The sequence below is a fragment of the Mercurialis annua genome, linkage group LG1-X, assembly GCF_937616625.2.
Source record: "Mercurialis annua linkage group LG1-X, ddMerAnnu1.2, whole genome shotgun sequence".
In the NCBI taxonomy this organism is placed as follows: domain Eukaryota; kingdom Viridiplantae; phylum Streptophyta; class Magnoliopsida; order Malpighiales; family Euphorbiaceae; genus Mercurialis; species Mercurialis annua.
The window spans coordinates 44,465,271-44,537,359 of NC_065570.1; the positions used below are offsets into that span (position 1 = coordinate 44,465,271).

The window sequence follows — 72,089 nt, forward strand, 5'->3', positions numbered from 1 at the left end:
AAGGATAAATGATTTAGCAAGTTTGATTTACAGATAACATAATTTTTATCAGTTGAACTGTTTCACAAATTTGCAACTTATTTAAAAGTAAAGGAAATCTGCGGATTTACAATGCAAATATTTTGAATTTTCAGAGATTTACTAAACTGATGGTTTTCCAACTGCAAAGGTATTCGATTTTTGAATATATATAAAGGAGGTCTAAGATGTAAAGTCTTTTAAAAGAGAGGTGGAAAATTTTGAATATAAAATTTTCTACGTATTTGAAAATTTTATACTTTCATAGGTTGATTTTGAGCATAATTAACAATCTGGTGGGGTAAATTGGTCGTAGTGATTTCTTGTTGTATACGAGGTTATAGTCAATCGATGGAATAATTTTGAGAATTTAGATTTGATTTGGGTATATGAACTAGTTGATTTGAAAAACTCTGAGGATTGTATTTGGTGAGTTTCGACAACAAGGTCGGTTGGTCGACACTATAGATTGAGGGTTTAATTGTTGAGAGTCTTGATAACGTTTTGTTCGATATTAATTTATTTTATTTTATTTTATTTTTGTCTGGAATAAAGTTAAGTTTGTGAGGCATAGTTAAGATGTAAGTTGATGATTAGATACTTAGATTATTACGACCTATTTTATTTTTGAATGATTGGAGGAATAAATAGGATTGAGATTTTGTTGCTAATCTGGAATTCTGCTATCATGAGTTAAGTTTACGTATTCTTTTGAATGACGGTAAGAGTTTTGTGTTTATGATTCAGGAAGTTAATGGTATTATCGAAATTGGTATTAATCGTTGGACCAAATGATTCATATAGTGGTTGTTTTTGGCCAAAATATTATTTAGTTGTTGTGGGGTATTGTTATCGATTGCTTTGGGTGCTGAACTCGTTATAAGTGGATAAGTGAGTAGGTGTTGTAGAACACAAGATTTTATCAGCTTGTGTTTTCAATACCCTGTATGAAATGATAGAGTCTGGAATTGTAAGGACTATAGTTGAGCTTAGGGCTTGTTCTTGCACTTTGATAATGTGGAGTTAACAATCATATAGATTTAAGTTAGTTTTGGAAGCCAACTTGTTAAAGAGTATTTGTGGCTCTCAATTGGATAATTGTTGATTATTCATATTATGTTGATCGAGTGATCATTAGGGCACTCAGTTGTTAGAATCAGAATTTTGCGCATAAGTGTGATGTGACCGTATAAACTGCGAGTCAGTTTCAGCTTTAAAAATTCGAGGTCGAGTTTTTCATAGGTTGGGGAGGATGTAATACCTCATATGTTTTCAGCGTGTTTCGTTTTGTGTTGACCTTCCCGAGTAGAAATTTTGTTTGGAGTTATCATTGCGAGAGATTCGAGGTTTCGTTCTAGATTATTTTAAGTTTTCAGTCAAGCTTTAGTGGGAGAGTTTTTTTTTTCCTTTGTTGATGTCACCTAGATATGGTGTTATCGTTTATGTCAAGTGAAAGTTAGTGTTATTACTTTATGTGACGATTTAAGATTGTTTAGTGTATGAGTTGTGGTATTGAGTTATCATATGAGGAACAGCCAATTGAGGTTGGTGATACGCAAGTGCGTAAGTTGCGGAACAAGGAGATTCCGATGGTTAAGGTTCTGTGGCGTAATCATTCCGTTGAGGAGTGCACTTGGGAGATCGAGTCTGATATGAGAAATCACTATCCTTTTCTTTTTCCTGAAGATACGATAGATTGTTTTATGTGATTTTTATTCGTATGTGTGTTATTTGTTTACTTAGGCTATCTTTGCTATCGTGTTAAATTCGAGGACGAATTTTTAATTAGTTGGGGAGAATGTAATATCCGTAAAAATTTAGGCTTTGTCCGTCGATCTTTCTGTGATTTTTTTTTATTATTTTTTTTATTTTAAATTAATTTTCATTCGGATAGAATTTTTTTAATGTTCTCATATAAAGGATATTTATTAAAATGTAATAACATTACAGATTGATGGTACAATATAATTATATTATATAATTAATTAAGTCCATGAAAGCCATAAAGCCCATGCAACCATGCATGTATTCTCCAAGCCCATTCAAACCTACTCCTTTCTATTTCAAATAGAAACAGCAGCATATTGCTGCGTTTTGCTTCTTTATTTTCTCCTAAATTATGTTTTCTAAACCCTAGATCATTCCCTCATAAACTACAAAGCCTAGCCGTCACACACCCAAGAACACTCTTAAATATTCAGCCTTCATTCCTCTTGTTTGCTTTTGTATTTGGTAAGTTTATCACGTCAGTTTTGTTATTTCATTCGATATCGTCACCACCGTTTCTTAATTCGTTCTCTTTCAATCTAGCGTCGCATTGAGATTGCTTCGTCACTACTTCAGTTCTCATCGTCCTCGATAATCCAATCGCGTTGGAATCGAATTTGGTACGTAAATCTCTTATGTTTAATCGCCGTTCGGTTCACCGTTTTTGGTTATTATTGGATGTGTTCTATGCCATTAATCTACCGAATTCTAGACTTTATTTTGGGTATCTTTCTTATTGTGTTTGGGTTATAATTTCATGGTTGTTTCATTTCAGATCCGCTATTTTGGTTTAATGATCCTTAGCTTCCATATTATTTGCTCTGTTCAATGTTCTTATTTACTGCCATTATTATTACTGTTTGTTTCGCTTTTAATTAGTTTATTTGGTTATGAAGAACCTGCCAATGATCTACGTTTAATTGTTATTTTGATTCATATGAAATTTGTTACTGTTTCGTTGGATTTTTCATGTTATGGGGTTTTGGATTGATGTTGGCGGCAATATAATTGTTTGAAATGTGAGATGGCTTCATGTCCCACTATCTCTAATTGTAATGACTTTGATTATTGGTTTGATTATTAAGGCAGTAACCATTCTTTTAAAATGTGTGTTTGGCCACTTGATTTCTTCAATTATCATGTTCATGTTTGGCTTAATTAAAGTTTCTATTGCTTTGAATAAAACTTGCAGTAGTAAATAGTCTATTAAAATTGTTTTGGGCTAATTGGATTCTTAGTGTATTGGTTGTCTTTTTCTTAATTTATTAAATGGTTATTAATTTGATTAATACCGATTTAAAACAAACTCTCAATTATTGTTTTGATTTTTAAATTGATAATGTTCTCATAATTTTTAAAATGAAAATAAAGTTAGTTGTGATTATACTTTATATTGTTTTTGATAATTTTAATCAGAAAACGATATTTATAGTATTTTCTTATAATTATATAATTACTCGGGTAATTATTATTATTTTGATTATTGGCTTGATGTGCCAATTTGGCTATATTTCAATTTAGCTTTTAACTTATTCTTAACTAATTGTAGTTAAATAATTGACGGTAATTATTGGTCATTTTATTTAAGCTATTGAGTTCCGTTTTAATATTTAATTATAATTTTATCAATGAGTATTATTTTGGAATTATAAACTATGGTTTATAATTTTGATAAAATATTTGGGTCAGGTTAGACTTGGGTCGCCCGACATGTAAGGTAGCTTGGTAGTTATCGGTAACTCGGCTCACCCACTATTTGGAAATTTAATTGATTTGTTATTTAATAATTATTTAAATAATATTTTTTGGAACAGATGTTAAAGCGGAAATTCAGTAGACTCAAATTATTTTTGGCATTATAGCTGAGTATCGTGTTTACTCTGGATTGCTTTATCTTGACTTGTTGTTGTACTAGTCCTATGTGCCGTCTAGTACTCTCTAGAGTTAGGGTATGTTTTAATAATGGTTTTATTTGCTTAGACTCGTCTACTGTTCGTGCTTCGGAGACGAACCAGAATTAATTGCTTGCCAGGTTTTCACGTGGATTAGCAAGTAGTGAGTTTATATCTCTATTTACCTCTTTATTAAGCAAATATTATATTTTGTATATGTATATGTATAAACAGCTTTTGAACTGTTTTTCGGCATTGTGGATTTAATTTGGAACGTGCTACTCGATGGGCATCATCGGGACTGCGTGCGCACCGGTAATGATTATGGCATTGAGGTAGGTTCGAGATACATCTCACCTTAGTGAGGGCACCGGTGGAAGATACGTCTCCTGGGCTCACTATTTATTAAGTGATAGTCGGGGATCGGTTTTTGAGATACGTCTCACCGACACGACAATGGATTTAGAATTGTGGTTTAGGGTTTCATTGATAATCCACAATGAACTAATGTTTTATTAAACGTTTTTAAGGTTTTCAACTTAATAAATGTAAATGATTATATAAACTCTACTCAGTAAATCTGACCCCGTTGTTTTCCCAAATTTTCCAGGTTTATGATTTGAGCATTAGTCGATCTCCGTTTCTTCATTCTCGGAGGTTCATTATTTTATTTCAGAATAAAAGAGTCGAACTGTTTTAAAATCTTAGACCGCAGTAGTAGTATTAGTATATTTATGTCTTAGTCGTATACTTATCGTTTTAGACTATTGGTTGTTGGAATGGTCCAACTATTACTTTATTTGCCTTGGCATGATTACAGTGTTTATGTTATTTTATATATTGCCATACTGTTGGAGGTTTTTCTTGAGATAAGTATACTTAAATTATATGTTGTTTATATGTACTGCTAGACTAGGCTGAAGTCTCGGTTGCCCCCGAGCATGTGGTTTTCTGCAGGTACATAGCTGTTTGTGATATTTAACTGTTATCCGCAAGGCTTGCTACGGGTTTTGGTACAACCATACCCATACCCTAGCGCCGGTCACGATTCATGAAAATGGGTCGTGACAAACTTAGCTATCTTAGGAGTATTTATAGGAAGTATTGTCACAAGTGTTGATAAGGGACAAAGTTAACTGACTTGTACCGTTTTCCTGTAGTCAGATACGCCGACTTGGTGTTAGGGAATGTTTATGTCAAAATATCAGTATATGCTCGGTATGCTAAGATTGGTTATATTCGATTAAATACTTACCTCATTATTTGTTATTGGCGATCTATGATCCGGGTTATGGGGTTATACTCGTTAACTCTGGTTTGCTAGACATTTGACCATTGGACTTGCTATTATTTACTATTGAGCTTTGGGATTAGAGCTTAGACTTGGGAATATTACCCTATTTTTAGCCTTTTACACGTGTACCATCTATATTGTTATCACAAGCCCCCCCCCCTTCGGGTATCAGATATTTATGTCCGAACTTGTTTTTATTTGGTGGTACTTGTCTTATGATGTTTGTTCGGCGAATTTGATCTTAGTTCTTTTGTTTTCGGTCGGGTGTGCGGAATTAGCCGACAGTTTGCATATTTGGTAGCTATGCCTTTTAGTTGTTAATGAACCCACGTCGTATGATTTTTGTTCTTCATAATCAACATTGAATATGCGCGTTTTTCCTTTGGGTTTATCACCTTCGGTTTTTCCTTTTTTTTTTCATGTAGACCTTTTTGTTTTGCTTTAGTGACATTAATGCGGTATTTTGTATTATAATTTCGTCGTTCGATAATTTTGTGGATTCACTTAGGATTGAGATATCTTATTTCGATTGATAGTTTTCTCGGTTTAGATGGTTTGTTCTGCGAAGAGTATTATCCCGAATGTTTACTAAAAATGGGTCGGGATACCCGAGTGACTTTTTTGGTCTCAGTTTATGAAGGGCATGTAATTTCAATCTTAGTCTCGGGGTTGAATTTTGGTATTGAGCTTTTGTAGCTGTTCTGTTTATGTTGTTTTCACTACTCTTCCCCTCAAGTATCGGATATTTATGTCTGAATTCTTGCTTTTTATTTCATAGTGCCAGTGTGGGTATCTTTCTTGCTCGTTGAGTTTGTCTAAAGCCGACTTGAAATGTCTTGCAATTTGTAAGCCATACCTAATTTTTCATCTTGGATTAACTTAGCGATAACATATTTTTCTTCTCAAAAGTTGTAACAGATAGCTTATTTTTCATCTTAAATTTTTTCTAATCGATAGTTTATTTCGGCAAATTTATAAGCAATAGCTTAACTCGGATTTTTATACGATAGCTTAATTCTATAAGTGATAGTTTATTTTGTTAAATGTATAAGCAATGGCTTAATCATGTAAGCAATAGTTTATCTCAGCAAATTTATAAGCGATGGCTTATTCAGATTTTGAAGATTAGTTTGAGTCGGAGTTTTAAGCTTATGTCGTAATTTTAAGCGATAACTTAATTTTGGGATGTTGCAAACGATAGCTTAATATCAAAAATGTTGTAAGCGATAGCTTAATTTTATAAGCAATGGCTTACCTCGGAACTTTAATAGCTTAATTTTATAAGCAATCAGTTAAGCAGTAGTTTAATTTCAGATAAGCGATACGTAATTTTATAAGCAATAGTCTATCTCGGACAAGAGATAGCGTAATTTCGATTAAGCGATAGCTTATCCTCGGATAAGCGATAGCAATAGCCTATCTCGGGTAAGCGATAGTTTAATCTCGGATAAGTGATAGCTTAATTTTATAAGCAATAGCCTATCTAGGGTAAGCGATAGCTTAATCTCGGATAAGTGATAGCTTAATTTTATAAGCAATAGCCTATCTCAGATAAGCGATAGCGTAATTTTGGTTAAGCGATAAATTAACTCGGATTTTTACGCGATAGTTTAAGTCGGGTTTTTTTTGCAACAACTTGGGTCGGAGATTTAAGCAATAAGCGATAGCTTAAGTCGGAGTTTTAAACGATAGCTTAAATCGGAGTTTTAAGTGATAGCTTAAGTCGGAGTTTTGAGCGATGACTTAGTTCGGAGATTTAAGCGACGGCTTAGGTCGGAGATATTTAAGCGATGGCTTAGGTCGGAGATTTAAGCGATGGATTAGTTCGGAGATTTAAGAAATTTCGGAGAATTAAGCGATCGCTTAGTTCGGAGAATTAAGCGATGGCTTAGTTCGGAGATTTAAACGATGACTTAGTTCGGAGTTTTAAGCAATGGCTTAGTTCGGATATATAAAAGATAATTTAGGTCGAAGATTTAAGCGATGACTTAGGTCGGAGAATTAAGTGGTAGCTTACCTTGGTCAAGCAATAGCTTAATTTTATAAGCAATAGCTTAATCTCAATTAAGCGATAGCTTATCTCAGTTAAGTGATTGCTTAATTTTATAAGCGATCGCTTAATCTCGGTTAAACGATAGCTTAATCTCGATTAAGTGATACCTTATCTCGGTTAAATGGCAACTTAATTTTATAAGCGATTGCTTAATCTCGGTTAAGCGTTAGCTTAATTTTACAAGCGATTTCTTAATCTCAGTTTAGCGATAGTTTAATCTTGTAAGCAATTGCTTAATCTCGGTTAAACAATTTATAAGCGATAGCTTAATCTTGGTTAAGCGATAGCTTAAATTTATAAGCGATAGCATAATCTCAGTTAAGCGATAGCTTAATTTTATAAGTGATTGCTTAATCTCGGTTAAGCAATAGCTTAATCTTATAAGCGATAGCTTATCTCGGTTAAGCGATAGCTTAATTTTACAAGCAATTGCTTAATCTCGGTTAAGCATAGCTTAATTTTACAAGCGATTGCTTAATCTCGGTTAAGCTATAGCTTAATTTTATGAGTGATTGCTTAATCTCGGTTAAACGATTTACAAGCGATAGCTCAATCGTGGTTAAGCGATAGCTTAATCTCGGTTAAACGATTTATAAGCGATAGCTTAATCTCGGTTAAGCAGTAGCTTAAATTTATAAGCGATAGCTTAATCTCGGTTAAGCGATAGTTTAATCTCGGTTAAGCGATAGCTTAATCTCGGTATGCAGTAGATAGGGGACAAAGTTAACTGACTTACCGTTTTTCTATAGTCGGATACGCCGACTTAGTGTTAGGGAATATTTATGTCAAAATATTAGTATATGCTCGGTATGCCGAGAGTGGTTATATTTGATTAAATACTTACCTCGTTATGATTTGTTATTGACGATCTATGATCCGGATTGTGGGGTTATGCTCGGTAACTCTGGTTTGCTAGACATTTGACCATTGGACTTGCTATTATTTACTATTGGGCTTTAGGATTAGAGTTTAGACTTGGAAATATTACCCTATTCTAAAACTCAATTTCATATTTTAAATAATTTGCAGCATGCCTAAGTTAAAAAAAAAAAACCATACCTCAATGTCGTGTAGCTCATAATGAAAATTGCAGCTGATTCAAGAAACATCCTTTACGCAAAAGTACTTTTTCCCTCAAGGCATAAAGATCCACCATTTCTCCTTGGTCATATCTGACCAAAGAGGGTGAGGATCCTTGAAAACCGAAATCCTATGTCGCCGACTTGATTTTTTTTGTTCGGAGACTACAACTTGCCGTCTCACCGAAGCTCCCGTGCCCCATCAGGATTTGGTAAATACTGCCGCATAGAACAACTATGTAAGCAAATAGGCTTGCCCCTATGTATTTGTGTAGTATAGATTCTTGGCCAGTAAACCCATGTACGCATTAGCACCATTTTCCAGATGCCAAAGCTTTATCAGAGAAAACCCATTATTTTCTTGATTCAGCCGTAGATGTTTGTCGTCTCCCAAAACTTGATTTCATAGCTTTAAAAGCTATGGAGTTGGGAGATCTGATTTGCACAGAGATCTGTGAGTAATCTTCAAACCAAGATTGAAACTTTATTCTAGATCTATGAAATGTATCCCATATGTGGTCGAAAGTTCAATTCCTACAGACGGCTCCAGTGATAACTTGTCAAGTTACCGGAGGAGATCTTGGGCTTCAGGAGTCTTCCAAGCTTACCTGAAAACATAAAAGAACGGTCAAAAGGAACGTCGGAGGTGGGTCTCCAACGTTCACTCCGACACTCAAATCAGTCTTTGTTTAGGAGAAAGAATAAAGAAGAGAAAAGGAAAGGAAAAGAGTGTCAAAAGAGTATTATCCTAAACTTGCCTATCTTATGAGTATTTATAGGAAATATTGTCATAAGTGTTGGTAGGGGACAAAGTTAACTGACTTACCGTTTTTCTGTAGTCGGATACGCCGACTTAGTGTTAGGGAATGTTTATGTCAAAATATTAGTATATGCTCGGTATGCCGAGATTGGTTATATTCGATTAAATGCTTACCTCGTTATGATTTGTTATTGGCGATCTATGATCCGGGTAGTGCGGCTATGCTCGGTAACTCTGGTTTGCTAGACATTTGACCATTTGTAATACCCCAAATTATTTAATTGTTTAATTGGACCACGTGTCCAGTTTTGAGTTGCAGAAGTGACGATATCGAAAAGTTTTCCGACAAATAAGTTTTAGCAGGTCGGTTTTAGAAAAGATAATTACGGAGAAAATTTATATTATATTTCAATTCTAAAGTTAGAATTGGAATTAAATGGAAAAATGGCGAGAAAGTCCAAAATAAGGTATAGGGACCAAAGTGGTAATTTAGCCACTTTGAGTCGGAAATGGAAATTTTAGATTTTGACGGGAAAGTATTAATATCGAGCTTCGTATTATTTATCGGGGATAAATAATACGTATAAGTCATAATAAAAGAAGTTAACGATTTAGCTATGGACTAAACCGTACGATTGAAAAGTTTAAAGGATAAATGATAAGAAACAAAAAGAACAAGGACCAAAGTGAACCTTTAGCCAAGAAATATAAGAAACCAAATTTAAAGAAAGAAGATCAGAGAAGGATCGAGAGAAAACAGAAAGCTATCGTCGATTTCCGTCGTTTCGCCGCCGTTTCTCCGTTCGACGTCCGATTCGAGCGATTCAAGCGGCGATTTCTTCATAATTGAAAGCTCTATCATCTCCGGCCATTAAATTAAGGTAAGAGGTCGGGTTTTGGCATGAAAATGATGAGTTTGTTGGCTGTTTTGGTTAGGATTAAGTTTAGGTTGAAATTTGACGTTTTTGAGGTTATTATGGCGTTTTTGAAGAACCGAGATATGGGTATTGAGTGTGGGTGTGTGAAGCACGTCGGGGTTGTGGCGAAACCCCGGAAAACTCTATTTCCGGGGTTGTGCACGTGGTACACGACCGTGCACCGCGGGTGCACGAACGTGTACTATAAGTACACGGACGTGCACCTAGCAAGGTACACGATCGTGTACCTAAAGTACACGAACGTGCACTTTTCATGGTGCACGAACGTGTACTGGAAGTACACGAACGTGCACAAGTGAGGTGCACGAACGTGCACTTGGATGCACGATCGTGTACCCACCGAAGGGCACGCCCGTGCACCCTGACTCGCCTCCACGCGTATGCAAGCTGTAATTGACCTAGGTGTTTGATGTTTTGAGTAAATTGACTCTAAAGGACGGGTTTCGGACTTTGAGAATCCTTAATCTCGAGATTAGCTCGACGTTTTAGATAAATAACAATAATGGAAAACGTCAAAGACATTAGGCGATTCTCAATTATGAGATATGGTATTCGCTAAGTTATCTCTACGACTAGAGATATCGAATACATAAGTAAGTATAAAGCGAAACTAAATTTTAAAACTTAAAAGTATTATACGTATAAGAATGCGAGAATCACGTCTAACTATTAACGATTTGTCAGACGTGTCAGCGAGTAGTGGAGTCAGTAGAAGCGGACTAGCGAGAGCGTACTATCAGATCGATCATATCATTACTTGGATTGCGGTCACTGTGAGTTGTACTTTTACTTTCATGTATTATATGTTAAAATTATTTATATAAATCTATATACTGTTTTCACGCATCGCATTATATATATACTTGATTGAATGTTATATGTTTATTTAATTTCTATATACGAGAACTAGTATGCGATCCGAAGAAACTAGCTACCTATTGGGTGTCAATAGGCTGTGTGATCACCAGTATCGAGTCAGTCTAGTATGTTTGCATTTGAGAAATGACTTGACACAGCTGGGAGCTGTTGATGATTATGAAATTTACGATTGGGTATATGATTTGATACGAGTGAGTACTCGGCTACGGTGTAGTCCGGAGTCCCCGTATCTAGTGGCTGGGCCACCAGCAAGTTGGACTCGCGATTGATATTTACGATTGGGTTGAATGATAATGATTATTCGAGAAATGTGTCGCATGCTAGGATATTAGTTTTGTACGGATCAAATACGTGTTTATATGTTTCATATTATTGTTTTCTTGAAATGCGATGCTATGTTTTTATACTAATACTGTTAGTAAATGTCAGCTCACTCAGTATTTCCCCAAATACTGACCCCTCACCTTTGATGTCTTTCAGGTGCTTAGCTTGTGGACTTAGCTAGAGGCCAATTTTGAAGTCCAGAAGTCAGCTGTATATGTTAGTTTCTGACTTCTGGGAATGCTGCAGTAGTGGTCCTGTGTCAACAGAATAGTAGCCTAGACAGCAGTTCATTTTTGTTGTATATAATAACTGTTGTCATTGTTTTATATGCTTTTTGATAGGCTACGTGTTTAGTATATGATCCACGGCCCCAGATGCCGGTGAGATGTTTAAAACACTAACTGATGTATATAGTACCGCGAGGCCAGTTCGTATAGGGTACCGTAATTAGAGCCCGCGAGGTTTTGAAACAGTTAGTGTAAATGTATGATTATATGTTATATATGTATATTTGCTTCCGTTGTTTGATATTGTTTGTTTATATTATATTTGCAAAAAATTAAAAGTGATTTTAGGCTTGCTACGGGTTCCGGAGCTACTCCTTAGCGCCGGTTGCGGCTCAATATTTTGGATCGTGACAATGTTAGTATCAGAGCAGTTTGGTCCAGTTACCACTGCTATAATTGTCTGATTGTCTGTTTGATTGGTAGTATTTGTCAGTAAGTATACCTAAGAACTATTGCAGCAATGAGTCGGACCCTAGTTGTCTGCATTTGATTGGTATGTGCATTGTTAATAAGCTTTATAACGCGCGCGAACAAGGACTATTAAGTTAGTAAGTGAATAGTATCTGTTTATGCGGATAACTAAGGTAACTAAGTATTTGTTATTTACGCTAAGAGATAGAAAGTGGTTATATGTTTGCAAATTACGAACGATTGAGGTAATTAAGTGATTATTACTTGTGCTGAGATTATTAAATGGATATCTGTTTGCGAATTACGTGTGACTGGATTAAATGCTAAATATTTACAGCATTTATAAGTTGATATTGGAATTGCGTGTGAAATGGGCTCAGATGGTCGCTTACGTTTGAAATTGTTTCTTTTCAGCATGTCTGGGCAAAACGGAGCTCAGTCGCATGCTGAGGAAGAACGGGAGGAAGCGCCTCCTATATTTCAAAACGGGTTTCATAATGAAGTAGGCGAACCATCTGGGGTCCATCAGAATGGATTCCACGCAAATAATGGAGCATCGCCAGAAATATATCAAAATGGTTTTATGTCTGTGTCGGAGATAGGTAGTTCTTCCAAAAACATAGTTAGAATGCATTCACCGGAGATAGAGTACAGCGAAGAAGAGGAAGAGGAACCGGAGGAAGAACCGGAAGAGGATCCTGAGGAAGACCCTGAAGAGGATCCTGAGGAGGATCCAGAAGAAGAATTAGAAGAGGAAGCAGAAGAGGAAAATCCTCAGGAAGAAGAGTATGAAGAAGAAGAAGAGTTAGATGAATTAGATGTCGAAGAGTACAGAGGTGACTATTTCTGGTCTAGTGTGCGGAGATACCGCAATTTGAGGGAAGATGCAGACATAGCCAACGGTCAGGAGCAGATAGCCCTAAACCAGGTTAGGAGGCAGATGCGTTCTTTTTCTAGAGGGATGTTAACTGTAGGAGCGTACTCTACTGATTTTCTGCGGATGGCTGAAGGAGTCCCTGATCTGAACGAAGGCAATAGAACCATTAATCGTAGGTATGTCAGGGGTTTAGGACCTCAGTTTGATGAACTATATGAACACGTGGATGAACATTTTAGCACACTTACTACAATGACCCGTAGGATTGAAACAGAGCATGAGTGGGCGGGTGATCCGGTACGACCCTATTACTTTAGACGTGAGTACCACCCAGATTACGTCAGTACGTCCTCCAGAACTACAACCAACCCTTATTTTGTGCAAAGAGGTGGAAGAAACTCTGGTAGAACGGCTAGGGGCCGACATACAGGCGTAGTTATTTGGGAACCTAACGTTCCGCATCAGGCACCTCCAGGTATTAGTGATTTACATACTTTAAGTAATTGTGTTTATGTGTTTGCATTATTGTGTTTATATAATTGCTGCATTGCATAATAGGATGTCAGTAATAGGTTATGCCTATAGGATAAAGCCTCGGAAAGCGAGAACCTATAGGAAGCGTTGTAGTTAAACACGCGCCTAATAAAAGAACATATAAACATAACTCACGAAAACAATAATATAATATATACCAGTGTTTTAAAACCCGGACCGGACCGGCCGGTTCGGCCGGTTCGGCCGGTTCGACCGCGACCCGGAGGCCAGTCCGGTTCGATTCTCATATGAAACCCGGAATTCCGGTTCAACCGCTTTGAACCGGAAAAACCCGTGAAAAATGGATAACCGTTGAACCGGTTAGACCTTGATAACCGTCCGGGTCAAAAAAAAATTCTCAGTATCAAAAACCAGTGCCCTCTTAATCAGAAACTTGTACTGCTTGAAAGAAAATTCTAACTGAAGTTTTACTACAAACTGGAAACACAAACCGTAAAAAAATTAATCATTAAATTCGAACAGCAACGTAGTGGGAGGAGCTTGACCAGGATTTAGCAGGCCATCGATGGACTTAATGGTATGCTATGTTGTGGAGGCTCAAGCTTCGTATGCTTAGAAAGAAAGAGTACTTAACATAGCTGGATTTTAAATTTAAGATGAATGAATAGAGTTGCTTTTGAAGAAGAAAGTGCAAGCAGTAAAGGGAAGAGATGATACACGAGTTGCACACTGATCAATAATGAAAGAGAAATGAGTATTGAAATTTGTGTCAAAAAGTTATGAATGAGACATAAAATTATTCAAATTTTCTACTTTGCACTTACCACACACGGCACTTTTACTTTTCACCAATATATTATACAATAAAATATTTGTATGACATACCTATATAAATAAATACAATTGTTTTTCTGTAAACGGTTGAACCAGCGGTTAAACCGGTTGAACCGGTTCAACCTCGAACCGTTAGCCTCACCGGTTCTGTCACCGGTCCGGGTTTTAAAACATTGATATATACTACACAATACATTTGTAGTGAACGTAATTCCTATATTACGTTCTAGAAGCTGTAAAGGGAAAGATAGATTATTATAAAGGGAAATCGATGTGGAACATCGGCACTTGCATTTGTATCTGACGTAGTACAGAGTGTCGGAGAAGTCGATATGGTGGTTACAGCAATAGAGAATTTTGAATTTAACTGAGATGTTGGAGATATGAAGAGAGAAGAGATGCAACAGAAGAATAGTCTGTAAATGACAGAAAATGACAGCAATACAAATCTGAAATATATCCAATAAGTATAAAGAAAGCCGTTAATAGTCGCAGAGCGTATAATCTAGAGTAAGACTTACGATTTTATGAAAATGTTGAAAGTTTTTATGATTTTTGAGATACAATTGTGCTCAGACATCGCATATGACATTGCATAATCACGATAGGAATGCATAAGAAACTGATTTTCAAAATGTAGATCATGCATCATGTCTTTATAATGACAAAGAAAATGCAATTTCGAGCAACTCCTTGGTGATGAGAGATGTCATCACTCTGAGCTACAATTGTACTAACGATTTTAAACGATTTATGAAAAGTGGTTTAGAAAGAGCTGCGCAGCCAAAAGAAGTTTTAAACTTGTTTTGTTCAGTAAGTAAACTCGGATATAAAGCCCTGCGATGAATAATAAAAGATTCTTACTAAATAAGAATAAGAATTGTAAAATAAACCCCAATAACGGAATAAAGCCATGTTAATAACCATTGCCACAAGGCTAATGAAGCTAAAAGAGTTATCGTCGGAAAGCATACGCAGATAAGCTGCAATGCATTGGCAATACTTAAGGATACAATAATTATCCATATGATAGAATGAAGAATGAAATGACAGAGAGTTGTATTAAAAGAAGAAAGTATAACGAATACATAAGAGTGATGGATATATGATTATTTTTATGTCAAGATGAGTAACGTAGCAATCAGAAGATTTATTGGAAGAGGGAGATTAAAAGTGTGAGAACAAGAAGAGGATAATATGAATGATGAACATCAAGTGATATTTAAAGGATGTATATAACCTTATCTGTATTAGTGTTTGAATATACAGAAGAAGAAAGAAGAAGAGATACAAATAAATCAAGAAAGATAATAATGTTACATGACTGATATGAAGTAAAGTTACTAATATCAGCATTGAGAGTTATAAGTTGTGTTAACAGAAAGGAGAAAGGTTAAGTGTAAAATTCTAACATAAGTAGAAAGGCACACGTATAGGCGTACGTATCAGTAAATATAAGGATTGCGGATATTATGAAAGGAAGTATAATGAGAACACTCATATACCCTTGGGATTTAGTAAGATAATTAAAGAATATAAAGTTCTAGAGATACGTCAGAAGGATTATCAAAATAGAACAGCAATAATGGAGCTATTATAAACGAAAGAAAGATATAGTGAATACAGTAAGTAAAGAATAAAGTGATACTTTATTGCTATTGGACGGATAGGAGTGAAGTGTATTTGAAAAGCCATTATGTGATAAGAATGAAAGATGATACCTTGGGAAATGAGAATGAAGTTATGAAACCAATCGAAAGTAAGAGGAAGAAATATAAAACGAGAAAAGTTCTCGAAAAGGTTAACTATTAAAGAAGCCTATAAGATTCTTAAGAGGTCAACGAGAATAAGGAATTAGGATGTAAAGAAGAGACAGTTTTGACTGATAAGTCAATAAGAGTAACTAGAGAGAAGGTGAAGGAGATAAGAGAATGAGGATACGAATAATATCGGTCAAAGAAAACGACTGTACAAGTCATATGACAAAAAGTAACGTGAAATGAAACGTTTAAGATAACAGCGAGGGATGAAGATTCACAATTGTCAGAACAACATGAAGTTCACGATAGCTTAATAAGGCAAAGGAAAGAGAAATGGTAAATAATAAAGAATGTATCAGGCTCAGCTATATGAAGAAATAACAAGTGTGTTAGATAAAGTGCAGTTCGAGAAAGATTGGTTATGAAAAAATGAGGTGTCAGACAATGATAGAAAAGAGTAAGAAATGACAAGAACCAGTAAGAAAGGAAAGTGATAATTACAGATGACAGTAAAGATCATAACTGCAAGTTATGATTACAAGAGAGAATATTCGTAGGAATATGCATAAGGTAAGTACATCATTAAGATGAAATTAACACGTCGTGACTATTCACGTACAAAGAAAACTGGTAGCAACCTATAACTACTTAGAATGAAATGAGATGAGAAAGCATTAGGTTATGATTAGTTATAACCAGGTAATGACACAAAGATTATGATGTTAAGGATGCATCTACATCTACATTATTTTGGAAAAACGACAGATGAAACAAAGATGACAACGAGAAGATTCTCAACTAAACAGCAGTAAGAAGCTATGGTGAGCAAAATAGAAAATCGATTAATGAGATCACAGCTATACGTAGAAAGTTAGTAGTTTAAGTAAAAAGAAAAGCTGCGATAAAAACGTAATTAAGATCCCAACAAGTTTTAGGAAAATTCGAGGACGAATTTTTATAAGGGGGGAAGAATGTAATACCCCAAATTATTTAATTGTTTAATTGGACCACGTGTCCAGTTTTGAGTTGCAGAAGTGATGATATCGAAAAATTTTCCGACAAATAAGTTTTAGCAAGTCGGTTTTAGAAAAGATAATTACGGAGAAAATTTATATTATATTTCAATTCTAAAGTTAGAATTGGAATTAAATGGAAAAATGGCGAGAAAGTCCAAAATAAGGTATAGGGACCAAAGTGGTAATTTAGCCACTTTGAGTCGGAAATGGAAATTTTAGATTTTGACGGGAAAGTATTAATATCGAGCTTCGTATTATTTATCGGGGATAAATAATACGTATAAGTCATAATAAAAGAAGTTAACGATTTAGCTATGGACTAAATCGTACGATTGAAAAGTTTAAAGGATAAATGATAAGAAACAAAAAGAACAAGGACCAAAGTGAACCTTTAGCCAAGAAATATAAGAAACCAAATTTAAAGAAAGAAGATCAGAGAAGGATCGAGAGAAAACAGAAAGCTATCGTCGATTTCCGTCGTTTCGCCGCCGTTTCTCCGTTCGACGTCCGATTCGAGCGATTCAAGCGGCGATTTCTTCATAATTGAAAGCTCTATCATCTCCGGCCATTAAATTAAGGTAAGAGGTCGGGTTTTGGCATGAAAATGATGAGTTTGTTGGCTGTTTTGGTTAGGATTAAGTTTAGGTTGAAATTTGACGTTTTTGAGGTTATTATGGCGTTTTTGAAGAACCGAGATATGGGTATTGAGTGTGGGTGTGTGAAGCACGTCGGGGTTGTGGCGAAACCCCGGAAAACTCTATTTCCGGGGTTGTGCACGTGGTACACGACCGTGCACCACGGGTGCACGAACGTGTACTATAAGTACACGGACGTGCACCTAGCAAGGTACACGATCGTGTACCTAAAGTACACGAACGTGCACTTTTCATGGTGCACGAACGTGTACTGGAAGTACACGAACGTGCACAAGTGAGGTGCACGAACGTGCACTTGGATGCACGATCGTGTACCCACCGAAGGGCACGCCCGTGCACCCTGACTCGCCTCCACGCGTATGCAAGCTGTAATTGACCTAGGTGTTTGATGTTTTGAGTAAATTGACTCTAAAGGACGGGTTTCGGACTTTGAGAATCCTTAATCTCGAGATTAGCTTGACGTTTTAGATAAATAACAATAATGGAAAACGTCAAAGACATTAGGCGATTCTCAATTATGAGATATGGTATTCGCTAAGTTATCTCTACGACTAGAGATATCGAATACATAAGTAAGTATAAAGCGAAACTAAATTTTAAAACTTAAAAGTATTATACGTATAAGAATGCGAGAATCACGTCTAACTATTAACGATTTGTCAGACGTGTCAGCGAGTAGTGGAGTCAGTAGAAGCGGACTAGCGAGAGCGTACTATCAGATCGATCATATCATTACTTGGATTGCGGTCACTGTGAGTTGTACTTTTACTTTCATGTATTATATGTTAAAATTATTTATATAAATCTATATACTGTTTTCACGCATCGCATTATATATATACTTGATTGAATGTTATATGTTTATTTAATTTCTATATACGAGAACTAGTATGCGATCCGAAGAAACTAGCTACCTATTGGGTGTCAATAGGCTGTGTGATCACCAGTATCGAGTCAGTCTAGTATGTTTGCATTTGAGAAATGACTTGACACAGCTGGGAGCTGTTGATGATTATGAAATTTACGATTGGGTATATAATTTGATACGAGTGAGTGCTCGGTTACGGTGTAGTCCGGAGTCCCCGTATCTAGCGGCTGGGCCACCAGCGAGTTGGACTCGCGATTTATATTTACGATTGGGTTGAATGATAATGATTATTCGAGAAATGTGTCGCATGCTAGGATATTAGTTTCGTACGGATCAAATACGTGTTTAAATGTTTCATATTATTGTTTTCTTGAAATGCGATGCTATGTTTTTATACTAATACTGTTAGTAAATGTCAACTCACTCAGTATTTCCCCAAATACTGACCCCTCACCTTTGATGTCTTTCAAGTGCTTAGCTTGTGGACTTAGCTAGAGGCCAATTTTGAAGTCCAGAAGTCAGCTGTATATGTTAGTTTCTGACTTCTAGGAATGCTGCAGTAGTGGTCCTGTGTCAACAGAATAGTAGCCTAGACAGCAGTTCATTTTTGTTGTATATAATAACTGCTGTCATTGTTTTATATGCTTTTTGATAGGCTACGTGTTTAGTATATGATCCACGGCCCCAGATGCCGGTGAGATGTTTAAAACACTAACTGATGTATATAGTACCGCGAGGCCAGTTCGTACATGGTACGGTAACTAGAGCCCGCGAGGTTTTGAAACAGTTAGTGTAAATGTATGATTATATGTTATATATGTATATTTGCTTTCGTTGTTTGATATTGTTTGTTTATATTATATTTGCGAAAAATTAAAAGTGATTTTAGGCTTGCTACGGGTTCGGGAGCTACCACTCCCGTTCCCTAGCGCCGGTTGCGGCTCAATATTTTGGGTCGTGACACCATTGGACTTGCTATTATTTACTATTGGGCTTTGGGATTAGAGCTTAGACTTGAAAATATTACCCTATTTTTAGCCTTTTACACGTGTACCATCTATATTGTTATCAATGCTCTCCAATGTCTTAAATGTGCTCAAATCTGCAACTCCTTCAAGATTCAAGCACATAACTTTACTCACAGGTATAAAACATTATATGGGTCCAATATTCGATCCTGAATTCGAAAACCAGCTCGTTCATCAGGATCCTCCGTTCGTAGAGGATTTGCCTAGGCTTCCATATCCGAATTTTTATTACGCCCTCGAAGATCTAATAGCATCATATTTACCTTCGATTACATATTTTGTTCATCGATCCTCGATAATAATGGGCGCATCTTCCAGGAGTTTGAATAATACATTGGTAGCCCTATCTGTGTATGCAACAATTTGCAAATACAAAAAGTTGCCCTTTAAGTATCCTGGCAGCAAATACACATGGGAGCATTTCTGCGATATGTCGGATGCGCGATTACTAGCCGAGCAACAAATATGGGCGGCGATCACGGATAAAGCGAAGAACCAAGCTTTTAATTGCACGAATGGTGATTTTTTTACTTGGAGGAGCTTGTGGAAGGTGTTGAGTGAGATCTTTGATGTTGAGTTTGTGGAGTTTGATGAGAATGGTAATGAGTTTGATTGAGCTGAAATGATGAGGGATAATGGAAATGTGTGGGGCGAGATTGTTGAGAAATATGGACTATTTGAGACTAAGATTGAAGATATTGCTTGCACTAATGCGCTTAATGTTGTGTTGAACTTTAGGTTTCAACATGTTTGTAGCATGAATAAGAGTCGAGAACTAGGGTTTCTAGGATTTGCTGATACATTCAAGAGTATTCGAGTGTGGGTGGAGAGATTGAGGGACATGAAAATCATACCATCAACAAGTTTATTAATTAATGGGTGATTTCTATGCTTTGATCGTATGCAGGCAGTTATAATTTAATAAACGATTTAATAAAGGATGTACTTGAATTCCTGGTTGTTTCTGCAAACTCTTTTTGTTTTTTGGCTAATCCTTTGAAAAATCCCACTTTTCAGCTCCAATTCATTTGCATCCGACCATACAAAATTACCAATTGTATACAAATCTTCAGTTTTATTTATAAAATTTTATGAATTCTATTTAATATTTATATAAATTCTATTTAATATTTATATAATGTAAATAACTATAATCTCCCTTTATCTAAATTGATATGTGCTATTTTATTTTCTTATCTCAAATTACAAATATAATATTTTGTAAAAAAATAAAAATTATTATTATACAAATAAGAGAAAATAAGATCAATTAGTTTTTCAAATTAATTAAATTTTTTAGTATTTGTGTGGGTAATATTAAGGGTTAATTACATATAAAATCACCACTTTTATACGAAATTGCAAAAATAACACGACCTTTAAAACGTGGCAATTCAGGGCACCACCTTTCATTTCTTTTCAAAAATAACACGGGCACATTTTTAGTGGCGTTTTTGCTGACGTGGCATGACACGTGGCACTTCTATTGAGTGTACAAGTCAGCAAAATTTTATCAAATTACGCGCCCATGTTGTTTTTGAAAAGAAATGAAAGGTGATGCCCTGAATTGACACGTTTTAAAAGTCGTGTTATTTTTGAAGATTTATATAAAGATAGTGATTTTATATGTAATTAACCCTAATATCAATTTGAATGGAGGGAATAAATTATGAGTGTTTGTTATAAGGTGGTGAAAATGACTGAATTAAATAAGTTGTGTATTTTATATATTAGTAGCACATGAACTGATACATGCATTGAAAAACCGTCGAGAAGGCAACTATTATGATTTAGCGTTGAAATTGGATATGTCCAAGGCATATGATAGGGTAGAATGGCAATATTTGAGACATATGATGACAGTGTTAGGATTTCCTCTTGTGTGGATCGCTTTGATTATGGAATGTGTTATGACTGTATCATACTCCATCATTATTAATGGTGAGCCTAGGGGGTATTTTCATCCATCGCGTGGTTTAAGACAAGGTTGTCCGCTATCTCCTTATTTGTTTCTATTCTGCACAAAAGGGTTTAACAACCTTCTTCACCAATATGGAGTAAACAATCATCTTCATGGTCTGCGTATTAGTCGAGCTTGTCCTCGAGTCTCACATTTATTTTTTGCAGATGACTCACTAGTATTTTTCAGAGCTTGTTTAGAAGAGTGTGATCAATTTATGGAAATACTGCAGTTGTATGGAAATGCTAGCGGACAATTGATAAATCTGCAAAAATCAGCGCTATGTTTTAGTAAAAATACACCGGCTGAACTGTCTAATATGATTGTTCAAAAAATGAAGGTTGGAAGTGTGGGACTTGAGGATAAATATCTCGGGCTGCCATCTTTAGTATCACGTTCAAAAACAGAAACATTTTCAGAAATTAAAGATAAAGTGGCTAAGAAATTACAAGGATGGAAACGAAATACACTGTCATTTGCAGGAAAAGAGACCTTGATCAAAGCAGTTGCTACATCTATGCCAGTCTATACAATGTCATGTTTTTTATTGCCTCAATCGTTATGTCAAGACTTAAGTAGACTAGTAGCACGTTTTTGGTGGGGACAACGAAATTCAGAACGGAAAATTCATTGGCTTAAGTGGCAAAAAGTTTGTAGGAGTAAGTACAGAGGTGGACTTGGGTTTAGAGATTTTCAGGCTTTTAATATTGCATTATTAGCAAAGCAAGGTTGGCGTCTTATAAATGAGAAGAATACATTATTGTATCAAATTTATCGCGGCAAGTACTTTCGATCTACTGATTTCATACACGCTTCTATAGGAGGAAGACCATCATGGGCATGGCGTGGATTATTAGTGGGTCGTGATGCCATTGTTTTAGGACTACGGTGGCGGGTTGGTACCGGAGGAATGATTTCGATTCGTGACGATCCTTGGTTACCAACAGAATTTCCATTTAAGCCTTGTATATTGCAGAATGCCCCAGCAGAGGTTCAACGAGTTTCAACATTGATATTATCGGCTCGAGGAGAGTGGAATGTGGAATTAGTTAAAAAAACAATTTCAGAATCTGATTGTGCTGTGGTCCTCTCTATCCCGGTGTCAAAGAGTTTTACTGCAGATAAGTTAATTTGGCACTATACACGTAACGGGATCTTTTCGGTTAAATCATGCTATCATTTAATATATGATACATGTTTGGACATGGAATTACAAAACATGGGTAACTTTGGCTCGAGTACAATTAATTCTCCAGATTGGAAATTTTTGTGGACACTAAATTGTCCTCCAAAACTAAAACACTTCCTTTGGAGAGCTTTGACGAATTGTCTTGCAGTCAAAATGAATTTGTTTCGTCGTATGCCAAGTGTGGATCCGATATGTCCTGTCTGTACTCAAGATGAGGAAATTATAGTACATTTATTTGCACTATGCTCAAAGGCTAGACAGGTATGACCTCAACTTATAGTTATAAACATTAAGATTAATTGCTTTTTTCAATACTTTATTATTGTAATTTATATGGTCCTTCTGTTAGTGATATGCACTAGGTCAATCATGTTTGACCATGTTTTGACTTTATCATTTTATTATTTATTGATTGGCAGTTTTTATCATTTTATATTAATGATTAAAATACTTGAATGGTTAATTCTTTCTAAGGTCATCGAGTATGTGACTTGATAGTAGAACCCTTAGGTTTAATAAAAGAATTATATACCATCTATCCCTAGTCTTAATAGAACATTGAGACTATTATGATGTTGACTGATGATTATGTTTTACTAATCATGTATATGAGATATTAAGTCAAATCATAGGTGCTATTTGAGAAATAAGGCACTGGATGACCCACTGTGAGAATACTACATAGATCACTGTCATAAGTAATTCTCATTACAGTTCTATTAGTATAATCCTTTGACCTTGAAATCATCATGGATTTCTACATAGCTATTTCATATTTTGATACAGTCTTACATTATCTTTAACAGGATAATGGAATAGATTGTCATTGGATATGAAAGTAACTATGTGAGAAATGTGAGTGACTGAGAAGGAATTTGTCCCTCATTTATTTGAGTAAGATATCTATGGGCCCCTTGAAGAAGATAGACTGAAGTAAATGCATGGCCATGCTAATTGATAATAAGTTATCATTTTCAGTCTACTTAAGGTCAAGAAACTAATGATTGAATGTTATAAGGATGACATAACTATGCCTTATATTCAATCTGGATATCGAGAGACAAAGGGATTAAAATATTATTGTAAATGGTTAAATCGGATTATCGATATTCATATAACTTGGGTAGTCATAATGTCTTGCTAGAGGCCACTTATGACTTGTGGGCTGAAATAGGGATTTCGAGCCTACTGCCAACGTTATATGAACCTACAGGGTCGCACACTAAGAACAGGCCAAAAACAGTTATGGGTTGTACAAGCCCAATGTGATTAAGTGATTAATTATATATATATATATATATATATATATATATATATATATATAATTCGAAATATATATATATATTAATAAATATATATATTAATTCGAAATTTAAGGATAAGTGTTTTCCTTAATTTATTATTTTTTGGAAGATAATAAATATAGTAATTAATATATATGGATAATTATCAAAAAAGAGTTTTTGATAAACATAAGCTTGTAGAATTGCAATGAGATTGAAATTCGAATTTGTCTCAAACCCTAGTGTTATTTATCACTATAAATACTCATTAAGCAGTTGGTTTGAGAATCACGAAATTCATTATTCACTAAATCACTAAAATTCGAAATTGCTTGTGAAGCAATAGTGCTAGCACACAAGCACTAGTTTTGGCTAAGGTCTGTTCGTGTGGATACTCGTAGAGGACGCGTTCTTTTGGAGGCGTTTCTGATCCGAGGCCAGGTATCACCAAAGTGAACCACCTCCTTCCTTCCTACATTGCTGTTGAATTCGACATACAAGTAAGTAATTGTTCTGTTTAATTCGAATTACATGGATCTTGGTTTGGGTTTTTAGATAAATTTTTGAAATTCCGCTGCGTTATGAACCAATAAAACCCAACACCTTCTAGGTTACAAATATGAATAGCCTACTGTAGGAATTAAGAAGAAATCATGAGATGTGAAATTAGAATTAGCTTTGGAGTTAAATATGTATGCTTTTGGGTCACACATATACATTTCAATATACCATTGCTAGATGGGCTACAAGTACAAATCTATAACTATCCAGGCTCCCTTCTAGTAAGAATAATGTGTAATATTATGATGTCAATTAGGCAAATTTTATCATTTTTATCCAAACTATAGAGACTAGGCAATTGGTAAGCTAGAGAGATATGAATAACATTACTGTATTAAGATAAATGGCCAGAACAGCTCAATGAAACAAAAAATGCAAAAAATCTTTGTGCTCAACTATTTTAGGTTTTGAATTTGCCTTATGCAAATACAAATAAAATCTTCTCACATCAATGGAAAAAACAAAATCCAAATGTCTGCTCCTAGTTTAAGAATTATGAAAATTGATTGATTAAACTAATAAGGAAGAAAAAACATTACAGATATAATAGCTACTAAAAGATCCCTCCAATACCAAAAAAGTTAGGTTTACTATATAAAATCCTAAAATTTGTCCTCTCTATATGCAAAAAGACAAGAAAAAAGATCTCAACTTTTAGAAATGCTTACACTAAATTTTCACCAAAATAAATTAAATAATTTAAACTCTATCACTACAGCCCTTCATATGCTACAAAACCAAAACCAAAATCAAATCTTTGTTAAATATCAAATATGAATGCTTTTGATCAGATCTATATTATCTTTGCTATTTTAAATAATTCAGTAGACACCAAAATTAGAGAATAAGAAAATATCTGAAAACAGATCCAAAATAAAATCAAACATGAACAAAAGTCTACCTTTATTGCAAAATAACATAATCAAGAACTATTCTTTAAAAAGGAATTACGGAAGAAACATTCCATAAGACGGAATTAAAGTGATAACTGACGGGATTTAAACCAATATTGAGTTGGCAATTAAAAGGAAATAGATGCACAACCATACACATGGAAAGAGAGAAAAATGAAATAAGGAATTTTAGTGATGATGATCAAACAGTAGTGAATAAAATTAAAATAAGGAAAATAAGATCAACTGATAAAGATGTCGGTTTTAACAGGATCTAAAACTTGAGTAGTGCTAAATCAAAAGACTATTTTAATCTCTTTGATAGGTGGGTAAGATACACTAAATAATAAAATTAGGGAAAGAGGGGGGGTAAGTTATTAGTTTTCAATCTGCACATGACATTTAAAACTGGATTAAAGTAATAATCAATCAATCATATGAATAATTACATGACAGATATAATGTGTTGCTTGTGCTCAAGAGTGTAAATTAATATTATCTTATAGGTTTCAAGATTTGCATTTATAGATATACTTAATTGTTCATAATATTGACAAGTGTGTATTATCTACTGTTCTGTGCCATGTACATTGAGTTCCTTTTATATCTCCAGTTTTAACACATAGAAGACCTGAAGAGTAGTCCTTTCAATTACATGTTTACTAGTTTTAACCCGTGCGTTGCACGTTTTTTATTTAATTTTATTATTTGTCATTAATTTTTAATTTTACATTGTAATTAGCACTTGTTTGTGTTTATATCTTTTTATTTTTATTTGGATATAGCAATAAATAAAGAATAAAATGAAATTAAATAAACAAAATAGTACCTTGAATTTTTTAAATCTGCCACCATATCAAATTATTACCTTATTATTTGTCCATCTACCTCACTAATATCATTTTTAATGATAAAAAGATAGATATTTTAATTTTAAATATAATACAATAAATGGACATATTTTTATAGCTATCTTAATATATTAAAATAATATTCCAATATTTAATATCTTGATATTTATTCATGACATAATAAGCATATTGAAGAACATATTTTTTATTATTCTTCTAACATTTATTCTTAATTTTTAGAATATCTTTTATTTCATAAAATATTTATCATCTCTAAATAATTAGAGTATTAAATTTTGTACATGTTTAAGGTTAATTAAACATTTATAATATACATAATTATTAAAAATAATTGTAAATATACTTTTGGAAGATTTTAACAAACTTGTCTTTATATTCATCAATCCATAATATGGTATTGACAATATCTAATTTATGTTTATGACAATTAATAATATATATTGTTTGATAAACAAAAAATACTAATTTGTCAATTTAAACATTAATTTGTTTCACTAATATGTTTTTTAGTTAATAACTGTATATTAAATTTAGTTTAGTATAATTCAATAAATCCAAAATAAAATATGGTAAAATGTGAAATTCTCACTCCACCAATTAAATTGAACATTTTTATTACGTATAATTACTTTTTATGAATTAATCACTAAATTAAAAACTATAATATTGGTTTAGTAATATTAATATATAGAGCAACATATATCAAAAATATAATTCTTTTTTTATGTTAGGAGGTGTAAACTAATAATTAAGGGACATGATATATAAACTGATGCAGTGGGATTAAAAAATGATTTTTTAAACGGAAAAACAATATAAAAAATGATATATTATAATAGAATTTCAATTAATACAATTTTGCGTGAATTTTCTCATTTCATTTTTCTAAATTTCATTACATAAAGAATTTTATTTTTTTTCTCCAAAAAAATTGTGATATTATCACAATTTTAAAATGCAATATGTTATACAAAACTTAATTTAAAAGAAAATGAAAAGTCAAAGTCATTGGTATGTTAAGTTTTACTCCCTCCGTCCCATTAGAATTGTCCACTTTGCCTTTATCACACAATTTAAGAAAAGCAATTACTACCTCCGTTCTTTTTTAGTTGTCCATTTAGCCAATATTGCACATATCAAGATAGTGCTTATTTTGTCTTAATTTATAAAAGAAAATACTAATATAGCCCTATTAGTTAATAAATGCATTTTAAATTAAAACATAGGGTCATTTATTAGGGATGGATAAACTTGGAAGATAAGTAGCTAATATTATATAGAATTACTAAATGGACAACTATTTGTAAACAAATAAAATTGGCTAAATGAACAACTAAAAAAGAACGGAGGGAGTATTATTTATAGATTTTATAAACTTTTTCTTATTTTTTTTGTCATACCCCTATTTAATATAGAGTCCACTTACTATTTACTTCTAATTTACTCATTAGTGGATCTTTTATAGGGGTAATATAAAAAAATTATGTGTAAAAGTTAATTACTTTTTAAAAGTGGACAAGAATTTTGGGACAAAAAAATTTCTCAAAGTGAACAACTCTATTGGAACGGAGGGAATATAATATAAGAAAGATATAAATGGATAGTAGTTCTTTTACAGATATTTAATTACCAATTATTGCAATATGATCATAACTTAAAATACAATGTTAATAATAAAAGGCATAAGAATGACAAAATAAGCAAAAATAATAAAACTGTAATTTGATCATTTAATGGCCAAATCCAATTTAAGAATATAAATAACAAATAATTGTCATAATACAAATATTGTCAGAACCACTAAGCATTAAAAATAAAATTAACAATTTACTATGAAAGAAAAATCAGAATTAGTCATTCCAAACGTTTAAGAATTTTAAAAAGAATATCTTGCAATTATAAAATAGAAAAGAAATATAGCCTCTCATTCCATAAAAAATAATTCAGAAATTTATTGTCACCATCGCAAAAACAAATTAAGAAAGTACTATTATCTTGATCTTTGATTACATATGTTTAATATGCTATTTGACCACAATTCTGACTCATATTGTCGGTTGTCTCGATTTTTGACGATAAAAAAGACTTATTAACCGCATAAAATGGAGATGTTCATTAAAAAAAATCAACAACAACCATTGTCGTGATTGAATCCGTTGAACATTAACGATAGATAGAAAGATCATACAAATAATAAAGAATAATACGATATAAGAGCGAAATATAAAAAAAAAACTCTGCAAATCTAATGAATTGACGAATAAGAAATAGAATTTTGAATTTGTTAATGAAAGTGTATAAAAAGATATGTATATATACAAAAAAATCATGAAAAATAACGGAATAAAACTATTGAAAACAGACTCTTGAATATTGCATTTATAGTGAGATAATTAAGAAGGAATTATTTGGTGAAATTGGTAAGTGCATGGTAGATGAAGAATCAAAAAAAAAGTAACCGGAAATAATAGCACTACTTGCCAAATTATCCAGTCAATGCTTTGGTTAACTATTCAAATGTTGAGAAATTCTTAGGTAGACTCAGTCCACCACGTCATCTGTAGACTAACCTATCATATTTTGACACGTCATTAAAATAATGGCACTATCGTAATATTACTATCCAAAGGTGTAAACAAGTAATGAACAAAATTACGATAGTGCCATTATTTTAATGACGTGTCAAAATATGATAGGTTAGTCTACGAATGACGTGGTAAACTAAGTCTACCTAAGAATCTCTCTCAAATGTTAGTAATTAACATTTATAACCATTAAGACGATGTTAAATGAAAGAAATAAAAATCATGTCATTAAATTAATAATGTTTCCATAACTCTTTTTTTTGTATGCACTTAATGGTTGACGTTTTTTTTCTCATAATTTTCCAGATTTCCTTTAATTGTCTTTTCCAATTACCAAGTAAATAAGTAATCTATTATATTAGTGCAAACAGATTAAATGTTAGCAATTAATTATTTTCATATTAGAAAGGAATGTTAAAACAATTAGAAAGAATAAAGTATAAGAACCAATTATAAGGTGGCAAGTGTCAATTAAAGGGAGAAGATGTCCTGCTTTATATATATATAGTAGATTTTGGAGCATATGTTGCTTTTTATTCTTTCCTATTTTATTAAATTAACAACACGTTTCTTTTTATGCTAATTTGTTTATTCTTTAAATCGCAGAGACAGCTATTATGGTGGAGTAGAGTTGATGTTCTCATCAACTCTTAATATTTATATAATTGGAATTATTTCAAGCAATAATTTAACTAGATAGTAAATTATAATTCTTTCATTAGATTTTATTTCTAAAATTTCATATGTGGTTTTTTTTAATATACAGGTTTGGTTTGAATCGATTTTCGGATTACATTCAGAATTATTGCCTCATAGCTCTTTTGTAGAGTGGTGGAACGCGTTAACGCAAAGTTTGCTTCATTTGGGAAGAACTAAAGAAGATTTGGTAATATGTGTTTTTATAATATGGCAAATTTGGAAAGCGCGTAATGAAGCGGTATTTCGAAAAGACCATTGGCCAGCATCGTTGATTATCACAAAAGCGTCTGCAGACCAACAAGAGTATATTTTGGCAATAAAAAAGACATCTGCAATACACAACAGGCAAAGTATTTCCATCTCTACATGTGTCAATAATTCTGTTTGGTTACCGCCACCGATTGGATTTTACAAAGTCAATTTTGATGGTGCTATAGATTTGAATAAACATATAGGGGCTATTGGCTTTGTAGTTCGTGATATTACAGGTAAAGTCATCTTGGCTAGGGTCCGGCGTTTTCCTAGTGTAGTGAAGCCATATGTGGTAGAAGCGCTGGGATTACGAACATCAATGGAGGAATTGCTGCAAACAGATTATCATCATTTAATTTTTGAAGGTGATTGTCAGGTTCTTATTAATGCAGTTAATTCCTCCTGTACCGACGACAGAGATGCTGGAGTGGTCTTAATTGATATCATTAGCCTAATTTTTCAATTCTCAGAAGTTAGATTTCAGTATGTCCGTCGTGATTGTAATTGGGTGGCCCACATGGTGGCCAAACAAGCCCTTCTCGATGACTGCTTCTGCAGTAATCATCATTTACTTTTAGACTGGCTCTCTCAGTTATGTTGAGGAGTCACATATTCTGTACTTTTGACACTTCTATTAATGAAGCATTTGCCTTTGGTAAAAAAAAAATAAAAAAAATAAGTAAAAAGAAAATGGGAATTTAGAGGCTGTCACAATGAGTATAATAGTGGTGTATGTGAGAATAACAAGACATTTGGATTACAATAATAAATTTAAAACAGAAAAAGAAATTTATTAAAACAAAAAAACAGCCTTGCGGGAGATGCCAAAAGGCCTCCTTGCTCCCCTTAGCTTTTAATTTTATGATCATTTTTTTGATTTTTATTAAGAAAGAACCACTTTTTTATTTTATTTTTTATTAATTTTAGAGAAATCAGTTGAATCTTGAATGTGGATTCCGTCTTGTTCTTGTTCTGTTGTAAATTTTTAAGCTTCCACGCAATTTCCAGATCGTGATCGTATCTGCTTGATTCGTAGGTTCCTTTTAATTTTTCATAATCTTATGGAAATTTAATTTTTGTATTCATTTATTTATTTTTTTACTATATAGTTTCTCTGCTGAATCTTTTCACATTTTATTGATGTTGGATTTTAAGGAACTTATAAGAAGATTGTCAATTTTTGTTGATAACTTGCGTATGCACACAATTACAGTGTAGATTACTGAAATTGAGCTAGAACATTCTGTGCAATGACAATTTGAATTTTTGTTTGATTAATATTTTTGCGGAGCAGGGAAAAAGGAGTTTGTAATAGACAATGGGGGTTATTTCGAGACGGGTTTTGCCCGCCTGTGGCAGCCTGTGTTTCTTTTGTCCTTCGATGAGGGCGAGATCAAGACAGCCTGTTAAACGCTACAAGAAATTTCTTGCTGAAATCTTTCCTCGTAATCAGGTAATTCTTTAGTTTAATGTTTCAGTTAAAATTGTGTATTGTAAGTAGTTCCTTTGTCTTATTTTAATGTTTTGATTTGATACTGGATTGATATGTAAGCTATGCTTTCTGCATTGTTAGTTATACTTTATTCGAGTGGCTTATTAGTGTTGGTCTAGTGCTTATTCTTATAATATAGTTTTTCAGAATTTTGGCATAGATGTGAACAGGTCAGAGTTCTCTGTTCTGTATTATTTGCGTGTGAAAGTTTTACAATCTCCGGTGCAACTTCTTCTAGATGTAAAACTAGAAATGAAAAATGTTACTATTTTCATCGATCATGGACTTGGTAGAAGTAAAGTTTTTCTTTAAGATATTTGTTATAGAAAAGGATGCAATGTTTGGTATTGTCTTTCCTCAAAGGTTCACGAGGACTACTGATAATAAGCATCCCAACCAAAGGGAATTGGAAGGGAAAATATATTGGTCTGAAATTGGAGATATGTGTTTGTTTCTTATTTTCTGTTATTATTTGCAGGAGGCTGAACCAAACGATAGGAAAATTGGAAAGCTTTGTGATTACGCTTCAAAGAATCCATTACGAATTCCTAAGGTTTGTAAACCATTACAAAATAAATTTATGAGCAGATTTCTATGTTAATTGTTTTTCCAAGATTGAACTTATAGTTTAGTATTATATTTGATGGGTTTAAAGAATAAAAAAGAAGCTTGAAACGAGCGAGAATTTTTATCTCCCCTTGTACCTATCTTCTTTGTCTGGGTGATGCTTTAGACTCGTGTATGTAGGCATGCTATCAAACCATTCCGCAACTATCTGATTTAGCTATTACCCATCCTTGTCTCATTTTTTAGTTACCTGGTCCTTATTGCAACTTCAATAAACTGTAACTGAACTGTGATTTTGGTTCAGTATATAAGTAAATTTCAAATGCTTGATAGCTTTATGCTTTCTAATTACCTGCACAGATTACTGAGACATTGGAGCAAAGATTTTACAAGGAGTTGCGGCATGAGAACTGTGGATCTGTGAAAGTGGTTGCATGCATTTACAGGAAATTGCAGTCCTCATGTAAGGAGCAGATGTAAGTTCCGCATTTAAATTTTGAAATAGACTCAAGTTGGCCAACTCCACTAAACAAGACAATTAATTAAACTAAGTTTTATTCCTTTGATAGTATGCTAAATTTTCAATGGTGCTCGAACAACCACCTACCGAAACAAATGGAGAAGAAAAGTTATTGATACCTCCTATTATATGTAACTGGAAGAATGTATTAGAAAATCTATTGATAATTGAAGGTTAAATCGAGAATAGGAATTTGTATATGCTTGATAAAAATTCAAGGATATTGTTATCTTATTGATGCCAAGAGGTTTACCCATCATGTCAGTTTTTTAACATTGAAACCGTATTATGCTGTAATTCTAGTTACAAATTAAAGCCATTTTCTTTTTGCTGATATTTTCTAGAATGGCATTTGATTTGCAGGCCATTGTTTGCCAGTAGTTTATTGGGGATAGTGCGGACACTTTTGGAAGAAACCAGGCAGGATGAAATGCGAATTCTTGGTTGCAATCTTCTTGTTGACTTTATACATAGTCAGGTTCGTAATGGATAAAGCTTTTGACATAGGCTCTGCAAAATGGCATTATCCAATTAATTGGCCTACAAAAATGATAATGACTGGTTAGCAGTTCTTGCATAAACCAGATTTAGTTGATATCTTTTTAAAATAGATGCTAACTCATTGAATCAAAGTAGACAGATAGCACACACATGTTCAACTTAGAAGGCCTCATTCCTAAGCTTTGCCAGTTGGCTCAAGAAGTGGGTGATGGTGAAAGGACTCTACGTTTACATTCAGCTGGACTGCAAGCTTTAGCTTCCATGGTATAGTTGCCTGACCAAACTTTTCTCTTCATTTTCTTCCCTTTTCTTTCTAAAAATGTGCTACATGAAGTGCTTTTTGTTTTTGTTTATAACTTTTTTATTTGCTACATTCTGATTGTTAAGAGAAATCTAGTCGATGGACTTTTAGTTAGTTGTGATTGGTTTGATGTTTTGTCACTAGTAAATAATTTGTACTGTTCTTTTTCACCTTTTCATTCAATCTTGATAATAATGATGGTTACAAGCAGGCAGTTCACTTTTATGAGTTGTTTGCTCATTTGATTTGAACCAAGCTATCTATTTTTGTTGGTAGTTCTGCCTAATGCATCAAAAATGGTATTTGAACTAATTCCCTTTTCTTATCTGGAAATTTGAGTGCTTTTTTTATTTTGATTATATGAACTAGAGGCAATTTCAGTTTCTATTCTTTATAAATGTGTTACCCGACATTGATACTGAAGTTTTACTGCACTTTACCTATTTGTATTGATATAATTTAAGTTTTGTAAAGTCTATCACGTGCTTAAAATTTTAGTTTGACGTTTTCTTATGAATAAAAATTTTAGCTGAATGACTCGCTTGGTTTAGTTGGTAGTATATTTCCCGTCCACTGTTCAAACATTTATAATGCTTCCCATACCTGCCATTTCTGGAACTAGAGTTGTGGCATGTTCAGGCTATTCTATGATTTGCGATCACTTTGTAAGTTGGTAGTAGTCAAAGCTAAGTGGTTAAACTGCATACCCTTGGAGACCAACTTCATGATTTGAGTATGGGTCCAACATTGTGGAAGCAAACATGCCCAAGAATTTTCAGAAGCTGTTTCTCTCAGTAGTAGTATCATTCCCTTCCTGTAGCTGAAGTGAAGGGTATAAAATGGAAGGGAATGATACTACTACTGAGAGAAACAGCTTCTGAAAATAAGGAGTATTAGCATGATTTTATTATTGGCTACCATGCTACCACAGCCTCCTGTTATGTCATTTACCAGCCTACAAGACAACTCCCATTAGCAACCATCACCATTTTGTTTCAAAATTAATTAAATTAACGTCTGAAAGTACTGGAGTCATACCCTATCTGTTTATTCATTTTCAAGTTCAATTCTTACCTGTTGAGAAATTTACATGAATATGTAGCTAGAACTAAAAAAGTTGCAAGTAAATGGCCAGGATGTTTTCTTATATGGTCATTACTATGCTCATTTTTCTCCCAACTGATGGCTCCTTGACGTTATCTTGTTCCTAGGTGTCTTTCATGGGTGAGCATTCCCATATCTCAATGGAGTTTGACAATGTAAGCTATAGCCTTCTATCCTATAAATGATGTCTTTATTAAAAAGTATTTGTGATACAGCTAAAGATCAAAATTATTTTGAAGTCTACAGTTGCTGTCTTATGCTAATCTCTGGTTATGTGATACAGCCTATTAACTCGTTTTTGTTGCAAAATAGATTATATCAGTCACTTTGGAGAACTACATCGATTCCCAGAAGAACCTAGATAATTCCAAGAGAGATCAATGGATTCAGGGAGTGGTTAATCCAGAAGACAAGGATTCATCATTCCCAGATATTAGCAAGAAGGTTTCCTCGCAAAGCCATAGTACCAAACTGGAGTTGGACCCCTCAATGTGAGGATTCATTTTATTAGCTGAATGATATTTATGTTGGGTGGAAATAATTCTGTTGAATTAGCATCTTTTTTTTCTTTTACTATTTCAACAGGGATACTTCTAGAAGTCCATCTTACTGGTCTAGAGTCTGCTTACATAACATGGCTAGACTGGCAAAGGAAGCTACTACAGTACGGCGTGTGCTGGAACCTCTGTTCCTTAACTTTGATGCTAACAATCATTGGCCCCTGGAAAAAGGTGTTGCCTACCCTGTGTTAATATATTTGCAGTCGCTTTTGGAGGAAGCAGGTTATAATGGAATCTTGAATCATTCTCATGATAGAAGCATATTGTTTTTATTATTTTTTTCCCCTCTTTTTTTGTATCTGATAGTTTTGTCTTCCTAACACCAGGAGAAAACTCACATTTGCTGTTAGCTAACCTGGTCAAGCACTTGGATCATAGGAATGTTGCCAAACAACCTCTTATACAAATTGATATTATCAATGTCACCACTCAGCTTGGACAAAGTGCAAAGCAAGAGGCCACAGTTTCCATTGTTGGTGCAATATCTGACTTAATTAAAAATTTAAGGAAGTGCCTGCAAAATTCAGCTGAAATATCTAATGCTGGAAATTGCATTGATAAGCAAAATACTGATCTTCAGTTTGCCATAGAGAAATGCATCTTACAGCTATCGAATAAGGTTTTTGACGCTTCTTTCTTCTTCTTTTTTTCTTTTTGTTGTTCATATATGGATGGGTGAATGAGCGTGTGCTTGTTTCGAGTTTACATTAAATCCATACAACTCTTTTCCTCATCTATTTAATTAGATGATTAATAAAAACTGCCGAGCATTATATGTCATGGTTTGGTTTCATTGAGAATATTATAATTTCTAAAAAAATTACCAAATCTTTCTAACGTCAATAATTCAGATCTATCAAGTATCATCCATAATGCTTATCGTAAGCTATTGATTTTTCCGATTCTACTTTCATATTCTCCATTTATTTCATCCATTTTGGGACACCTAAGTTTCAAAAAAAAGTTAGAACGTATATGTACTTGAGTATGGGTGGAATATGATGGGAAGAATTTGAAGGTGCTTAGTGCACCATAATTGAGTCTCTGCAACATTGCTAATAAAACATTTTTGAATCATGTTTGAACCTTGATCATTGCCTATTTCTAGCCATAATACCATCAAAATCTGATCAAGGACATCCACGATCAACATTAATGTGCTAAAACTGTCACCTTGGACAACTCTTGACAATTGTTATTTATTATCATGGTTGTTTCAACTCCATATATTTTGAGGTTCACTTGTTACATGTCAATTATTTATTAGATTCTTTTGTTTTTGAGAGTGATATTCTCCCTTGAATGCTACTTTATTGCTTTATACATAATAATCCAAGACTACAGTAATTCTCCATTATTGGAAACAATTATCCTAGCTTTATATGCATTTTGTGTTTCGTAAAATTAACCAGATGTGGCTATGAATTGGGTTCTAGTAAATACACTTGATAAGCTAATGCCTTACTTAGTCTGTTGTTAGATATGTGCCATTTTTTCTCAAATATATCTACTTAAGACAATGCATTTCTGATTACTAGGGGGAAGATACTGGTCCCATACTTTGATAAAATTTCCTTGTTCCTGGAGAATTTTGTAAATACTACCAAGTCTTTTTGCACATGCATATAATTGCTTTACAGAATGCTTTTCTGATTAATAGGTGGGAGATGTGGGTCCCATACTTGATAAAATGGCTGTGTTTTTGGAGAATATTTCAACTACTACCCTTGTAGCTAGAACCACAGTATCTGCTGTTTGTCAAACAGCACGGATTCTTGCTTCAATCCCTAACATATCATATAAGAATAAGGCAAGTAGACCTTCTTTAATGTGCTGCTTCAGTGCTTCCTGTTTGGATCTTGTTAAAATTATATGATTTGATGTGACTCGTGTAAATTTCAGGCTTTTCCTGATGCGCTGTTCCATCAGTTGCTAATTGCAATGACCCATCCAGATCATGAGACAAGAGTTGGAGCTCACAACGTCTTATCTGTTGTGCTTATGCCATCCTTACTTTGTCTTTGGTCAGATCAGAACAGTAAAACATCAGAAGCTTTCTCTGAATTTTTTGGTTCATGGCGGAAGTCAAGGGGTAAAAGTTTCTCCTTTCAGGATGAAGGGAAGGATAAGGCAGAACCCAGGGATGGAGGGTTGGGAGAGGGAAAAAGTCAGATATTGGATGCTGATGCTAAAAGATTGAGAGAACGTGATTCAAATGATCATTCAAATAGCTTCAAGGATGCTAGCACACATGGAAAAAGTGTACGAAACCCCAACTTAGAATTTAGTTTATAATCAGGATATGTTATTTTTAAATTTTATTCAGTTGTCTGATGTAGTTAAAATTATTATCAGAAGCAAACTTCTATTAGATTAAGTGGTCATCAAGTCAGTCTTCTACTTTCATCTATATGGATCCAAGCAACATCCCCAGAGAATACGCTTTCAAATTTTGAGGCTATTGCGCACTCTTATAACATTGCTTTGCTGTTTACTCGATCTAAGGTAAGTTTTTCTCAAATTAGTACTAGCATTGATGGTATACACTTTGTCATTATCATCTTTTATCTAATGTCTTGATCATTAGCAATTTTTAGTGCATTAATTGAAGCTCTTTCTACTTGCTAATGCACATAAGCCAAGCAAGATTCTTTGCTTTGTAGCATTTTACTCATTATTGATAACTAACAACAAGGCATTTTGTCAATGAAACTCTAAGGCTAATTACAACTGCATGAAGAGAATTTATCTAGAAATGGAGCTGTACACATTTCATGGCCCTCTTTGTATATCTTGAATGAAAGAGGTTTAAAGATGTCACGCTGGTCCTTTTCTGATAACTTAGAATTGCAGAAACTTCTCATTATTTTAAATAGAAAGAAACACCCTTGAGCACATAGAGAGACATTTCAGGGCATTTAACTAAATGAAACACCTTTGAGTATGTGTTAGAACAATGGGATGCCTACTTCTTACTTTTTTATGTATTAAACCTTTCAGACCTCGTCCTTTCTTAGAAATCCTTTTGTAACAATGTGTATGCAGTATATTTCAAGTTTATGTAGGTGATAGCATCTTTTCTTTCTGTTACATAGATACATAAATTTCATTGATGATCAAAGTTAGTAGTGATCTATGCTAATCTGATTATAGCATTAGCCTTGGGGATGAAATCTCAGAGAAGTTTCTGCATACACGGAGTTTTTAATGTGACATCTCTTTGTTTTAAATCTTTTTGGCATGCGTTGGTTAAATTACACCATATTTGTGCACATCTTCTATTTGACAGCCATTCAGAATTTGAGTGTTGATAAAAAAAACTTATGACAGACTTCCAATCACATGGCTCTAGTTCGGTGTTTTCAGCTGGCATTCTCTCTTAGGAGTTTCTCAGTGGATCAAGACAGTAAGTTGGATCTCTCGCTAAATGGTATTCATTTAAGATTTAGCAAAAAAAAAATCTATTTAAAGATGAAGTAGATAATTGTTAAGAAGGGCGGCAGGCAATGGCATTCCTGAAATTTTCAAAACACATACATTTACACAATCATTTCATATATTTTATATATGACCCTTCTGCTCTTAAATCTGCATTTTTTGATGTATTTTTTTTTAGATATAAGCTCTGTTTTCTTAACTACTCCACACTACTTTTCAATGATAAAAAAGTTTAATAGATGTTGCATAGCGGTAGTGAAAATAAGACTGACATCTTAAGTTTGCTCTTTCGGACTTTGTGTTTTCCTTTTTCATAAATCTTTGGGCGAAACCCATTTTTATGCTGTTTACATTTGAAAGAATAGCAGTTTGAGTGATAATATTCAAAATAATTAATTGTGATTTGTTAAAAATACTTTGAACTTATATGTCTTGTATACATATTGAAGGAGGTCTGCAACCGTCTCGCAGAAGGTCTCTCTTCACCTTGGCTTCATACATGCTTATTTTCTCAGCAAAAGCAGGAAAACTTCCTGAGCTAATTCCTTTAGTTAAAGCATCTTTGACAGAAAAAACAGTTCGTCTCCTATCCAAATATCCTTAGAAAATAGATAACTTTGTTTTCATTTTCTTTCTAAGGCAAGGCCTGTTTTCTTTTAACGGTTCTTCTAATGTTTGCATCAATGAATACCTTCGGCAGGCTGATCCTTATCTTGAGTCTGTGGGCGACATAAGGCTTGCAGAATGTGACGCAGGGAAAATAGTATATGGATCAGAGGAAGATGACGTTGCTGCATTAAAATCTCTCTCAGCGGTGGAACTAGATGATCATCATTTGAAGGAAACCGTGACATCACATTTCACAAGAAAATTTGAAAAACTGACACAGGTACGTTAATATTTATGCTTGTGCAATGTCATATCAAGTTAAATCACCCTTCCATTATGTAATTTGTAGTAAAAGGAATTTCTGAATGGGTTTCCTAAAGGCCAAGCCAAACCATATGCGGACTACTGGCATTTGATATTTTTGCATAAGGATTAGATTCATCAAATTTCAAACACGTGAAAAGATACTGAATGTGATTAAAGGGCACAATTACTTGCATTTAAAAGTGAGAAAAGAAAGGAGGGTATATTCTAAGAATTTTGAACGATAAGGAATTAGGAGAATCTTACATGTGATAATAGACTCAATGCCATGTTGCATTGGATTGACTCAGAAGAAACAACATATTATATCAATCATACATGTGCAGCTTGATAAGCTACTTAATGTTGAAGTAATTTTACTTCTTTTGGGTTTTGGTGCAATAAAAAAACTTGCCCATTGGTAAATATTCATCGTTAGTTGTTGAATCAATGAACTTTCTGTATATTTATTGATTTGTCCCCAGGATGAGTTATTGGGAATAAAAGGCGCAGCTTCATCAGGATTTTTTTCCTGATGATGCATACCCATGACTCAGAAGAAACACATATTATATCAATCATACATGTGCAGCTTGATAAGCTACTTAATGTTGAAGTAATTTTACTTCTTTTGGGTTTTGGTGCAATAAAAAACTTGCCCATAGGTAAATTATTCATCGTTAGTTGTTGAATCAATGAACTTTCTGTATATTTATTGATTTGTCCCCAGGATGAGTTATCGGGAATAAAGGCGCAGCTTCATCAGGATTTTTTTCCTGATGATGCATACCCATTGGGAGCTCCCTTGTTTATGGACACGCCAAGGCCAAGTTCGCCTCTTGCCCAAATGGAGTTTCAGGCTTTTGAAGAGGTATTATCAATCAGATAGTGTCCACCGCTATGTGACTTGGCGAAAGCTGAGTTTTTGTATTTGTTTTTTTGACATAAGCTGAGTTTTCTTATTGTGGCTTTCTTTCAGATCATGCCTGCAGCTTCCACAGATGACGAAAACCTCATTGAAGCTAATGGAAGTCAGTCAGATCGCAAAACATCACTTTCTACCAATACACTAGACATTTTAAGTGTTAATGAACTGTTGGAATCGGTAAGTTTACCACTTTTTTCTTTTAAATCCAGGCAAGTAATGATAATAAATTAACAATTTTGGAACCTGGTGATTTCTACAATTGTGCCCAACTGTTAGTTTTATCCATTTTAGTACTTGAACTTTGCTCAACTCATTAGTCAAACTACTCTAGATCGAGCTGGACTCTGCTGAAATCGAACTATAGTATTTTGTGAACATGAGTTTGAGGATATTGACTTGCTTACAACCCTATTCATCTGTAAACAACGAATTCTCACATGGAATTTATTCATTTCGATTATGCATCTGTAAATAACATTTTACCGATGATTATTCATCATTTTAGTAATACACGTTCTATGTTTTATTTGGAGTCATATCTAAGAGTCCTTAATTTTTTTCTTTGTAATATTATCACCATATTATCAAATCCTTGCACACTTTAAAAACTCTAAAATTGATGACCTTGATTTCTTCTGTACCCTTCATTAAAACACCACAACTAAATCTTCCTGGCATCACTTTCCATTATCATTTGTGTGTGTGTCGGTGGTGGTTACATAATATAGGCGAGTTATATTTATTTTATATTTTTTCTGATTCCTGCGTGTGTGTTTCACACTCAGCATTTATGGGCTTTGTAATAACTGCAGGTCTTGGAAACTGCAAGGCAAGTTGCAAGCTCCCAGGTTTCATCTACGCCTGTACCCTATGACCAAATGAAGAGTCAGTGCGAAGCTCTTGTCTCGGGCAAGCAACAAAAGATGTCTATGCTTCATAGTTTCAAGAATCAACATGAAGCCAAGATTTTTCCCACTGACACTGAAAAGAAAGGCACTTCAGAATTGAATGAGGTGAGAATGAACATGTTCATATGCCTTATGTTATTGATTTTTCTAGTTTTTGCTCTTCCTCAATACACCATACATGTCACCGACATATTCCTTGGTTATTTAGGAAATTTTATGACATTTGTTGGTGGTACCAAACTATCATGGACAATAGAAACAACTGGAATTTGGTATCTTGAGATGTTTGTCATAACAATTTAGTAGATAATGAACATGTGCATATGCTGTACTTTTATTCTTTTTGATATTGATTCTTGAGTTTAGTGTTTAACTATATTAGCGGCTATTATTATATGATCATGCTATCGATGAGTGTTTATTGTGTATGCCTGACAACATGATATTATACGTTGTTCTTTCCAGATACTGGAGACTTCAGCAAGCCAATCAAAGTCTAATAACAACAATCAAAGTAAAGCAACCGACCAGCTTGCCATTTGCTCAGTCGAGTACGGACAAAATTCCTTCAGGTTACCACCTTCGAGCCCCTATGACAAATTCTTGAAAGCAGCTGGATGTTGAAGATTCATCAGTAATTTACACCTATCTCTGTCTATATTTTGTTCATCTTCCATTTCTTTTATTTCTACGAGTTATTTTCCACATCTTCTTGCCTATATTCTTTTTCACGCAGATTTTTATTTTTTTCCCTAATTTTATTTTTACTAGCATTAATAGTAAATTGTTAATAAAGTTTGATTAGAGGGGTCAGTTGTGCTGCCCAAATGTATAATTGGGAGGGATGAAGTGAGGTGATCTTGTTTGGAATTCGGGTTATAGTCACACAATTTTTAGGAATTTTCGGCTGTTAAATTTGTTGATAGGTGTTCATATGAGTATAAACATGTACAACTTTGTATCTAAAGAAGAAAACTTTTACTGGTTTGCTATTATATTATTTTTTATAAGAATTGAAATTGAACATGAGACATACGTGAGAATTATAACGTTTCTGCCACTAGACTATATTTGTGGAGACCCGGGTATCATGACCCTTCTTCATTCAATCAATATTGGAAAAACCCATACGTAGTCTCCTCTACTTAACCACTTTTGTTCGAGAGGCCTCTATTCTAAAGGTTTTGAGATAATAACAAAAATATCTATAAAAAATGTGTTGTTTTCATAGTGTACTTTCTTTTAAAAGAATCTTTCATGCGGTACATTTTTCCAAGAGAAGATTTCAACATTTAAATGGTGACATCATCGTGAGTCATTGTAACACGCGCCAGCATCCAGTGTACCAGCTCTGCTGGTGCACATATAGTACTGACCCGCGCGTCACGCACGCGGGTCAGTTTTCATTTTTTTTTGTTTTTTAAAATAAAACTTATTCATTTTATCTATTACATAAAAAATTTAAAAAATTTAATTTTATTTTTAATTTTTAAAATACAAATATTAAATTTAAAAATTATAAAAATACATAAATGATACAATTTTAAAATATTCAATTTTATGAATTACGAATATATTATTTATGCATACCGAATACGGGTATGGTGCATAAATAATATATTTATCATGTATAAAATATGTATCAGAGATTTATCTATTGAGTATATTTTAAAAATAAGAACATATTATGTATAAAATATATATTAACAATTATTTATTATGTATAAATTATATATGAACGATTACCTATCATGTATAAATTATGTATCAACGATTATCTATCATATATGTATAAATTATGTATCAGCTATTTATCTATTTAAATACGAGAAATTCTTATGTAGATTCAGTCTACCACGTCATCAGTGGACCAAGCCAATCATATCATAACACCTCATTAAAGTGAGGGTATTCTTGTAATTACTTTTGTTATTTGCATACAATTTTGAATAATGTTATTACAAAAATACCCTCATTTTAATGAACTGTTATGATATGATTGGCTTAGTCCACGGATGACGTGGTGGACTGAGTCTACCTAAAAATTTCTCATTTAAATACATTCATATCTATGATGTATAAATTATGTATCAACGATTTATCTATTGAATACATTTAAGAAATGAATATATCGTGTATAAATGATGCAGTATAATATAAATTATGTATTAAAGATGCATCAAAAATATGTACAAAAAATATATGGAATAAAACTAAAAAATGTAATTTAAAAATGTATAAATCATGTATCAAACATGATAAAGATATACATAATATTACTTAAAAAAGGAGACGTACAAAAAAAAGTTCGGAAGATTGAATATGTATCAAATATGTATTGGAGATGTATCAAATATGTAGCGAAAAAATATCAAATGTATTAATCATGTATTAAAACTAAAATGCGTCGTTTAAAATTTGTATTTTAAATAATAAATATATAATTATCTAATATATCGGAAAATATATCAAAATTGTACCAGAAACGTATCGAAAATATATCAAATATGTATTGGAAACGTATCAGAAATGTATCAAATATGTACAAAAAATATATGCATTAGAACTAAAAAAACAAGAAAAAAGTCCGAACAATTGAATATGTATCAAATATGTAGCGGAGATGTATCGGAAATGTAACGGAGATGTATCTATTATATTATTACGATATGTGAATTATATTTTAAATCCAAAGTAACATATTCCAAATCTCAAAGTACAAATTAAGTAAATTGGCATTACCTATAAAATAAGATACAAAATATTAAGAAATTAACTAACTTAAACACTCAATTAAATAAAAAATAAACTGGAATACTAAAAGAGAAAAACATAAAAAATTGAGATGTAATTAATTCATTTCTTTCAAAACAAGTGGTTTGTTTTGCAATTTTTCCTTTCTTTCACTTGCATCCGTTCTTCAATTAGTTGTATTTAGACCCAAATTCAAACCAAGAATCAATAAAACTCCACAGTTTCATGGCAAGACATGTTTAGATTTGGTTCCTATAGAAAACCCACTACCACAAACCCACCCAAACCACCATTTGAATCTTCTAAATCGGCAAAAGCAGCCAAAACTACCTGTTCTGCAATTAGTTCGTATTCAGACCCAAATTCATGGGTTTTCAATCTTAACAGCTACCCATATGGGTCTTCAAGGTCCAAGACCGCCGGCTCTCAAAATCTATAAAGACTCACTCCATATCAGAAAACCATCGGTGGCACCACAGTCACAACAACATCAATTTCAAAATTAAAATCAGCTACAAACTCAGACACGGCCACCGGTCATAATCTACAGAATTTCAACGAAAAGGGAAATCCAGATCTTTGGATTTTAATTTGGTTCCGACAGATTAGGGTGCTGATATTCAGTCGTGGCTCGCTGGTTGACGTCATCAAAGCTCATTCCTTTCCTATTTCATCAGCAGATGAATATAAATCAACTCACCGTTCACACCTCTTTTTTCCACGCTCGACGAGTCCTACCACCGGACTGAGGTAACCACGGCCACCGTGGAGTCGACGATTCTTCACGGCGAAGAAGGAAAGGTTGATGGGTGGGTCTTAAAAGATGGGATTAATTATTGTGCTTCGGTGATAATGAAGGATTAGAGGATGATGAAGAAGAATGGTGTGAGTATTTAGAAAGTACGTGCTGTTGAAAACTATAAGGAAAAAAAGATAAAATTGCAATGATAATATTATTGACGTAAACTGTTCAAATAAAAGAGTAGTGCGTGAAAATTGAACCACTTTTTAGCCTTTTCTCGTAATTTTCTCAAGTTTTTTAAAGCTTTTTACTCTAAAATCTTTATACTTGGTAAAATCGAATATTGAGGTTCTTACATGATGGAAAATGGAGAGTGGGTTACTCTCTTTGTTAATGAGAATGGGTAGAAAAAAAATACATTACTATGTATTTATTTTTGATAAATGATGATATGGTAATTTATTTTTATATATTAATGGTGACATGGTAATGTAAAAGCAAAATATATGCTGATTAGGCATCTTCTTTCTTGCATTTCATTCTTTCGAATGTTTCTACCGTTATTTTGTTTTTTACAAAGTAAATCTTACTTGATCTATTTATCATCTTCATCCAATAGTGAAACTAACAAAGTAGACTAAAAATAAAATAATAAATGTAGAAAAAGCCCTTTCTTTTTCAAATTCAACTGTCAGTCCGACCATCACCCCAACATAAACCTCTAAAAACATAAACCCATCCAGCAAAACTAATTGCAGTATTAATAATCCATAATCTTGTTTAAAAAAGTTCAAAGTTCAAACAACAACCATGCTTATTACTTCTTTCTCCGAGGACCTCATAATTATTGAAGTTTTTCACTGAAAGCAACAACCACTAACTGTCATCGATTATAGGCTTAAAAATTTGGTGGCAATCAAACCCATAAACACATTTAAGAAAGTACAAAAAAGATTCATGGTATAGAAGATCAAATTTTTTTATTAAGGGCTACAAACAATCAGAGAAGGAAAAATATTCAAACCCATTTCAACGAAACGATGATCAATGCTAAAAAACATAGAAATAAAAACGTTTAAAACTCATCTCAGATTAAGCCATATAAAATTAATAAAACGAAAAAATAATCAACATTCAAAATTTCAAATCATAAAAGTGATGGTACATCATACAAATCATTCTCATAACCAGAGTTGGAAACTAACAGCACCAACACCGTCGTGTTGATCGAAGAGAAAATCCAGCGATTCAAAGCGTTAATGAAACAAACAATCACTTTAAATGATATGGGCGACATGACGGAGGTCGGAGGAACGATCTATGTAGCCAATGCCGGCGAGTAAGGGTTGAGGAAATTAAAGACATATTGGAGTGGGTTTTTAGAGAGGAGAAATGGGTCGATGTTAGTTCCGGCAGTGATATGGGTTATTGAGGCGGTTGTCGATGAGAAGACTGATACTAGTTTAGTGAGAAGAATATTAACCGAAGAGAAAAGATCAGATAGATAAGACGATAGAGAAAGAAAGGGTTGGGATTGATCATTTTTTGTGCTCGTTTGCTGCCATAGATGTTGATAATGAATTTTGAATTTTGGAAAATAAAAATTGAAAAAAATGATGGTGTTATTGTTATGTAAGAATTGAACATATTAGAGAAAAAGAGATGGTGGTGTCACTGGAATAAGAAGAAAAGGGAGATTAATTGATTCTTCAAGTGGTGGGCCCGTTTCTTTAAATCATTTTTGCTCAAATGTGACTGATGTGGACTATCAAATAAAAACTTGCTCCGTTAATTAACAGAAAGATATACTCCATAAACTATCTACGTAAGGGTCTCAATGTCTCAATATTCGATTTTTCCAAGTATAAGGATTTTGGAGTGAAAAACTTTAAAATAGGGGTCTTTTGAACAAAAATGGTAAAGTAGAGGAGTCTCTATATGGGTTTTGCCATCAATATTTCCCTTATAATATCTCATAAACTTGTTTCAGAGTTATGACACTAAACTTCATTTTTAATATAAAAAACCTTAGAATAACAATGATTCACCATGTTCATGTTCAAGTGTGTTGTTTTTACGTATCTATATTCGTGTTACCTAGATGGAGAATATCGGTTTCAATTGCATTCTTAAGCATCCAAATTATCACCTTTTGATTTTAATTATACCTTCAAATATCAAATGACCTTTTTTTTACAATATTTCAATTTTTCATAAATATGCTGAATAGTCCTCAATATTATAATTAAAACAGAAAAGTCATCTTTCTAAAATTTCAAAAATTAATAATAAATGATAGAGTCTATCTTCTGATACGGTTTGTAACCTGCAAAATAGGGCAGAAGCTAACCGGACGGTTGTGGTCCGATTAACTCTCAGATGCTTAAGTCAGTTTAGGCTTGAGCAGCGTTTTGAGTATATGAATGTAATTGTATTTTTAGGCATAACTCAAGCTCTTTATATAGTAGTTAAGAGAATACCTAGTAGACTTTAAATAGGAAAGTGAGTCCTGTTTAGTAAGGTTTGAGATTGAATTGGAAAGAGATTTCTTATTCAAGAGAAAGTCTTATTCAGGAATATCTTCTTGAATAAGCTTATCTTCCTAAGTTGGAGTTTGTATCTAAAGAGGAAAGATATTCCGTAGATTCGGTTCTTGGGCGAATCCCTCAGGTGACGCGCTTCCTCCGAGTCTTTGAGGATTCCAGATTATCCTGGGGATTCAAACTATTCTTCCATTGATCTTCGGATACGGCGAATCTCATGGATTCGGTTGCCGATGTTATTGGGTTCTTGTATATTGGGCGAGAACTGAATATTCTTTTAGGGGTGCATCTCATGCGACTCGGTTCCACTATAGTTATGGTAGAATTCGGTATCCATCATTACCCCCTCCCCCCTCCGCAAGTGAGCTAAAGTCTTGTTATTTATGCCTTGGTAAATTTTAGCTTTACTTGGGGCGAGTAGATTTATATTCCGCCGTGTCGTTTCACTTGCTTGTTAGGATTTTCATATTTCTCTTTTTTCCATGTGTCGATCATCCTTTGTTAGCCTTTCCAGTTCTGAGACAAGTGTCTCGTATTTTGACATGTGTCGGTCATCTATTGTAATACTTAGGGTTTCGTCTCTTCGCTTTTCTAACCCTCATCATTGCAGTTTAGGAATTTATGAGTATATATTTTGTTTTTGGCTTCTTCTTTCATACTTTTCTTCTTCATATTCTTCTTTCCAAGATTTAAATTTCTGGATTATTCATTTCAAGATTTCTCGTTTCAGAATTGCTTCCTATCTCTCTTTTGATCCTACCTATTTGATCTCCAGGTATATTTAAAGTTTTGGTTGATTATTTTGAGCTTTTGCATTTTATCATTTTTTTCTTGTTTGAATATTTCCTTTGTTCTTAATGTCCTTGCTTGTTCTGGATTCTTGTTCTTGCATTATGCTTGCTTTTGATATTTTTTTAATTTAAACTTCTCGCTTATTCCATGTTTCCCCCATATTTAAAAAATGTATGAGGAAGTTGAAAGGACTCGGGGTGCTCGTGTGATATGGAGCATACTCCTAGTTGTTTGTCCGCTGAGCAAATTATTAAATTTGCTCAAGACTTTGACTTTCCTGAGTCGTTTCAGGTCCTAAGACCTGCTTCGAAATTTAGGGCGAACCATGTTCCTAGTTCGCCGAAGAAAATTGTCATTTTTCACGAGCATCTTTTAGCTGGTTTGAGATTTCCTTTAGAGCCTTTGTTGAAAGATATTTGTGAAAAGTTAGATATTCCGCCTGGGCAGCTTCATCTTAACGTTGTTCGGGTTATTTGTTCTTTTCTTGAATCGTGCAAATCTCGCAATCAAATTCCTTCTCTTAGTTTATTTAACTATTTTTATTCTTTTCTCGTCGAAAGGACGAAGAATTCATTTTTGCTGGCGGTAGGCCGAATCATTCCCTTTTTATTCTTCCTTCTTCGCTTAAGGGTTGGACCCCTAATTTTTTCCTGGTTTAGGATAAATCTTTCTCTTCTTTTAGTTAGGGTTTTACCGATGGTAAGGTATCCTTTTCTTCTCTCCCAGTTCAATTTGATGAAGAGAAAGACTTTGCCAAGTCTCTCTTGTCGGAGTGTAAGGCTGATAAGCCTAAGTATAGTGTTCTATTAGAACGGTTCTTGAATCGTCGCACTTCGCCTTTGGCGGATCTTCCTGTCGGAGGTATTTTTTTCTAACTTTATTTTATCATTTGTAGGATGTCTACTTCCCTCTATCACCTTCTTAAAAACTTTGCAGTAGATATGCCCGTCGATATGGGCGAGGTGACCAGTGGGATTCCTCCTTTTTCATCAACTATTCCAACTCCAGATTCGGAGGGTGTTGCGGCGAGTGATTCGAAATCTTTACTGCCGCTTCTCAAAATACCCTTCTGAACCATCTTCTGGAAAGAAACACAAGAAGAGGAAGGCTCCAAAAGAGACTTCTCCTGGAGAAGTGCCGAAGTTCGTTGGGTGGGCGGAAAGGAAGGATCCATTGAGGCTTTCCAAAACTAAAGTTCTTCATGTGTACATCGAGAATATTTTAGTTAAAGGGGACATGGATTCCATAGATCGCGACCATGGCGATGATTTGGCTGATTTCGCATGTCTTGGCAGTTTTTCAATTAGTTTTTGTCTTTTGTATGTGTTTGATTTATTTTTCATGTCTGACAGTTTATTTTTCAATTTTTTCAGATGATCCAGGCGATGACTGTGTTGGATAAGCGTCATCGAGCTGCGGTGGAGAAGCTGGATCAGCTGATGAAGGAGTGTTATTCGTGGCAAACTGAGAAGAAGGAGCTCCATAATTCTTTGAGCGAAGCAGATGCTTTTAATCTGCAACTCCTTGCTTCAAGGGCCGCCAAGGATGAGGAGATTACTGTTTTAGAAACTCTGGTCAAGACTTTGTTTGAGGAGATCACGTCTCGTAAAGCATCTTCATCTTCTCTTTCCTCAAAGAGGGATACCTTGAAGGCGGAGGCAGAGCGACTTCATCGTTGCCTTTCAGAGTCTGGTTCTTTTTATTCCCAAGTTATGACTCAGTATCAATTAACGATTGGGGCAAAACTTCGTGAGAAGAACCCCGATGTTGATCTCTCGGGCGTTAACCAGCTGGATCCAGCATCGCTAGACAAAGAGGTCAAGGCGAAGCTCGACAAGCAGAAGGCCGAAGCTCTTAAGAAAGCTTGTTGATTTTCTTGTATTAACTTTGTTCAGACCGAAATGGGTCTATTGTTTTGTTTAGGCTCAAACGAGTCTTTTGTTTGTTGAATATAAATCTTCCAATTTTATTTTCATGAGATAAGCTCGGTACATGGTATATAAATTATCTTTGATAACTGGTCGTACTTTCTCAGATGTTCTACATTCAAATATCTCGGGACCATAGATTTGGCTAATGTTTTGAGTTTGTACGCTCCTTTCCACATAAGGTCCTTCTCAGTTTGGTTGCAGTTTTTCACTCCAACGTTTCCTCGGCCAACTTCCGCGTTTCTTAGGACGATACCGCATATCTAAAACTCTCTTGAATGTATTATTTTTTTGTGATATCGGGCGGCGTGCTTCTTGTAGGCTTCGACTCGTATTTGTGCTTGATTTCTTCTTTCTTCAAGTAAGTCTAGGCATAGCCTTATTTTGCTTTGTTTGTTGCTTCCTCTAAGTAGTTCACTCTGATGCTCGGCATTTTGATTTCTATCGGTATCACTGCTTCGGTACCGTAGGCGAGCCTGAAAGGTGTCTCGCCTGTTCCTTTTCTTGGGGTTGTTCTATAAGCCCAAAGAACGGTATAGAGTTCGTCCTTCCAATTTTCCTCGTACTCAGCTAGCCTTATTTTGATTCCCTGTGCTATGGTTCAGTTGGTCACTTTCGTCATTCCATTGGTTTAAGGGTGCGCTGCCGATGTGAATCTTAAGTTTATCATCAAGTCTTTGCAGAATTTTCTGCATCGCTTGCGGTCGAATTGCTTCTCGTTATCTGCGACCACAGTGTGTGGTATGCCGAATCGGCATATACTTTATTCTTGAAAAATTCTTCTACTATTGCTGTTGTTGCAGTTGATACTGGTGCTACCTCTACCCACTTTGTGAAGTGATCGATGGCAACGATGAGAAATTTCATTTATTATTTCCTATTGGAAAAGGTTCGACTATGTCTATTCCCCACATGGAGAAAGGCCAACGGCTTTCTAATGATCCTTGCGGTACTGCTGGCCCCTGGATAACATTTGCCGTGCCTTTGGCATTTGTCGCATTTCTTCACGAGTGCTTAAGTGTCTTCCTTAATGGTTGGCCGGTAGTATCCTTGAAGCATCGTTTTTCTTGCTATCATGCCTGCACCCTCATAGGCTCCGCATATTCCTTCGTGGATTTATTTCAGGATTAGGTTCCCAGTTTCGGGCAAAACACATCTCGGCCCAAGGATGAGTCAAAGAAGTTCGGTAAAGAACCGTGTTGTAGTATGAGTAGTTGTCTGACTTTCGGATGATTCGGACGACTTCAATGTTGTCTTGTGATAATTCCCCCTTGTCCAAATATTTGATTATTGGAATCATCCAATTATCAGCCTCATCGATTGTCATTATTTCTGCTTCATTGATGCTTGGTTGTTCTAGGGTTTCTTTTAGCTGCATTTTGCTAAAACGATCTCCGAGTTTGGAGGCGGACTTGGCTATGGTGTCGGCCATGGTGTTTTGCTCCCTTGGGATTTGTATAATTTCACATTGTCCTCCTTGTGCTTCCAATCTCTGAAGTATCCTTTTGACTTTCTCCAGGTATTCCATCATCCCTGTTTCTTTAGCTGGTATTTGCCTTTGACTAGGTTTACTACTGGCTGTGAATCGCTATGGATCTTCAGGATTTCCGTTTTTTACCTCTAATACTAGGCCGAGTCCAGAGATTAGGGCTTCGTATTCGACGACATTATTGCTTACCTCTAATTCAATGTTTACTCCGTATTCGATTCTGATTTTTCCTAGACCCTTCAGGATGGCTCTTGCTCCAGCCCTTTTTTTATTTGAGGCTCCATCCACGTGCAACTCCTATAGGAAATTCGGGATAGTTTCTTCTTGTTCGCCAGGGAAGATTCCGGCTACAAAGTATGCTAGTGCTTGTGCTTTGAGCGTTTGGCGGAGTTCGTAGCGGATATCATGTTCACTTAGTTAGATGGACCAATGGACGAGTTGTCCAGAGGTTTCGGGTCTTTGTATCGCCTTTCGCAAAGGTTGGTTCGTCTTCACTATCACTTTGTGACTCTGGAAGTAGTATTTCAACTTTTTTTTATCATTGTTACGACAGTCAATGCCATTTTTTCTATCTCTAGATATCTGGTTTCAACTCCTTTCACCACTCGGCTGATGTAGTAAATTGGCTTCAGCTTTCCTTCTTCTTCCCTTACCAGCAAATTTTCTATTGTTTCCTTCCTAGCGCAAATGTACAAGTAGAGCGTTTCTCCTTTTAGTGGTCGACTTAAAAGTGGTGGCGAAGTTAAAAAATTATTTAGCTCTTCAAATGCTTATTAGTATTCCTCATTCCAATTGAACTTCTGTGAGCCTTTAAGAGCTTTGAAGAACGGTAGGCATCTTTTGGCCGAGCAAGACATAAATCTTCTAAGGGTTGTGATTCTCCTATTGAGCTTTTGGATTTCGTTTATGTTCTTGGGCGGTTTCATGTCCATTATTTCTTTGATTTTTTAGAGTTCGCCTCTATTTCTCTTTGAGATATCATAAATCCCAAGAATTTTCCTCCTTGCACTCCGAATGAGCATTTGTCCGGGTTCAGTATCATTCCAAATTTATTCAGAATTTTGAATGTTTCTTCCAAATCCTTCGCATGATTTTCTGCTTTCTCTCTCTTGATGATTAGATCATCCGCTTATACTTGGACTCGCTTTCCGATTTCGTCTTTGAACATAAAGTTCATCAGCCTTTGATAAGTTGCTCCCGCGTTCTTCAGTCCGAAGGGCATCGCTGTATAGCAGTATGTTCCCCTCGTGATGAATGGTGTTTTCTTTTGATCCTCTTGCTTCATTGGTATTTGGTGATAGCCTTGGGCAGCGTCCGCCATGCTGTACATCGCGTGTCATGCGGTAGAATCGACCAACTGGTCAATGTCAGGTAGAGGGTAGCTATCTTTTGGGCAAGCTTTCTTCAGGTCGGTGTAATCCACACACATCTTGTTTTTCCCATTTGCTTTTGTTTACTATCACCACGTTGGTCACCCATTCGGGGTAGTGTATTTCTCTGATGAATCCAACCTTCTTTAGTTTTTTGACTTCATCGGCTATTATTTTTTATTTTTCTTAGAAGAATTTTCTCTTCTTTTGTCCACTCAGTTCGTGGGTTATGATATGCGGATCTATCTCCACGATTTTTGAGGCTTTTGAGGCGAATATTCTGATATTCTTTTTCGGCATCGCCACAATTTCCACTTCATGTTTGGGGTCTATGTCCACTCCCAAGTTCACTTTCTTCTTCTTATTTAGCTCCAATTTTTTCATCTCATCGTTGGGGGTGCTCTCTTTTTCTTCTATATCATGGTTCAGAATTTATTCGATTGTCATGGTTTTGAAGGACTCTCACATCGACTTGTCGTAGCACGTTTTTGCGGTGGTCTGGCTTCCTTGGATTGTGACGATACTTGTTCTAGTTGGTATCTTCATTGTAAGGGCTTTTATGCTCGTTATTGCGGCCGAGTCGTGAAGGAATGGTCTCCCCAGAATCGCATTACATGGTAGATTTATGTCTATGATGTTGAATCGCGTTGGTAATTCTTCATATTCTTCATCCTTCCTTTATCTTCCTAGTTTTACATCTAGTATGATTGTTCCTGTGGGCTTGATGGGAGATTCGCCAAATTTCGTTACTAGGATGGCGTTTCTTTTCAGCTCTGCGACAATTCTTCTAAGACTTTCGTAAGCTTTCCTCGTCATCAGGTTAATCGTGCTTCCTTCATCAATTAATATCCTTTCCACATTCCAGTGTTCGATTATCATGGCTACAACAGAGCCTCATTATGGGCCTGATTGACTCTTCCAAAATCATCGTCGTCAAAGGTCACTAGCGGTAATATTTTGGGTTCTTGTATCTTTTGTTTTTTCTCCAGTGGGTAGTGCTGCATGCTAATTTGCTAATTATTGAGGTGTGATCAATCATAAGTCGTTCCTTCAATGAAAAATTTGTTTTTGAGTTCAGAAAAAATCGACTTCTGGTCTGAAGTGTTCGAGCTTTTTTCCACAGACGACACTAATTGATGGAGTCTGCCTTTGGATCTGGTTTGTAACCTGCAAAACCGAATAGAAGATAACCAAACAGTTGTGGTCCGATTAACTCTTCGATGCTTAAGTCAGATTAGGCTTGAGGAGCGTTTTGAATATATGAATGAAATTGTGTTTTTAGGTATACCTCAAACTCTTTCTATAGCAGTTAGTAGACTTCAAATAGAAAAGTGATTCTTGTTTAGTAGATTTGAGATTGAATAAGAAAGAGATTTCTTATTCAAGAGAAAGTGTTATTCAGGAATATCTTTCTAAAAAAGCTTATCTTCCTAAGTTGGAGTTTATATCCAAATAGGAAAGATATTCCGTAAATTCGGTTCTTGGGTGAATCCCTCACGTAATGCGCTTTCTCCGAGTCTTCGAGGATTTTGGCTTATCTTGGGGATTCGAACTATTCTTCCTTTGATCTTCGGATACGGCGAATCTCATGGATTCCGCTACCGATGTTGTTGGGTTCTTGTATATTGGGCGAGAACTGAATATTCGTGGGGGGTGCATCTCATGAGACTCGGTTCCACTATAGTTATGGTAGGATTCGGGATCCGTCAATAAATATTATTATGTTATAAAAATTCACCTACTCTTGTTTTTTGGACCTTACCGTCTTTATTATACAAAATTAATTTTAAATTAATTAATTTAATTTTTCTATCATTTTTAATTTAAAAAATTATATCGTCCCTTCAATTTTAAACTGAACTATATCAGACTGCCTTTACTCTGCAAATTTATTTTTAAATGTATTTAATAAAATTTTATATCATACTCCTTAGGAAGACGACCAGATCTGGTTGTCTTCTTCCTATGGAAAACGGCCAGATCTGGTCTGGTCGTCTTTTTTGGAAGGAAAACGACTTGCTCGAAGGACGAATGACGACGGACTAGCGGTGGTTCGAAATACGCGGATGGAGAATTTTTTTAATTATTTATAAACGATATGTCAAAAAATCATTTAAATTTAATTTTTAAAGTAGCAAACAAAGAAATAAGGTCGGATGTGAATTGTTTTACAAAATAATAATACAAATAAATATTATTAAATTTTATAATTATTTAAAAAAAGATTTTTTTGTTTTAAATATACCTTTATACTCTATTTAGAATATATAAAGTATTAATTTGGAATTTTTTTAGGTGAAAAGAGGTCAATTTGATGTTTAAGGTACAATTAAAATCAAAAGGTAATAATTTGAATAAAATTAGTGAATTTACAACATCAGGGTGTAAATAAATTGGGACTAAAGGGTGGGAGAGTTTTAGAAGATTAGCCTAATTTTTAGGGTTAATTGCATATAAAATCATCACATTTACACGTTTTTTCATTTTAATCACGTCCTTTAAAAATTGCCAAATAAAATCATCACCTTTCATTTTTTTGCAAATCTATCACGAATGTGAAAATTTGGTGTATCTTTATTGACTCGACAACCAAAATCAACAAGAAAAAAAGTAATAGGAATGTATTTTGTGTGTTAATGGGGCATTAGTCAAATTAAAATATTTATTTGGAAGAAAAAGACATCGAATTCTACTCATCGATGATAGATTTGCAAAAAAATGAAAGGTGGTGATTTTATTTGACACTTTTTTAAGGATGTGATTAAAATGAAAAAACGTATAAAGATGGTGATTTTATATGAAATTAACCCTAATTTTTATATGGAACATATAAGGGTCAACGGGAAAAATACATATATGAATCAAGTTCGATACGTAATTTTATGAACCATTAATATGATTTTTTATTAAATAACATATTAATTGATCATATTTCACTGTGTGGCGAACTAGTATTTCTCATCCAACGGAGTTAATGTGAAATAGAATTGGTGACATGTAAACGGAGTTAATGTGAAATAGAATTGGTGACATGTAAACTTAGGTTGACGTGAAAATTCAAACTTTTGTGATATTTTTTAGTCATATTTTGCCCTATGTTTAATTTTTGGGTTAATTATATATAAAATCGCCACCTTTATATGATTTTTTAAAAATAACTCGACTTTTAAAACGTGTCAATTCAAGTTATCACCTTTTATTTCTTTTCCAAAACAATACGGAGACATTTTTAGGTAAAATTTTGTTGATTTGGACACTCGATAAGTCTGCCACGTGTCCTGCCATATCACCAAAAATGACATTAAAAGTTGTCGATGTTGTTTCTAAAAAGGAATGAAAGGTGATGCCCTGAATTGACACGTTCTAAAAGTCAAGTTATTTTTAAAAATTCGTGTCAAAATAGTGGTTTTACTTGTAACTTTAACTTTAATTGTCAAAATGGTGATTTTTTATTCATATATATATATCAAGTAGTATTTTTTATACAAGTGACCACTTGTATAAAAAATACTACTTGATATATATTTTGTGAAAATTTTAATTTATATAAGTTATTTATTTAATTTTTATAATAATAACTTTATTTCTTAGATTATTTAATTTTTCATATTTACTTTTGAATACAAAAGTATTATTAAAATAAAAAATTATTTTAATCATGATCTTTTTAATTTATAAAATATTTTTTGGCATTAAATTATCAAGAAAAATTATTTAATTTATATATATTAATAGTAATCAATTTATATATTTAAATTTATTAATTTTAAATTTAAATTTGTAGAAAAATGAAAATAATTAAAAAATTAATATTAATTTGTTGTACTGCGGGTGTGTATGTTTTTTTAAAATAATATATGTCCTAAACCTATTCCTATCTCAAATCATTATTAGATAGAAACGAAATCAGCTCTCCTTCATTGTTAGATCTACTTCATATAAACATAATTTCAGATTCAGTCATTTAAAGATCCACATATGATTTTATAAACCATGGGAGTCGGTGTCAGTTTCACCCTCTTTGTCAATCGACGATGTAGTCTCTCTTTCTTGGCTTCTTAAATCTCGTCTTCCTCGCATGTCATGGCCAATATGGTTTCTCTTTTGAGCAGAAGCTTGATGCTATAGTGAAATTTTAATATAATTGCAGTGGCAGACATGAAGGGTTTTGGAGCGAGAAACTGTTTCCGGCGAGGTATAAAGAAATTTTGAAGTGAAGACATTAGGTAATGTGGATATAAAAGATGTAAGGTGGTGGATCCCATATTGTTTGGATTTTGTGCCTTTAGAATTATCATACCACACTTTTGAATTTTGAAATACGCAGATAAGATAAGTGGTTTTTAAACCCATGAGTTGCTGAATTTAGTAATTTCATAAGGATACTAACCGGTTCGAACCGCCGGTCGAACCGGTCCAACTGTGAATCGGAAATTTTATCGATTCTGTCAACGGTTCGGTTTTTAAAACACTGATCAATTGTAAGAAAAGTTAATCCAAATGAAGAAAGCCAGGTCATAAATATCTAATCCAAAAAAATATTACACATCACTAAATTGAATTTATTATACCACCTCACAAATACCACATATGCGCAAAATATTCTTAGACATAAAAAAATACGTGGTGTATACTGGCCTAACCAAGAAACAGAGCTTGGTCCCACTCCATAGCAATACAACTCGGTCTCGAAACTCAGTGAACGAAACTATGTTTCTTTTCTTTTTGTTGGATTAAGTATAATAGAGCCCTTGTATTTTAATTAAGAAAAAGATAAATCCTCTAACTTTTAAAAAGTTTAAAGTTTTGATTTTTTAATTGTTAGTATTTATATTCAAATATTTTTTTTATTATAATAAAAAAGGATAATCGAACTTGCAACTTTCAAACTAACTTATAATATGTTAATTAAATTTGCCCATGAAATATTGCATGAACAAAATACTTTGCAACATATATATACAATTTAAAAAGTACTAAAATTTATAATTTGATATTGTGAAGATACATACATTTTAAAAAATTAATTACTTTTAGTGCAACTGCATAAGTCCATTTTGGCCGGTAGTTGGCCGCGGTTAGTAACCCAACACTTTTCAAATTGTCTATTCACGGTTCTAATAAAGGTGTAGCTTAGTGATTTTAATTCACGGTTTTGGGGTCTTCCGATTTGAAAAAATAATCACAATTCAAATATCAAATCCATGACAATTAGATAAAAATTGTAAAATTAAAGAATATACTAAAATCTCCATATTTTTCTTTAATTTTAAGATTTATAATCAATTTAAAAGAAATATGAATAAATAATAAAAATATTTATGAAAATTAGATAATTAGATAAAAATATTAATGATGAGATGTGGATAGGGGTGTAAATGAACGGAGCCGTTCGCGAGCAGCTCGGTGTTCGGCTCGATAAGAGCTCGGTTTATGTTCGTTCGTATTTTAAACAAACCGAGCTCGAACTGGATTTTATGTTCGTTAATATAAACGAGCTGAACAAGAACATAGTGGTGTTCGGCTCGTTTATGTTCGCGAACATCTCGAATAAGAGTTCATGAACAAGCTCGTGAACAAGCTCGATTAAGAGTTCGTAAACAAGTTCGTGAACGAGCTCGTATATAGTTCACGAACAAGCTCGTTTAGAAACTCGATTAAGTGTTCGCGAACTAATTCACATCTCATCATTAATATTTATTCAGCTCATATTCGTATATAATTATGTTTCTAATTTATTCAGCTCATATTCGAGAACGAGTTCGATTATATTATTTTTAATTTATCCAGCTCATATTCGTGTTTGTTCGTTTAAAAGTCTGTGTTCATTCGTTTATCCGCTAAACGAGCGGGCTCACGAACGAGCTCGTTTAGTACTTATCGAGTTCGTTCGCGATCTTGTTCGTGAACGAGCTCGTTTAGTACTTATCGAGCTCGTTCGTGAGCTCGTTCGCGAACTTGTTCGTTTAGCGGATAAACGAACGAACACGAGCTGAACACGAACCGAACATGAACACTCTGTTCAAAGCTCGACTGAACATGAACCGAAGATGAACACCTTGTTCGTAAAACGAGCCGAATATGAACACTCCAAAGCTCGGCTCGGCTCGGTTCATTTACACCCCTAGATGTGGAGTACACAGAGTAATGCAGACTGTTTTTTTTATTGTAATAATTTATGAGAGATAAAAAATAGATTACTTTTTAGTTGAAGTTTGAAATGAAAGAGGAGAAAGTAGTAATTTTTTTAGGATTAATATCATAAAAATTCAATTACTTTACATGTTTTCTCATTTTAATCACGCAGTTTAAATTTTCTCATTTTCATGCACGAACTATCATTTTTTCTCAAATTCACGCACGGTGCTGAGGTATCACGACTCCATTGGTATAATTGCTGAGGTGGAGGCCATTTTACACCAATGAATGAGTGCCACATCATCACCGTGCATGAATCTGAGAAAAAGTGGTAGTTCGTGCATGAAAATGAAAAAAATTTAAACTACATGATTAAAATAAAAAAAACGTGTAAAGTTCGTGATTTTTTTTGACAATAACCCATTTTTTTATAAAGGAATAAACCGCTCTTATAATTATGATATTTAAGCATATAAATTATGATATACTAGGTTCTTTTTTAATTGATGGTATTAGAACTAAAACTAGCTACTTTAATTTTATGGAATTTGAAACTGGTAGGGCTGTAAATGAACCGAGCTGACCTGAGTTTTGAGGTGTTTATAATGGGTCTATGACATGAATGAGGAAGGGGTTTATGTTTGCTTCATGTTAATTTGAACTTTGAACGAAGTGCTCATATTCGATTCATTAAAAACCGATAGTATTCACATTCGGCTCGTATTCAGTCTATATGCATTCCTTTAGTTGCTAAACGAACAAGCTCGCGAACACATTGGGACAGTCGTTTATACGAGTCGTTTCGTTAATTCTTTATCGAGCTCATATACGAGTTAGTTCACGAACTGTTAATCAAGCTTATATACGAGTTTGTTCATGAATAATTAAACAATCTTACATATGAGCTGTTCATGAATATAAATAAGTTAAACACCACTATGTTCATACTTCGCTCGTTTAAATAAACTAACATAAAATCAAGATCAAACTCGGTATATTTAGGATACAAACAAACATGAATCGAGCTCTTATCAAGTACGAGCAAATCGGTTCCTTCACAGTCCTAACAGTATGAAACATGTTGTCTTTCGTCTAAATTTAACCATTTTAAGTGCTAGTTTTGACCGAATTGATTTAAAACCAATTATAAATCCGAACAAATACTTGGTCTGACCATGTCCACAACAACTATATATGATAACAATATGTACATGATATATGTGTTTAGTGAGAATAGTGTGTGATTACTTTATATTATAGGAAATAAAATTAATTCGCTTCACATATTTAATATACAACATGACCAATAAGGTAGGTGGTCGCGGATTGGGTTGGACCTCGAAGCAGTCCGGCCAAATCTGGTTTGGAACCAATCAACTCTAAAGATGACTTAAAGTGGTTCAGAATAAAAAAGGAATCAGTTACAAGTTTGCTCAATATTATTTAGAATCAGAACTGCCAAATTCGATTTTTAACCGGCGGTTTTGGTTTTGAACTAGATTTTTCTAAAAATAATATTTTTTAAATTATCTACTATATATGTATTTATAGTAAATTAAGTGATTTTTTTAATTTTATGTATAATTAATTTTTTTAAATTTACGTATTTAAATTAAAAATTCAAAATAATTTATTTTATTTTTGGAACTAGGCAAAACCGAATATGTAAATTGGAATTAGTCGGTTTCAAACCGTCTGAATCTGCTCAAACTACTGTTCAGAGCATGTTCAAATGTTTCTTGAATTATAAACCGGCTCGATTTTGGTTATAAACCGTTATATAATGTCTCATACAAATTAATTACTAAGCTAATAGCTGACATGTTGAAAAATATTATATTTTATATTATTGAACTTGTCCAGAACAGTTTTGTCGTATAAAGACAGATTACAAACAAAATTACCCAGGAAGTTATGCTTACCATGAGAAAGAGAAAAGATTAAAAAAAAAAGCATTATGGCCATTAAATTGACATTGAGAGTATGATAGAATCTCTTGGAATTTTTTTATAATATACTCTGTGGGACATTGGTTTTTCTAATATGTTCTCTAATGTAATTATGTAGTGTGTCTTGACGTCTGTTTTGAGTATTTTATGGAATGGGTGTTCTTTAAGTGGGTTTAAATCTTCTTATGGGACACGTCAAAGTGATCCCTTCTCGCCTTCCCTGTTTGTTTTGTGTATTGAGCGGCTGGCTCATCTCATCGTTCACAAGTGCAATCATAAACAATGGAAGCCGATTAAAAGGGAAAAGAATGGCCTAAAGTTATTGTACCTTTTCTTTATAAACAATTTACTCTTATTTGGAAAAGTTTAGATCATCAAGTAGAAACTATCAAAAAGAGTTCTTAACTGTTTCTACTCCTCTTCGGGTTAGCATATTGACTCAGGAAAAACAAGGGCAATGTTCTCTAAGAATATGCCCCATACGGTGAGCAATATATTAGCTTCCATGCTGGGTTTTGCTAAAACTACTGATATGGCAAGTATCTTCGTATTCCACTTATTCATGATCGTGTTACCAAAGTCCATTCCGGTGATATTTTGAACAGAGTTACAACTCGACCCACATCATGAAAATTTATGAATTTGACCATTGTTGGCAGGGATACTCTCACAAAAGTGGCGGTTCGTGAGATTCCGATCTATACGATGCAAACTATATCCATTCCAAAGGGCACTTATGAGGCAGTGAAGAAGAGTTGTTAGCAATTCCTTTAGGGATTTAATGGTGCAACCAAGAAGCTGAATCTGGTTTGTTGGAGAATTATTTGACAGCCTAAGAAAAATGGAGGCCTTGGGTAAAAAAACATCTTGTTCCAATATCATGTCTTACTTATGAGGTTAGGGTGGCAGATTTTATCTAAATCTCAGTCTCTTTGGGTTCAAATTTTAAGAGCTAAATACAAGTTTACTTAGGAGAATTTCCCGTAACTCAAGAGGACTTCAAACGCATCTCACCTTTGGAAGTCTTTGAATAACATATGGGCTACTGTTTGCAACAGTATTCGATGGATGATTATAGATGGAAATCATATGAGGTTCTGACTTGACCCTTGGCTTGATGCTGAAATTATTTTGACCCATAAAGCTATTTGTGATATTCATGAGGCCTGAAAAAGATTGGGCAAGTGGTGGATGGTAATGGCCATTGAAATTGGGATTTGTTGGCTAAGTCTATACCGCAGGTCTAGTTGAGAAGAATTGCTCATATATGGCCCTAACCCGCTGGCTAGGTATGAATTTGTTTATTTGGACCATTCTCAATCCAATATATTCAATACCAAATTGGTGTATGATTCTCTAGACAACCTGAAATGGGATAATGACAATGACTGCTCGGTTTTGGTCTGGAGCTGGAACGGTTTGCAAAAAGTTTAAAATTTTCATGTGTGTAGATACATATTTTTCGGATAGGTAAAAAGTGATAGGGGACTGAAGCGTCCAATGATGATTTCCGGAGAAACTCATCCTAGTGACGGGCTAACAATCCGCATGTTTTATTTCAAGTGGGCTAGATCAGCACATAATGACAGATTTGAAGGATCGAGGCGTAATTAGCCGCAAATAGCCCATAAAAATCCAAAGAGATTATGATAAAAATGTAAGAAATCAGACTAATTAGAATGACTTAGACTTTTATGAGCCAATTTCTAGTTTTGATGGACTAATTAACCATACACAAATCATTGTGGCCTTTGAAGCTTTTTTGGATACTTTCAAGCACCAAATAAGCCTTTTTACCACCTTTTTCATGGAATTGATTGCTTAATCCAAATTCAATTTGTTAATTATTCCAATTATTATTCCAAACCTGTCTAAACACACACTTGTAGACACCTAACCTAACTAAAATAATAGTAAACCTTAAGCTTATCATATTCCTATTTAAACACCATTAACTCATTAACTATGGGGGACCAAGTGGCACACAATCAGACATAGTACGAATAAACAAAACATAAACCATAATTCTAAACTATCTTTGGCCGAAACTAACCACCACCATCACCACACAAACCAGTCAATCAAACAAGCTTTTACGCTTTAATTCAGTCAAGAACGCACTGCTGCCTATCAATCCAAAAATGGATTTTGCATTCGGATTGCCAAAAAACGAGCCAAGGACTCATAACAGTCCTTATGAGGACCCAATATCTCATTTATCACTTTTTATCATAATATTAGAGTTGTCAGATTTCATGAATCTAGAATGCATGTTTAGTTTATTTTCAGTCTTTTTGTCATAGATTGTATAAATTATCATAGTTGCTGTTTTTGCCATGATTGCCATGATTTGATTCTAGAAACATGTTTACGATTGTTTTTCTTTACTGTTTTTACATGCATATTTTGATTATATGCTTTTTGAGAATTTCGAATCGCACTATTTTTGCACGTTTTCTGACCAACTGACAAATTGCCTCGGGACTAGCTTTTGGTGGCGGTGCAACCACCATACTCTGAAGCCACCGCCACAACAACGTGGCGTTTCCGGCAGTCAAAGTTGCGTCGTCGTTCGTCAGCTCCAGACCCTCTCAGATCAGTTTGATTCGATCCAAATCTTGTTTTTGTGTTTCTGGGCTCGTTTGAGCTCGGATTTGGGCCCTATTTGAGCCCATGGTTTTGTAATAGTTGTAAGATTATTATTATGTACTGTAATGGACCTGTGCAAGTCAGCATCAGGTTGCTAAGTTATATTTATAGGCTGCCACATCACATGGACCCTAAAGCCCAAGCCCGCTAGAGACCAAAAACTTTCAGACATGATTCCAGATTTGTTTGAACTCGGAATCAACCCCGGTTTGGACTTGTCGATTTGTATAGACCAGACAAAGAATTTCTCTAATCTGACCAAATCCAGATTCCGACCAAACAGATAATCTGATGATAGACGAGTGTCAAACACTTTAGTTCTTTAAGGTTAAAAGTATCTTTAACCTTACATGTATATAAACTGTAAATGGGTATGTTTAAATTGTTTATCTCTTTCCAAGCATGACCAAGTCCACCATTTAATAGGCTAAATAAGATAACTGCATTAACTTAGCTCTAAATTCAGTAAATTACCTAGAAATCTTAATACTGCCATGAAAATATAAATAGAGGTCTTATAGGCATTCAAGATGACTAATTAAAATCAATCTCACTTAGACATCCGATTTAGGCTTTGTGCATGCAAAATGAATAAATCCACCTCTACCTGCTATATGATAGAAACCCCAGGATTAGATGCTTGTTATGAGTATTTGCTACATGCTTACAGGATAGTCCGGATCGAGTCATATGCGTATCTCACATGATTTCTAGCTTTCCATTTACCAACTTTCCAGACCTGTTTATTTTCCAGCACATTATCATATAGACTGCATGTATGATTAAGATGAGATATACCGAATATGCCCAACAAATGAATATAATCGATAAGTCAAATACAAGAGTTTCGGCAGTGTTTATCAAACCCGATCTTATGTTATGATGCACGATGATCTCACCCATAAGCGTGTGAGATTGTCTAGTCAGTATAAAAGGCATTTTATAGTATCTAGATGGCGACTCCATTTTTCAAAACCTAGCCAGATTCGAAGTCAGCCATAAATTTGGGCGAGCCACCACCCAAAATCCGCTCCGCTCACAATGTGGTTTGTGTTTCATGTAGGATTGATGATGAGTCCTGAAAGAGTTGGAAGACATTTTTGCATTGACAAAGTCTATGACTAATGCAAAGAAACTGATGAGGATATTATCTATGTCTTGTGATATTGAAATTTTGCTGGAAACATTCGGTATATGCTCATCTTGCCTTCCAAGATTCATGATTTTTTTCTCCTTGCCGTTAAAAGAGCGGATGATGGCAAATCTAAAGAATACTACTAGTTAGTTTAATGCAAATGATAACTGACATTGTTACTTCATCATGACTATTTGGCGTATTTGGTTGTGGAGAAATTAGTTAAGGCGGGTGGTTTAGCCAGAGATGAACATAAGGGATGACTTGATAGTTTTTTGATATATATGGCGTCAAAATCTAACTTTGGAGCAGAGTTGCGAGGTGTCTTACACAAACTCCAGTTAAATGAAGATTAGGTGCAAAAAAATTAATTCGAGAAGTGGATATCAACCTAATGGTGGAGACAATCAACCATAATTCAGTTGATGACAAGTATTCGAGCTTTTTATTGGCCATTAGGTCTTTGCATAATCGGAGTCGGGAAGTTTAAATTCGTCATTTTTATCTAGAAATTAACTTTAAGACATATCATCTTATAACTATTAATGATGATTATCTTTGAGGTTTAATCGCATATGAAGCTCCTCCTCGAAGTCCTATTCACTGGATTAACAATGGTATTTAAGATATTTCTTATAGTAAGAATGTTCAGAGTCTATTTAAGCGTTTGTTTCTTCTCTTGTACAAGGAAAAATCTGTAGTTATTAGAATGAGTCAATTATTCAATCAAATGAGATTGATGTTATTTTCATAGCAAAAATTAATAAGAGCGATATTTTTTAATTGATAAAATTATTTTTACTAGATCTGTTTATTCCTTTTTAATAAAAATAAGGCTAATTTTATCCAAATAAAAAACAATCAAATTAATTTTTACTCTTAAAACAAAGTTATCTTTGAAAAAAATTGATCAATTAAATGCTATTGAATATAATTTTCATCAATTGGCCTAACATTTATACCATTTGAATTATAACTTAATGGTCATCAGATATCTATTTTATTAAAATTTCAAAACATTTAAATTCAGAAATATCATTAACCAGCATTCGGTCTTAATTAGTTAAAATAAATAAAGTAACCAAAATAAATGACATTAACTAGAAAATAAGGGACCATACTTGATATTCTCCAACAAATAAAAAGCGAACAAAGGACCACTTTACTCCCTGAAGTTGGCACAAAGTATCAAAAACATCTAAATTAGCAAAACGAGATCACATTTACCCTGAACCTGGCGAATTTGGTACATAAACCGCCCTCCGCACTCTCACCTAAGAGAGTGAGATACACTCTTCGGTTTTTTATGGTGGTTTCATTTTACCATAGTGATTTTTGACAGAAAAATGCTTAAAATGGTCCTAATTGTTTTTAAATATTTTAAATTAATACTTAATAATTAGAAAAAAAAAACAATTTCATCCCTTTAATAATAAACTTAAAGTAATAAATTACCCCTTCAATTTTAATTTTTTTACAAAAAAATATTTTTTTTAATTTATATAAATATTATTAATTTCATAAAATTAAAAACCGTAAAAAAAATTATACACTTAAAATTAAAATCGACCCCGGCAAAAAAAATTTCGTTCTCAGGCGAGGAGAAGCTCGCCTGAGAAGAGGAGCTGTTGCTCTCCTTTTTTTTTGCTCGTCTGAGACGAGCAGATCCTTGAGACGAGCAAGGTGCTGCTCGTCTCAGACGAGCACCGACAGGCTTGTCTCAGACGAACAGTAGCAGGTTTCGGCGAGGAGGAGCTTCTCCTCGCCAGAAATTGTAAAAAAAATTGATTTTTGTTGAAAAAAGTTCATAAAGACCCTTGATTTAATTAAGATTAATGAGTATTTAAGTATGATTAATGAGTATTTAATTAGGATTAATGAGTATTTAAGAAATCCACTCTCCAATTAAGATGCCACATCAACATAGAGGGGTTTTTGACCCAATTTTGCTAATTTCAGGGTAAAAGTGATCCGGTTTTTTTTATTTTGAACGTTTTCGATACTTTGTGCCAAGATGTGGGGGTAAAGTGATCCCTTGTTCAATAAAAAGCACTCAAATAGTCAAACGTATCCTTTCTAAAACCGAAGGACATAATAGTAATTACTTATTTTATTTCATTACTTTATTAGACTATATTGTTTTTCTAAATTTATAAATATACAAAAACCAGAGCATAGGGGTTTTAGAAACTCTCTGTATATCTCCATCTACAATCTCACAGTATTAAACTCTTAGATTCAGCAAGATCTCTAGTCAGGTAAATTCATCTCCAATTCTCATCTCCGATTTCGATTTTTTTAATTTCCCTGACGTTTTATTTTCATTACATTTGATTGAAAATGATCTATTGTTTGTAAATTCAAAGATTATGTTACTGTAACTATATTGCTGGTGTTCGATTTTAGAATTATTGATTTGTTTTCTTACTCTGTTGATTGCATGTATTATTGTGGTGTAATTTGTGTGTTTGGAGTTAATTAGGGTTTTATTTTGTAGTAATTTGTCAAGAAATGCATGTGCAGAGAATGAGAGAATGGTTAGTGTTATTTATGCTTGTTTAAGTATGCATTGGTGTAGATATGATTCGTGACTTGCATGATTCTTGCTGAAGTTGCTGTAGTTCGTTTAGTTCTTGTCTGATTGTTTGTTGTATGCTTTTAGAGTTGCATTTTGGGGAGTGGTAGTGTTTGAAGCTTGTTGTGGATTGATTTAGAAGTTTTAGGGCTTTTAGATTAGTATTTTCTGTTGTCTTTTTTGTTATTAAGATCTTTGAGCTTTGTGTTTTGTGAAATATGTATATGATAATCTTTTTGAGGTTTATTCATGATTTTGTCGCTTTGAAACTATGTTTCTCTTGAAAATAGTGTTTCTCTGATTGTGGGTTGGTTGCTTAACTTTTGGCATCCTCTTTTTGCTAATGAGCTGCTTTGGGAATTTCACTTTTTGTTAAGTCATGTGCTCTTTCGGTGTTTCATTTTCAGCTTAGAAAATAACCTAGTCATCCAGTTCAGTTCTTTTTCTTGTTTATTTAGCTTATATCAGTTGAGCGATTGTGCACTATTTATTTGTTTATTTTAGGGAACTTGTAAGTTTCAGTTTATTTCAGTAATTAGTGAATCTATTGTATGATTCATCCCTGTAACTTCCAATAAGGGCTTAAAGTAGTGTCATATTTTGCGCAGTGATGCTTGTCTTTTTATACATCTCGAGCTGAAATTACATTTGTTTTTGCTCAGAATCTGAGGATAGGCTTTTCAAGTTGCATGGAAGAGCATAATCGAAACTAGAGGTAGCATTTGCTTATGTATTCAAAACGTCCTGGTCAAGGAGATGGGCCTGTTTCTAGGCCAGTACGAACAAGTGACAGGCTTAGGAGAAGGCCAAAACCTTATGGCCGGGCATATCTGTATTACACTCCAACCATTCTTCGCACCAGGACAGGTAAACCTAAGACGAGGACAAATGCTTCTCGAATTGCCAAGATTCTACGCCCATCCAATCGTCCAAAACGGAGTCCAAATAATAATGTAAGTTTCATCTTTAGATTTCACTAATTTCTTTGTTATAGATGTCGTCCAATAGTGGATTCATATTGATACATAAATAAATGGCTAGATTAAGAAAACAAATAGCTTAAGTATTAAATTTGCATGATTCCATCTTACAGAGGGGGAGCTATACAAAATCTTAGTTCTCTTCATCAGACATTCTTGGAACAAGAAATTTAGCTAAGTGTAGTATGTTTGTGTGATGTGCTTAGTAGTTTCTATTATCATTGCTCTATATGTGGATATATGAATATTCCTTTATTAAGACAGCCATTTTTGGTTAGATTGGTTTCTTTGGTTTGGGAACCTGGATTCCACATTAATAGCAGTAGATTTTAAGTGCCAGGCCTTCATATCATCCCTGATTTTTAGATCATAAAAATGAATAAAACATTATAAGCTGCAAACTAGCTTCCAGGTGAGGTGTTGGACAAAAATGTCTTCTTATCATGTTTCCTGTAGAGAAATGAAACTAAAACATTTGTTCTATTTACTTATTTAGTTTCTTTGCTTATTATTGTAAAGATATTCATTGCTTGCACTTTTATTGCAGTTAGGTGGTAGCAATCTACGACGCTCAACTAGAAAGAGGAGGATTCCTGTAAATCTGGAAGGTTACACCGATAGTTCTGGATCAGAAGATGCAGACTTGATGGTAAGGAGCTATGCACATGCAAACACATTGATTTGTGGGGATTATTTAGATTTTACTATTTTTCTTGTGTTTAAAAAACATAAAATTGTAAGTTTACGTGAAGATCTTGCTACTTTTGATTTCAGAAACCTACTTTTCGAACCTCGAGGAACCGAATTGGTAATAGTGCAACTCAAGATGATTTATTATCTCCAAACCATAAAAAGATTATGGCGAATAAATCAGAACCTAGACGTGAAGGACTACGGCCGCGTAGGTCAAAGTCATTTCCAAGGGAAAAGCTAAACTTAGATTCTGCTGATGAGCAAGATACTTTTGACGATAAAGTTATCCAAGTTGAGACTGATAATGGGCACGAAATTGAGGATGTTGATGGAGACGATGGTCAGAATGATGGTGAAGCCGAGGATGAGGGTGATGGAGAGGGTGAGGATGAAGGGGAGGAAGATGGTGATGATGAAGAAGGCGAAGAGGAGGAGGAGGAGGAGGAGGAGGAGGAGGAGGAGGAACAAGAAGGAAGGAGAAGATATGATCTCCGAAATCGTGCTGAAGTTCGTAGGCTTTCCGTGGAAGAAGGTAAGCAAAGGCCCCGCTCTCCACGGAGAGTATTGCATCAAGGAATAGGGACTAGAGTTAATAGGGATGTAAGAAGGGGCGGATCACGAGTTCACAAGCGCCATCGTATAACAAGAGCTGAAGAATCTGATGATTCCCTTCTTGTGGATGAGCTAGACCAAGGTCCTGCTATTCCTTGGGCTCGAGGAGGGAGCAAATCTGGTCCACCCTGGCTCTTTGGGGGATTAGACATGCACGGTTCAACATCATGGGGATTCAATGTTGCAGCGTCTGGTTGGGGTCATCAGGGTGATAATATTGCTGCAATAAATTCAGGGATTCAAACTGCTGGCCCAAGCTCAAAGGGTGGGGCAGATATTCAACCGTTGCAAGTTGATGAAAGTGTAAGTTTTGACGACATAGGTGGACTATCACAATATATTGATGCTCTGAAGGAAATGGTTTTCTTTCCCTTATTATATCCAGACTTTTTTGCTAGCTATCACATCACACCACCAAGGGGGGTTCTATTATGTGGTCCTCCCGGCACCGGGAAAACATTGATTGCTAGAGCATTAGCTTGTGCTGCTTCAAAAGCTGGGCAAAAAGTTAGTTTTTATATGCGCAAGGGAGCTGATGTGCTAAGCAAGTGGGTAGGTGAGGCCGAGAGACAATTGAAAATGCTTTTTGAGGAAGCACAAAAGAACCAACCATCCATTATTTTCTTTGATGAAATAGACGGCCTTGCTCCTGTGAGGTCTAGTAAACAAGAGCAGATCCATAATTCTATTGTTTCTACTTTGCTTGCACTAATGGATGGTCTAGACTCACGTGGACAAGTTGTTTTAATTGGAGCAACTAACAGAGTTGATGCCATTGATGGAGCCTTGCGTCGCCCTGGTAGGTTTGATCGTGAATTTAATTTCCCTTTGCCTGGGTGTGAAGCACGTGCTGAAATACTTGACATACACACTCGGAAGTGGAAGCATCCTCCTTCAAAGGAACTGAAGTCAGAACTTGCAGCTAGTTGTGTTGGATATTGTGGTGCCGATTTAAAGGCTCTATGCACTGAAGCTGCCATCAGAGCTTTCCGTGAAAAATATCCTCAAGTGTACACTAGTGATGATAAGTTTGTGATTGATGTTGATTCGGTCAAGGTTGCAAAGTATCATTTTGTGGAAGCCATGTCTACAATTACACCTGCTGCTCATAGGGGTGCTGTTGTGCACTCTAGGCCGCTATCTTTAGTAGTTGCACCATGTCTACAAAGACATTTGCAGAAGGCCATGAATTTTATTTTCGACATATTTCCCCCCCTTGCATTGTCATCGGAGTTGACCAAGCTTTCCATGCTTTCATATGGATCTGCGATTCCTATTGTGTATAGGCCACGACTTCTGCTGCTTGGTGGTGAAGGTTCTGGCCTGGTAATTATTTTGGATCCTCTTGAATGAAGTAAATGGTCATTGTATGAACTTCATACTAAGTATACTTACTGATATAGTTTAACAGGATCATGTTGGGCCTGCAATTTTACATGAACTGGAGAAATTCCCTGTTCACTCTCTTGGACTTCCATCTCTTCTTTCAGATCCCAGTGCAAAAACACCAGAGGAAGCCTTGGTGCATATATTTGGTGAAGCAAGGAGAACAACACCTTCAATCCTTTATATTCCTCACTTTAATCTTTGGTGGGAAAATGTGAGCCCAATTCTTTTTTTTTTTTAATTAAATTTTAAAACATTTATCTTGGGTTAATATACCTATTACATGTATACCTAAAGCGTAAATTCATTGTCATATGGTAAATGGCCATTACGAATTCAAAATAAAATCTTTTAATAAGATAAAACATCATTTGGTGAAAGAGACAGAGCTTGATTCTACATGTACTCCATCAGATAGATATTCTTATGAAAGTTTTATCAATTCGATGCAATTTTAAATCTTGGGTAAACTCATATTTGATACATAAAATAGGCCTAGTTATAATTTTTTCACAATTTCACATTGGGCTTAATTATTATTTTTTATTTTAAATATCTTTTTTCCTGCTGTATTTTAATTACTATGCTCTCCTCATAATCTTTGTTTAAATAACTTGACATGTCAGGCACATGATCAGCTCAGGGCTGTTCTATTAACACTATTAGAAGAATTGCCATCTGACTTGCCAATTTTGATGCTTGGAACTGCGTCAGTACTTTCTACTGAAAGCATAGAGCTGCAGCAAACAATATTTCCTCAGCGTTCCATGTATGTTTATAGTTTCTTATACATAATTTGAGTCGGGCACTTTTATGCTTAAATTTGATCCATGGCAATTTCAGTTCTTTGTAAGATATGGACAATCTTATTTGAAAAACATCCTGCTGTTCACATTAAAACCACGTGCATGTACGTTTTTCTTATATCGAAAGGCAATGCTTGGCAGTCTTTTAACATAATATTTACAAATGTATACCTTTTAGTCTTGTTTTCCTTTTGATTTCAAACAAAATAATATTTCATCCTCTTTCTTATTGGATCATAAGTTGGGCCCTTTTCATGTAATTCTAAATTTTAAAATATTATCAAATCCAAGCTAAAATACTTTTAAATTGCTGCCATTCCAGCATCTATTGAGTCATATTTACGCACCATTTTTTATTAAGTTTCTTAAATTTGATACTGTAGTCATAGATTGACTTTCTATTGTTAGCTTTGAAGTGGGCAAACCATCAACTGAAGACAGATCTTTGCATTTTGAATGTTTAATTGAAGCTGCTTTATCAGTCTTGTCGGAGAGTGTGACAAAGAAATCCCAAGAATCACAATCCCTTCCCGAACTTCCTAAGGCACCAAAAGTCGCAAGTGGCCCTACGGTTTCAGAATTAAGAGCTAAGGTAGAAGCAGAGCAGCATGCCCTTCGTCGAATGCGGATGTGCCTCAGAGATGTTTGCAACCGGTGAGATGATCTGTTTCTTGTCTAGTCTTTCCTCAAATATTGTAGTTCAGCATTGTCTCGACCCTATTATACCATGTTTGTTCATCATGAATCAACTCTTGCTTGCCTCCTAGCACAACTCAGGAATATTGGT

At 34.3% G+C, this 72,089-nt stretch overlaps 4 protein-coding genes across 8 annotated transcripts in view; all 4 read left to right on the forward strand.

Moving 5' to 3' along the window:
* The first annotated feature begins 19,366 nt into the window (after positions 1–19,366).
* On the forward strand, positions 19,367–19,852 carry LOC126670801 ((S)-8-oxocitronellyl enol synthase CYC2-like). Its single transcript, XM_050364626.1, has one exon. The coding sequence runs from the start codon at positions 19,367–19,369 to the stop codon at positions 19,850–19,852; it is 486 nt and encodes a 161-aa protein (XP_050220583.1).
* Positions 19,853–19,858: 6 nt separating this feature from the next.
* On the forward strand, positions 19,859–30,131 carry LOC126670817 (uncharacterized). Its single transcript, XM_056104537.1, has 6 exons — positions 19,859–20,099; positions 20,144–20,293; positions 20,974–22,646; positions 28,357–28,448; positions 28,886–28,916; positions 29,346–30,131. Exons 1-6 carry the CDS (start codon positions 19,859–19,861, stop codon positions 30,129–30,131), a joined length of 2,973 nt encoding a protein of 990 aa, XP_055960512.1.
* Positions 30,132–30,331: 200 nt separating this feature from the next.
* On the forward strand, positions 30,332–41,756 carry LOC126656758 (protein SEMI-ROLLED LEAF 2). 4 transcript variants are annotated; one of them, XM_050351380.2, is made up of 20 exons: positions 30,332–30,562; positions 30,825–30,983; positions 31,501–31,575; positions 31,950–32,065; positions 32,473–32,587; positions 32,746–32,874; positions 34,123–34,170; positions 34,328–34,506; positions 34,601–34,797; positions 34,902–35,194; positions 36,236–36,385; positions 36,478–36,837; positions 36,934–37,080; positions 37,906–37,981; positions 38,463–38,590; positions 38,714–38,902; positions 39,656–39,796; positions 39,905–40,030; positions 40,666–40,866; positions 41,227–41,756. In XM_050351380.2, exons 2-20 carry the CDS (start codon positions 30,849–30,851, stop codon positions 41,383–41,385), a joined length of 2,964 nt encoding a protein of 987 aa, XP_050207337.1. In that variant the 5' UTR covers positions 30,332–30,562; positions 30,825–30,848; the 3' UTR covers positions 41,386–41,756. The 4 variants fall into 4 exon arrangements, with proteins under 4 accessions (XP_050207337.1, XP_050207330.1, XP_050207321.1 ...); XM_050351373.2 differs by having other exon boundaries at positions 30,333–30,562; positions 30,820–30,983; positions 36,931–37,080; XM_050351364.2 differs by having other exon boundaries at positions 30,333–30,562; positions 36,931–37,080.
* A 24,660-nt stretch (positions 41,757–66,416) lies between these two features.
* LOC126687579 (ATPase family AAA domain-containing protein At1g05910) overlaps positions 66,417–72,089 on the forward strand; it is a 9,483-nt gene continuing 3,810 nt past the window's right edge. Inside the window, exons 1-7 of one of the 2 annotated variants that reach the window (XM_050382143.2) lie at positions 66,417–66,508; positions 67,488–67,778; positions 68,353–68,454; positions 68,580–70,436; positions 70,522–70,710; positions 71,123–71,265; positions 71,711–71,956. In XM_050382143.2, coding sequence (XP_050238100.1) covers positions 67,554–67,778; positions 68,353–68,454; positions 68,580–70,436; positions 70,522–70,710; positions 71,123–71,265; positions 71,711–71,956 — 2,762 coding nt within the window. In that variant the 5' untranslated portion in view covers positions 66,417–66,508; positions 67,488–67,553. The remainder of the gene's footprint in view (positions 66,509–67,487; positions 67,779–68,352; positions 68,455–68,579; positions 70,437–70,521; positions 70,711–71,122; positions 71,266–71,710; positions 71,957–72,089) is intronic. The other variant, XM_050382139.2, reaches the window with a different exon arrangement.

Coding starts and splice junctions, on each gene's coding strand:
- LOC126670801 (XM_050364626.1), top strand. CDS start 19,367: ATGGGTCCAATATTCGATCCTGAATTCGAAAACCAGCTCGTTCATCAG.
- LOC126656758 (XM_050351373.2), top strand. CDS start 30,849: ATGGGGGTTATTTCGAGACGGGTTTTGCCCGCCTGTGGCAGCCTGTGT. Junction 31,576..31,949: donor ATCCATTACGAATTCCTAAG/GTTTGTAAACCA, acceptor TTACCTGCACAG/ATTACTGAGACATTGGAGCA. Junction 36,386..36,477: donor ACATATCATATAAGAATAAG/GCAAGTAGACCT, acceptor TGTAAATTTCAG/GCTTTTCCTGATGCGCTGTT.
- LOC126670817 (XM_056104537.1), top strand. CDS start 19,859: ATGATGAGGGATAATGGAAATGTGTGGGGCGAGATTGTTGAGAAATAT. Junction 20,294..20,973: donor ACCATACAAAATTACCAATT/GTATACAAATCT, acceptor ATATATTAGTAG/CACATGAACTGATACATGCA. Junction 28,917..29,345: donor TTGTCTTTTCCAATTACCAA/GTAAATAAGTAA, acceptor TTTAATATACAG/GTTTGGTTTGAATCGATTTT.